The sequence below is a fragment of the Populus alba genome, chromosome 3 (genome assembly GCF_005239225.2).
Source record: "Populus alba chromosome 3, ASM523922v2, whole genome shotgun sequence".
NCBI lineage: Eukaryota > Viridiplantae > Streptophyta > Magnoliopsida > Malpighiales > Salicaceae > Populus > Populus alba.
This window is the reverse complement of record NC_133286.1, coordinates 816,361-887,721: the sequence shown is the minus strand read 5'-3', so window position 1 is coordinate 887,721 and position 71,361 is coordinate 816,361. Positions and strand designations below refer to the sequence as shown.

Genomic DNA, 71,361 nt, shown 5'->3' with positions numbered 1-71,361 from the left:
TTTATTTTGAGAACTATTACAAACGCAAACCCCAAAGTATAACAAGGTGCCCTAGTCTTCATCCTCTGTCTCTTCGTCATCGTCCTCGTTCCCTCCATACCTCCATCCATCCTCTGCATTGTCGTGATCCTCTTCCTCGGTTTCTTCACTGTCTTCTTCATAAATGTCATCCTTAACTGGCCAAGGTTTTTTCACTACATTTAATGTGGCAGGGGATGAACTTGAACCTTTCCGTTGCCTGATTTTTACAGGAGGGGTCTTCAAGTTTGGCTTGGTCCTGCTGTGTTTCTGACTTTTCCCATTCACACGCTTTCCACCATAAGCATCTTGATCACTGGCTTCATCCATCTCATTATCAGCATTAGAATTTGCATTCTCAGCATTCTCATCTGCCATGTGGTCAGGATGCTCTCTTCTTAGATGAAGTTTGAGCTTGTATTCATGGATGTAGTCCTTTTCACACCCTTCATAAGGGCAAATGTATGGTCTATCTGATGAAGCAGAGCCATAAACCCCAGAAGGAGGCTTGGGATTTTTCAGTATCCTCTCTGGAGGTGTAGCATATCTCACCACGTCCAGTGTCGGATTCTGTAGAATTAAAGAAGATTCTGATAATCAGATTGCAATTTTCATAATTCAAAAGTTGTTTTTCATAAATAACTTACGAAAAAATAAGTTAAAATAACTTTAAGTTAGAATTATGATTGATAAAAAAAATACTGGAAGTGACTTTTAAAAAAAAAAATGGATGTGGTATAACTTAGAAACCAAAAGTTAAAAGTTAAAAATGTAACTTTTGATTCAATAAAAATTGTGACTTGATTTTGTAACAAACTTTTGTCCAACTTATTTCCATGGCATAGCCAAATATTGAAAACTGTTTTCCAACTTAATTTCTATAACACTAACAAACATCAGAAAAAAAAAAAAAAAAAAAAAAAACATCCTCGCAAGAGTGAATCAATCCCAAACAATAATCTAAATCAATCTGACCTGTATGGTATATGATATAGTTTCAAGGGTTCCAAGACATTCAGCATTTAAAATTGAGTAATGATCCATCCTCCATAATCATAGGTTTTCTCATCTCCACATTGTCTTGCATACAATAAGTACTTTATTTTAAAAAATTAATGCAAGTCAATGAATGCATCAAGGTGGAAAACTATGCCTTCACCATATGAAAGACATTGCAAATATTATCGGTTTGTTCAAGAGCATCAGAGTGCATAGTATATGTTGATCCCCGCTATAAAAAGACTACCAATTATGAACAGTGGAATGGCACATCAAAAACATTACAAGTGAAGGAATGAAACCAACCTTTTCATGATGAGATGCGATGTGGTTCTTCAGCTTGTATTCATGAGCATATCTCTTTCCACATTCTGAGTAAGGACAGATATGATAGTTTTCTTGTGAATGTGTTTTCATGTGAGATCTCAAGTTGAAGTCCAAGGAGAATGCCTGCATCAAACAAAATCAAGCTTAGATAGAAGTACTGCACTGAATAACAAGTGGTGCATCCACCACAACACATGTAAAGAAGACATCCAAGGCACATGACATACAATAATGCAAAACAAGTCATCTGTCACGGATGATAACTCTCACAAAGCCTAGAACACTGAACACAACAGTTTTCTGCCTTAGATTCATGCTTAACTTGAAGCAACTGTTTCCTTTGAAGCTCCCAACCATCTGCCAAGTGCAACAATCAACAAACAAACAACCACCCCTTCCCTGTTTTTAAAAAAAATAAAAACAAAATAAAAGAGCAGAGGGAAAGAAGGTTTCGTAACCCATCCAGTCTCCAAACCTAGTAGTCCAAGGCATATTAAGTTATGAAAGACTGGAGCTGTTTTATAAAACAATTCTAATTGAAAAAGGAAATCAGGAATTCCTGCACAAATGTGGTATTTCTCCAACTGATTGTTTCCCATGAATTTGGAAAACCCAGTTTCTGATTACAAATTGTTCACTGCTTTCTGAATGAAAAAGAATATGCAAAGATGACAGTCTTTCGTTTTTAGATAAAAACAAATTTTTTATATATAAATAGATGCATATCCAATTTTCCTTTAGAGAATGAAAACCAGAAATGAACAAAACTGAAATTGGAAATGAAATTTTTTTTGCAACTTAACTGTTTCCAAATTGCTGAACTTAAAATACAGGTTCAAAGTATAATTGCAGAATTTGGAAATATCAACAAACTGGTTGTTAAATGAGAATTACAAATAATAAGAAACCTGAATGTAAGACAGTAATGGAAGACTAATCCGGGCACACAAGAAACATAAATAAGTTTACTTTTATAGAGAACATAACAATCTAACCATCAACATGTCAACTAATTACAAGAAAACAGTTAGTGAAAGATTTATCACCTTACCACAGCCTTCATGAGGACATACAAAATCTCTTTCACCAGTATGAATTAAGAAGTGTCTTTTCAACTTGGAACTATCTAAAAATTTCTGCAGCATATACACACCACGTAAATGCCATAATACAAGTTTAGAAAGAGGAAATAGTAAAAGATAACTTATGAGAAATATAACATTTGAAAGCTAAACATAGAGTGAAAATAAGCTTTTTGCTAAAAAATTACACTTAAGCATACACTGGCTCAATCATTACAGAAATCTATGCCATGTATGCAGGTTCGTTTTTCAACAACAAATAATTTGACCACTCTTGTTTTGCCCATTTAGTGTTGGTGGCAATGGCAAGTCCGATAAAATTTTAATATAAATTTGGTTGTGGCATCTAGGTATAGGAGTCTAATTCCATATCAAGCTAAAAGCCAAAAAAATAACTCAAGTCCTTTGAAAAAACATTTAATATTTCCAATCAAAACAGGGATGAGCAGCCAGCCATGAAAGTAATGATCTAAGAAATGCATCTGAATTAATGTCAACAGCATAAAAGCTCTACTGTTCCTCCGACTCCAGTGCACTTGTTCTCCAGCCAAGAATGGGGTACTAAGCCAGGCCAACCTACCCAGATTGTCTTTTCTAGTACCCTTCTCCAACTCCACTAATAAATCTAAGTAATTCCATACAACAAGAAGACAAAGGATGTTGTAGGCACATCAAACAAAAGAATTCAATAGTTAAACATCAGATCTTCCTGCTTGGACATGCATCCCAAGGGAATCGAAAGATACTTCATGCTAAACATATTTTTTTTGGTCTATAAAATTCCCGTGGTCACTAACAAGCCAAATAAAAACACCATGGATTTCCTATAGAGGAAATGAACTTCCAAAGAAAGCACCAATCCTAGTATTATGACACTTTATTTAAGGAATTCTCCTAAAACATATCACTATAAGAAATCCAACACGTCCCATCAACCAAGTTCAATCACTTTCAGTACTGGATGAATTCTTAGGAAAGAAACTATTGACCTGAACTCCCTATCCCACAAGGCTCAATGAAAACAAGGCTCCCATCGCTCCCCTAACCAATTCTACCAGCAACCATAGAAGATAGCTCTGAAATCAATCTATCTTCCAAACAATTCTTTATATCTGACATAAAATATTAGCGCGAAACAAGAACCTTATGCTCAATTACGTCAATAATCCCACCTCCAATGAAGCATGAAGATCTTTCCCTCTCAGATTAACAACAATTAATTTGACGAGGCCATTCCAAAAACATAACAAGACCTCAGAAGTCATGCACTTAAACATAAAAGTTCAATGGAATAGAAGATCCATGTAAAACGAAAATCAGAATACTCTTGACAACAACACTATGATTTCTTGCCTTCATTGTATCTTGAGGAGAAGAATGCTTTTTCATTGACTGAGAACAAGAGTTATTGCAAAAATACAGATAGGTGGAGTGCAGACAAATAACAATCTCTTACATTAATCACTATGCAAGGTCAACTTAACATCCAAAATAAGCTGCAAAGTAAAAACAGTTGATGTAATGCATTCAGAGTCACTGGAGAGTTTTGTAGGAAGGTATCAATCATCTAATTCAAAACTTCCACAAGAGGATCTGCCCTCTTTTTTAACCTTGGCAGAGTCCAGCTTCATGCCAGCTCATCTATGAACAAAATCTCAGCTGAAATCATAGCAGGTAACATAGACATTGAAACAAGAAAGTAAACACAACATGGTATACATACAAGGTACAAACACTCAAAGGTTTCACCAAAAAAATCACAATATCTCCAAGAAACAAAGTAAAACCTAAAAAGGTTGAGTTAAGCACCTTTCCACATCCCTCATAGTGACAAATATATTGTCTCTCTCCATGGATATGAGAATGCTTCCTCAAAGCGCCTGCATCGATAAAGGTCTTTCCACACCCTTCAAAACTGCAAAGGAAAAGAACTTCAGTAGTAGGCTCTGGTTCTGGCTCCGGTGCCGGGGGCTCTTTTGCCTTTTCTTTCAAGACATTCAATTGATTCTCTGTAAGTAACAGGTCAAAGAAGAGAGTTAAGTAAAATTAGCATAATTAAACTAATAAATAAAATTTCATTCGACTGAAAAAGCTCTCAAAAAGTTTATCTTCCATGACTGCAAGAAGGCTCTACAAAACAAAACCTCAGCAAAGCAAATCAATTGCCAAGTCTTACATTGTTTACATTGAAATGCTATTAACTCAAGAGACAAGCATATTATTGATGATTTCTCAATAGATTTGTACAAAGAAACATCAGATTTTATTTATAACAAGAAAAAAAAAAAAGATTCAGACTTGCATCATTTACCTGCTACCCATTTGAAAAGAGAACACTTTCCACCTGTTGCCACCACATCTTGAGGCACCCTGGGACAACAGAAGAAGCATCGATCAGATTGTTGGCTTAACTCTCATCAACCCAAGTTCCAAAAAAAGAACACCTAACCTAGATCTCCAAAGAAACCAAACATAGAAGAGCTAAAAGAAAAGAAAAAATCATTGCTTGAACAAAAAAATCGAGTCTTTTGGCTCCTAAATCAGAAACCCAAAACAAATAACAATGAAAAGAAAGAAATATAATTGTACAAAAAGTAAAGATAAGAGAATTAGTTAAATTACCATTCTTTGAACCATTTAACAGCAGGAGTCTTTGATTTGATAATGGGGCGTCTCTCGAATATATTGTGAGTGAACTGATGATGGTGATGAGCCTCCATCTTTTTCTTCAAAGAAAAGCAATAGGTACTTCGATTTAATTGAGGTTTAGGGTTAGGGTTTGCATGAGAGGGGGACAAGGAGATAGAAGAAAGATGAACAGTATAGAGCTTCAACGGTGTCCCTGTCTCTCGAGAAAGCCAAGACTCGGCTGACTACTATAAATTAATATTTGGTAAACTAATAACTTTAATTAAATGATATTTTTATTCTGTTTTTTTTTTAATGTAAAGTTTTAATAATATCTCAATTAATTAATAAATTTTCATGATTATGAAGGTATTAATTTATAAAATTTTAACTGCAGCTTATTTATAAGTAAGTTTGTTTAAAACTTTAAATTATAAGCACCAAAAAAAAAATTGTTAAAAATTTTAATATTTCACTTGGGTGAGCTAAATAAATGAGTTATTTAGAATATTCATAAAAATTTTAAAAAAAAAAACTTGAATTAAAAAAAATTATTCAAGAAATTAAATTAAAAAAAAAATAATAAGAAAAATTAAAATAAAAAATGGTTTGGTTTTGGTTTCAAATTTTATAAATTAAAAAACCCAACTGAAAATCGAACTAAAAAAGTGAGATTATATATAATTAAATCTAATCAAAAAAATTATTTTTTGTCTTATAAAAATCACGACTTAAATGAAAAATGTTCAATTTTATTTATTTATAACTCATTTGAATTTATTTGATTTTAATAAAACTTTGGTCAAGCGGAACTAATTAAAATTTAGGCTAATAAGATTTAGAGTTTATAAAAGTTTTTAATATTAGATAAAAAAAAAAAAAAAAGTAATCATAATTAATGTAGGAATCCTTGATAAAAAAAGATTTTGTAATTGACTAGTTTATTAGAATCATTCTTTAATTAGAAAATTAGAATGTTAGATTTCTTATTAGGTTAGGATTTTCTTTTAGTAGTTTAATTCATTTATTATTTAGGAACTCGGCCTATAAATAAGCTTGTTATAATCTTAAGCATTATATACAAGTATAATGAGATTTTGAGAAAAGCTATAAAGGTATATCTTTTGAGAAAACTCTTAATAAAATATCATTCTTCTTCTTATTTCTTAGCTTTGTTCTTATAGATTAACCATTACACTCTATCCTTTTTTTCCAATAAGTGGAATCAGAGCTTAGGTTTGATTATTTAACATGGTCAATTCAAACTTTCTACTTCAATGTCCTAGGTTGACAGATGACAACTATGAAACTTCATGTATTCGAGCAAAAGTTTGGTTAGGTTCCCAAGATGTATGGGATATAATTAAAAAAGACTTTGAGGAGCTTATAAATAAAGCAATGTTGACTTCAGCCCAAAGGGTAGCCATGCAACAAGCACAAAGGAAGGATCAACTAGCACTAATAATCAGTCATCAATATCTGGATGGCATCACTTTTAAGATAGTGGCCAATATAATCACTGCCAAATAAGCCTTGAAAGTTTTGCAAGAATCAAACTAAGAGGCAGACAATATGAAAAAGGTACATCTACAAAAACTACGTGGTGATTTTGAAAAGTTATATACACTTGAATTAAAAAATATTCCATAATACCTTGCAAGAGTATTGGTTATATACAATCAAATGAAGAAATATGGGGAGAAGATAGAAGAGACATATAGTAGAGAAGACCCCACACTCGCTGCAAAAAAAGTTCCATTATATGGTGGTTGTAATAGAGGAGTTGCAAAATATGGATATTCTTTCAATACAAGGTCTCATGGAAAAAATTACAAGCCCATAAGAAAAGAGTCAATGAGATTCAAGACAATATAGGTGCACAAGCACTTTTTTCAAAACAAGATGGTTTTGAATATTCCCAATGAGAAAGAGAAAGATTTGGAAGAGAAAGGCGAGGAAACCTTATAAGATCAAACGGTCAACCCAATAAAAGGAACTGATTGATCAATTCAACTGGCAGTAGTAATCCAAGATCCAGATTTAACAATAGGTTTGACAAATTAAAAGTTAAATGCTATAAGTATCAAAATACAAGTCATTATGTTAGGGACTACTATAGTCCAACCAAGAGGGTTGAGAGGAATGCAAATCTTATTAAAAAAGAAGAGAAGGAAGTCACTCTACTACTAGTGCATAATGAGAGAATGCAAGACAAAGAGAACATGTGGTACCTAGACAATGGAGCTAGTAACCACATGTGTGGAGACAAAAACAAGTTCATGGAACTTGATAAAACTATAAATTGTGTTATCTACTTATCAAATAGATGTCCTACTTAAAGCTTCACTGGCATGATTCAAGTACAAAAAGCATGGAGTAGAAGAAAACCAAGAGTCTCTCAATTGAAAGTTTTTGGAAGCATTGGTTATGAGCATGTAGATGATCTAGTAAGGATCAAGCTAAATAACAAGACCAAAAAGATGATCTTTGTGAGTTATGATCAAAAGTCCAAAGGATACAAATTTTACAACCCTAATGAAAAAAAAATGGTGATTAGTAGAGATGTTGAGTTCAATGAAGGAGTATGGGATTGGAAGGTAAATAATGATGAGAAATATGACTTCTTACTAACTTTTAATATAGAGAAGGAAAGATACGAAGATCATCAAAAACCTATAATTATACCTCCACAAACACCAATCAACTCAATATCTTCTTTCTCTAGTGAAAGCTCAAGTAATGGCACTCCACCAAGAAAGATGAGGAGTCTTGATGACTTATATGAGGTAACTAATCATATTTTATGATGTAACATTATATTGTTATCTTGCTACATGTGATACTATAGTGTTTGAAGAAGCAATAAATATACAAAATAGAGAATTGCTATGGTGAGGAGATTGCATCAATTGAGAAAAGTAACATATGAAAATTGGTTCCTAAACCAAAAGAAAAGAAGTCAATAAGTGTTAAGTGGATTTACAAAGAAAAGAAAAAATGCCAAAAGAAAAAAAAAAAAAAAGCTATCGTAAAAATCAAGGAATTAATTATAATAAAGTTTTTGCTTTAATTGATAACATTAAAGGTAAGCTGCAAGAAATTGTAGACGTACAGGTCCGAAAGTTAATTTCATTTGAAAAAGTTACGAATTCAGTTAAAGGTTTAGACGTTTGAAAAAATAAAATTAATATTGGGTATAATAGTGAAATTACCTTCATTAATTTTTTATAATGATGAAATACAAACAACATCAACGTTATTAAGGCAAGATATCGTGAAGAGAAAAAAAAATAAAAAAATAATAACAGTTAATATTAAGGGGAAGTGTTGAAGTTTAATATCAACTAAAATTTAAAGTTTATAAGAATTTTTAATATTATCTAAAAAAAAATTCTAATTAATGTAGGAATGTTTAATAAAGTAACAAAATTAAACATGTCACGTAATCTTTTTCTTTTGTTAGTTTGTAGGGTAGCGATTAATTATTATTTTGTAATAAGAAAAAAAAAAGACATAAAACAGTACTAAGACAGAGAGCACGAGACAGAGTTGTGTTTGGTTGATGAATCGACAAAACAAAACAAAATATAATGATGTTAATCATCTAGGTGGTGGTCCAATGGTAAAAAGCTTAGGACCAAGAGGTTTGCTCCCTTTATGGTCTCAGATTCAAACCCTGGGTTGCTCATATGATGGCTACTGGAAACTTACATGGTCATTAACTTCAGGGCCCGTGGGATTAGTCGAGATGCGCGCAAGCTGGCCTGGACATCCACGTTAATAAAAAAAAATACAACTATGTTTCACGAAACAATTTTTCATCAACGTAAACAAAATCAAACATGTCACAGAACATTAATACATGGGCGATCTTGGCACATTCAAGGCTTTCAAATATTTGATCAACGAAGCAAAATGAAGATAAACTTCAATTCGTTTGCTTGCGTCCCACTCTTCCTGGTTTCCTGGACGATTCATCAGCTAGCTATTAATAATAACCCTTTGGGCAGACAAAGCTTTTCCTTACTGCACAGATGACACTTACACAACTGGGTGCAACCCATCTTCATCCATGAAAAGATGGCAAAGAAAGTAGAAACATAACTGCATGTAGAATCACAGGGCACCAAACTTAACATATTAAAGAATAATATAAATCATATTCTAGAATTTTATTTAACAGTTTAAGTTATAGGATTAAGATGGTTTTTTAACATGATATCAAAGTCTTGATAATCAAGTGGTCACAAATTCAAATCTTACAACCCTTATTTATTTGATAAAAATTAAGTATAAGATAATATAAATTTGTACAAGTTTCAAGCCTAAAAAACTTTTAATTAAAAGGATGTATTAAAAAATAATATAAATTATATCATAAAAACCTTACCTAATAACTTATATTATTAGATTAAAATGGTTATTTAACATAACCTCTGTTGCTGTATCCTTTGGGCGCCCACTGTCGGGAATCTTCTGTTTGGAGACTACGTGCACTGCAGGTTGATTTTACACGCAAATTATATAAACAGAAAAGAGCTGTGGCCAACCCCTTGACTGGTCATTGGCCAAAATGTATCATTTGTTAATTAGTCTTTTTTAAATAAAAAAAAATAGGACACTAACACAATAAAAGAAAAAATTAGGGAAATAGCACTTTTGTTTTTGTTTGTTGCGCTACTAAGATTAACGCAACCAAGTTGTGCTGCTGGGTGTTGGTTGCGCTATTTTCAATAGCTGATTTCCTGTATTTTTTTCGTAGGTGTGTTAGTTTGCAAAAAAACTATTGTTGAATGTTGTATTTTGAAAGGAAAAAAGAAAAAAAAATACAATATTTAACTGATTATTTGAGTGTAGTAATATCAGCCAATATCTCCCATAAATATGTCTTCCCTTCAGAAATGTCATAGCTTGCATTATCTAGGTGGTGGCCTACTAATAAAAGTTTGGGATTAAGAGGTTTGCTCCCTCTATGGTCTCAGGTTCGAATTCTAGGTTGCTCATATGATGGCCACTGGAGGCTTACATGGTCGTTAACTTCAGGGCCCGTAGGATTAGTCGAGGTACGCGCAAGCTGGCCCGGACACCCACGTTAATCTAAAAAAAAAAAAATTTTGCCTGCTGCCATTGCTCAGCCAATTCTCTTGGCCTTCTCGTTAGTATCACACTCCTCATGAGACTTGTCCAACTGGGCATTTGTACTCTTTCAACCAAACAATTCTTATCCATCCCCTTAACAATTTCAGTAATTGATGGACGATTTTCTTCCCTGCAAGACACACAACGTGCTGCCACATATAGCAAGTGCTTAATCGTGCCCTCCATGAATGTTGGCAGTGCAATTCTTGTGTCGCATATCTCCATCAATCTTTGCTCTTCAATCAATGGCACTGCCCACTCAACAATTGAAGATGGCGACCTCGAGACATCAATCACTTTCTGACAACTAATGATCTCTAACAAAACAACTCCATAGCTGAAGACATCAATCTTAGTGCTTAGTTTGCTTGGAGTGGTGTAAGAAGGGTCCAAGTACCCAATAGTGCCAGCCGGTTGGGTTGCATGATCATGACTTGATGAGTCTGCTAGCAACAACACTGAGAGTCCGAAATCTGCCAACTTAGCCTTCCAATTTATGTCAAACAAAATATTAGCAGATTTGATGTCTCTATGAATAACCAAAGGCTTGCCTTCATGAAGGAATTGGACTGCCCTTGCAATTTGAATAGCGATTTCTACACGTTGAGGCCATGGTGGTGGAGTGGCATCAACATGGAGCAGGTCATGGAGAGAACCATTAGGCATAAACTCCATAACCAAAACCCTGTTCTTCTCCTTGCAATTTGAGTTGTGACGATAATGACTCGCTCCAAGAAAATTGATGACATATGGACTTCCACGTAGGGAAGATAGCACAGATATTTCGTTCTCGAGTTTCTTGGTGTTGTCAGCAGAGACATGATCAGTACCAAGAGATGATGATTTCTTGATTGCAACAAGCTTATTTTCTTCAAGTATGCCTTTGTAGATCGATCCATGGCTTCCTTTGCCTAAAAGTCTTGAAGGAGAGAAACTCCCAGTTGCCTTTACAAGTTGTTGATAGTCAAACACATCCATCTTTCTTGTTCTTAGCAACTTGCTGTGTTAGACAGAAAAGTGAAAGAAAGATGAGTAGCACTACTGGCTCTGGCTTCTAGGGCTTGCAAAATGTAAAGGAAAAGGCGGTGTAGGAGGCAGAGAATAATGGGAGCTTAGGAAGGCATGAAAAGGAAAATTATAATGGAAGAAAAGCAAAATCTTCTTCCTAGTTAAGAACAAAGGGGGGCATTTTGTTCCCCACCACATTTTCTTGGTCCATCTTTTTATTAATTTTTTTAATACATATATAACTAGTATTATTTTCGATAATTCACGTATAAAAAATAATATTATGACCTAATACATCAAGAAAACCTGGGAAAGTTTATGGAGGAGACTCATGAACAATGAAACTCTCTATTTTTTCAATGTAAGTTTTTTTATTTTAATTTCATCCTCAAATCTTTTTAATAATCATTCGAATTGCTTTTAAACTGGTCAAATCAACTAGATTATATCGAGATAACTATCAGATACTTACATATGATGGGCAATAAATCAAGTCGATAAGTTTTTTCTACCAAATTCATCTCTTTTTTTATCAATTTCATCCTTTGAATTTTTTTATTGGTCAGGCAAGTTATCTTTAAACTATTCAAATCAGCTGAGTTATGTATGGCTAACTCATATCCAATTTTATTTTAAACTCAAGAAAAATAATAAGTCAAATTGAAAGTTTTAAGATTAACCCGCTAGACCAGGTTTAATTATAATATTAAATAGTTATCTACAATATTGTAAATAATTTTTACTACAAAAAAAAAAAACAAATATTATCTGACCCTCATCACACCTCAGTATAGAATTAATTATAATTATAACAAAATTGTTTAAAGATATTAGTTTGCAGGTTTGATCTGTAATTGATTTGTTCAACACTTCACCTATAATTTTAATAAGATTGCTGTTTATCATGATTCAAAGGACAGTTTTATATAAAGAACGATTCGATGTTCTAAGGATGCTTAAAAATTTTCTTAGAATTTTTTTATTTTTTCCAACTTAATCCATACAAAGAGAAAACGACAGTACTCCTTGGTGAATAAAAATCATATAATTTGATATCTAAGCTATGATTTTTATCAAGAATCATGTGCATCTTTGATGTTCATCATCATATTCTTGATTACTTCTGCACCTACTTAGAAAATGGCTCGTGTCCTAGGGAGAAACATGGAAAGGGGTAATGTGGAATCGGTATTTTTGAACAATGATGTGGACCTCGAGCTACATGCCAAGAAGGCAAGAAAGTTGTTGAATTGAACTCTAGTTTTACAACTTTATTTATGAGACGCACCGTTTTAACCTCGCCTTAGATTCATGCTAAGAAAAATATTGAATTAGATTAAAGTTTTACGACTTTAAGCTATGTTTGTTTATTTGGTAAACCACGTATAAATCTCGAGTTCATGCCCAAGAAAGTTTTTGAATTAGACTTGAGTTTTACAACTAAAGTTATGTTTGTTTACAACTATACCATGTAGTGCATGTTATAAATAAACAGAGTTTAAAATAAAAAAAATAGCATTTGATTATTAACACGAGATAATAATTAAAAATATATATGTTTTTTTTATATTTTTATTTGTGATTTTGAAAAAAAATATTATTTTAAAACTGTCATGATTTATTATGAATAATTATCAAAGAACAAATTCAATCCAATAGCTTAAGCGGTTAGATAAGGTCCCAAGATATAATTAATATTCTTATTTTCTAACACACCACCTTTAAGTAAAAGCCTTTTCGACTTAAAACTTGCACAAGTTCATATTATATTGTGCTTGATTTTTATAAAATAAATAGGGATGCTAAAATTCAAACTCCACATTATCTTGTGCTTGATTTTTTATCAAATAAATAGGGATGCTGAGATTCGATCTCATTACTGCTTAGTTATCAAGGCTCTGATATCATATCAAATAATAAATTCAATTCAATAGATTAAGTTGTTAGATAAAATTTCAAGATATAATTAATATTATTATTCTCTAACAATTACTAACTAAGCACAAACCTAAAATCTTACCGATCAATTTAAAAAAATAAAAAATATTATTTTTGAATAACACAATAATACTGTGCATACTTTTTTCTTCCCAGTATTGCTACATATATGATTGCTAATTTGATAGATTTAATCTATCTAGACCCGTACAGAAGAAGAGATTGCCCAAATTTAATTCAAATTAAATAAATCATACTGTCCTCAGCTGTATCCAGGCTTCTTCTTTTTTTCAAGAAAAAAACCTATCTAGCACATCGGCATTAACAAATATCTGCCGGGTATGCTTACATGGCTCAAAATCCTTGATATTAAATCCAGTTCGAGAGTTGACTTAATCAAGAAGTTAGGTATTGGGTTATATATATATATATATATATATATATATATATATATATATATATTATATATATATATATATATATATCTTACATAAAAAAAAAATTTGAAACATGTAAACATAGACTATAAAAAAAAAAAGATTTTTCTCATATCGAAAAAAATAAAAAAACAATAAAGAATATAAAATGAAATATGAAGTGTAGTAAACTATATAAGGTTAACTATTCATACATTAATTTTATAATTTGTTTAGTTTATTACAAAAAAATAGATCTCAACAGGAGGTCACTAGATTTTGGGTTGACTCAGTGACTCGCCTGAGCTAGACAATGTCAATTGCAAATTTTACCTATTTTTAACCCAACCAAGATCTCAAGTTACCTGAATCTCGGGTCAACTTATTAGACTATATTTTATAACTGCACTCAAAAGAAAATGTTTTGAATCTTATGTTTATAATGAGGGGATTTGAATTTCAAATCAAAAACATATTAGGATTTACTAGTTATTTGATTCGCGCTTTGGCGTGGCTAGAACAATTTTTTTTGACAAAAAACAAAACATGCAAGCTTTTTAAAAGTGTTTTTTTTTTAATCTAATTATAAATCAAAAGGTTTATGCATGCATTTAATTAAATACATCGAGATCATCTATGCCAATAAAAAAAAAAAAACAAAGTGTTAAAGTATCTATTCAACTTGTCTCGCTACAGATCGAATAATTTTTTTTCTAAAGCAAAAGAATTAATGTGTAAATGTTAGTAATGTGTTTTTTTTGAAATCAAGTAATAAATATAACCATGAATCAAAAATTGATACTTATATATAATAAAATATAGTAGTAGATCATATGTATTAATAAAGACATGTAAAATCTCAAGTGAATTTTTAATGTAGTAGAAAAATGAAATAATGTTGCAGTTGCTATAGTTAAATGTCATTTCCTTAGTATTTATATAATAATTTTTCAACAAAAAAGTGTAAAGAGAAAAAATTAAAAATAAATTACAAAAGAATAAAGATAAGATTAAAAAAAAAATATAAATAGACCAAGTGTAGAGTAATAAATATTCAAAGTGTAAAAAATAAAAAGTAATATTTTTTTTCCAAAAAAAAAGTGTAAAGAAAAAACTAAAAAAATATAACAAAAAATAAAGTTAAGAAAAAGAAAGATGATAAATAAACCAAGTATAAAATGATAAAAATATCAAGTATAAAGAACAAAAGAAAATAAGAAAAACTTGTTTTTTTTAAAAAACAAATTATCACAAACAAAAACAATTGCAATTAAAATAACCATAACTAAACTTGAAAGATTAAAAAATTATGGGTGATGAAATTGAAAATGATTTATAATATGATAGATTATTTCTAAATTAAAAAATACTAGAATGAAATAGAAAAAAAATATTATTGAGTGGTAAACCAATAGAATCAAACAAAAAAAAGGTTAAAAAAAAGAAAATTAAACCCAAAAAGCAACAAAACAAAAGTTTTAAAAATAAAATAAAATAAAACAACATAATTCTCAACCAAAACAAACATCTTAAACTTAATATAATCTTTAAAAGTCGCTTCTCGTGAAATTTTTTTACTTTTATTTAATCAAGAAACATAATTCTCAATCAATTTAATTTTAAAAAATAAGATTGAAAGAAAAATATTAATAAAAAAACTTGTAAATACAATAAAAAAAATAAGGATAAAATTTGATAGGAAAAACCTAAGAATGATACAATTTAATGGGAAAAAAATGAAAATAAAATAAAATAAATAAAATAAAATAAAAACAAATTTTAAAGATTAAAAAGGAGATGAAATTAAAAACATTTGTAAAAACTAAACAAACTTAGAAAAACATTCAAGTCTTAAAAAGCTTGTAACCAATTAAACTCTAGATCCAGATCCTATTAAGAAATTTATTACAAACCAATTTAAAAAAAATTGTCCAAAACAAATAACAAAAACAGCTTCAAACAAGCCCGGCAGTCAACTCGTATCAACAAATTAAACACATGACCTACAGCATGAAATTGAAATATCTCTATAAATAGAAAAGCAAAAAAAAAAAAAAAAACATTGAAAAAAATTATTAAAAAATACTTTAAAAAAAAACAGAAGTTAACTCAAGTTAATTCTTCAAATCTATTACCCGGATCATGAGACTGAGTTAAACCAATTAAAGTCAAACCCGAAAAAACAAAGAAGCAAGATTCTTAATCAAACAAATATTGAGGGACGACAGTAAGGAAAAAAAACTCAAATAAAAAAAACAATGTAAAACAAAAAAAAATAACAATTAAAAAAAATTATGACTAAATTCAACATAAAAATTAAATGTCCAAGAATAGAATTGTAAAAATACAAATCCATTAAAAAAAATGATAGAAAATATATCAATTTAAAAACTTAGAACTACATTTGATATAAAATTTAAATGAAAGTAAGTGTAAAGGTAGAATTGGAAAAAAAAAATCAATCAATAAAATAATTCAAAAAAAAATAGAAATTAAAAAATAAGGACTAAATTTAAAAGTAAAGTAAAAAAATTAAATGATCTGGAATGAAATCAAAAATAAAATCCAATTAGAAACAATTAATGCAAATAAAACAATTGTAAATAAGAGAAGAGAGATTGAATAGAAACAATTAAAAGGCCAGCATGAATTTTTGCATGACCAACACGCAATCCAATAAAGACAAAGAAGGAAAGGAAAGAAAAAAAACAGAAGCAATTTCAGGTCAAACCACGTCAAACCACCATACACACGCCACTCATAGAAAAGACACTAAAACGAATCAAATGATGTAGTAGAATTACAATTACAACTATCAGAGCCAACCGAACACCCTACTTGAAGACAACATAGTGGTTGACGCCCATGAGATGCGCATCAGCAACTTTTTTATTTTTTAGATGAAAAACCTAAATATACCCTTGAGACTAAACAATATTAACAAACAAACCGTGATGAAATTACTATTTTTAACGTGCATTTAAAAATCCAATTACCAAAATAACCTCGTATAATCCTAAAAAAAAAACATTTATGTTATGGTAAAAATATCATCCTGCCCCCAAAGCCAAGGCAAAAGATAAAATAACCAGGAGAGACAGGTCATAACACTATTTAACACTAGTGTAATAAATAGTGTTTTGTGTCCTGGGACAGTATATCCACAAAGAGAATTAGTATTTTGGATAATAATATTAAGAATCATCTCCTATGGTCAATTGCAATGTTTTTAGGTACTGCCATACAAGGACCACCTTCCATGATCCTCACTGCTGTATTACAAGCAACAATAGTGAATGCAGTTGTAGTGTCGAAGTCTAAGCAAATTGTGTAGCTCCACGGCTATATGGTGGAAAAGTAGACATAGGGATGTATAAGATACTAACATCAGAAGCCTATACAGTTAGGCTATTAAAATCACAGCCAAAAAGGTGCTCGGTTGAATCTTGAACCCATTTGAAACTATTGTCATGAATAACAGTTGCAAATGGACCAAACACAAAACCTGATGCAGAAAACCACACTCTACACTGACATCAGAACTGACGCGGGACAACAAATAAAAAGAATTAAAGCAAGAAAAGAAAGAAGCTTTAGAGAAAGAAAGAAGCTAAGAAGAAGAGGAGGAGAGGGGTTGGAGATATGCAAATCTGCATTTTTTCATTAATCATCAAAAGTTCCATAACATTTAGAGAAGTAGGGTATTTATACTAAAACCCTAACTTGAATAAGCAATTGGGCTTATGGCCCATTAAATAAAATATCCAACATTAATTAAATCAAGCCCAACAAATAAAGCCAAATTAATAAAACTCAACTGAAAGTCCATATAAATTAAACCCAAAAACATAAGTTAAAGCCCAATTTCTCAATGGTTTGGGCTATCCTCCATCGTCTATTATCATACGCGTGCGTAAATAGTGTTTCTGGTTCGGTGTCCCCATCAATTCTCCCGGGGTTGGAAGAACTCGACCCCGTTGAGTATAGGTTAAGGCAGCTCCGATAATGCTCTCAAAGATAATGATCAAACTGTTGTGATGTCTCTCTGATAATCCAAGTATAGTATGAATCTGGTCGTCGAGTCCATATAATGGGATTTGCTGAAGTTCACCATCCCTGGTAAAAACAACTTGTGCATTCAAAGTAGCATTAATATGTTCCTTTTGTGCCAAAGATATGGATAATGAGGTAGGGGTATCAAAAGGAGCATCAGGGGTAGGTTGTATTTTATAAATACTGAGGTCTTTCATGTTCAAAGTAGAGTTAATATCAAAGTTTAATGGCAATTTAATGACATAATTATTTGATGTAATCATTTGCAACACTTTGAATGGTCTAGCACTATTTACTTGCAATTTATGATCGGTTTCCAAAGGACACCGTTCAGGTCTAATCTGTATCATGAAATAATCTTCAACATTAAGTGCATTATGATATTTAAGTAAATCAGCTTGAAATTTGTATTGTTCATTACTTGCTTGAATTTGTTTCATGATCTCAATATGCAAATTATGAACCCTACATGGTAATGACTCAGCTGACTTAGACATCCTATCATGAGGAGATATAGGAAGGTGTTCTATAGGCTTCTCAGGTTTGTAATTATGAACACTAAATGATTGAGGGTGTGGAATGAGACAAACATTATTTGAAACCTCTGTAGATATGGTATGGACACAATCCAGTAAACTAGGATTATCTTCATCTTCCTCATCACGTGCATGAGGTAAGGGGTCAAAAAGCTCAACATGTTGCTCTAAACTTATGATGTGCTGGACACCAAGCATATGGGGTGAGGAATCAGATAATTCAGGAGAACTAATATCATGAGACTCTTCTAAGACCATACTTATCTCTATAGGTGATTCCACTGAAGAGTTTCCTAAAACTTCCTCTACCATTAAAGCAGACATATCAGACTCTTTCTTAACCTCATTCTCAAGCTCATTGGGACTCATTGTGTTGGGTCCCTCTTCTTGCACATCCTCGTCATCTAGGTCACTAAAATCCTCAAGATTAGGCTCATACACTTCAACACTACAATATTCTTCTTTACCTAGATCCTTGTGTTTTTGGACGACTAAGGGTTTCGAGGTGCAATCTAAAGAGATATGACCAAAACCTAAACAATTAATACACTTAACCTTTGAACTCACCTTAGACACTGCATTGACAACTCGTTTACCCCTATCTTTCTTACAAAGTTGGGCGCTATTAGGATTAGGTCTATGGGGTGAAGCACCTAACAAAGAATCATTACTTCTGAATTGGGACCTAGTAGGGATACTAGAAGAGTCCTGATGATTCTTCCACTGATTCTTTGTGACCAACTTGTAGTCTTTAACTAAGGTATAAGCTTGGTTAAGGGTAGATACACCTTGAAATACAACTTCTCTTCTAAGATCATCATTTAAGCCTCTACAAAATCTATGCAAAGTCATGGCTTCACTCTCTCTTATGGCACATCTAATCATGTAATCGTTAAACTGCCTTATATACTCATTGATAGACTCATTCCCTTGTCTTAGATTGTTCCATTGGTCTAAGAGTTTATTCCTATAAGACTGGGGTACATATTTCTCTTGAAGTTTTTGTTTCATTTTGATCCAATCAATTATAGGAGGTTTACCTCTCATCTCTAAGCAATCCTCAACATCTCTCCAATAAATTTTGGCTTTATCAATGAGTTTCATCTTAGCAAATCTAACTCTCTTATTATCAGACAAATTATGCCACTCAAAGAATTGATCCATATCACGAATCCACATATCAAATATCCAAGGGTCATGACGACCATCAAAAGTGGGGGCTTCTATTTTGTTAGGACTCAAGACTCGCTCATCAAAGTCATCGTGTTTAGAGTAACCTAAATGATGGTTATATTGGTGTCGCTCAGAGTGATCTTGTCCATAATGATTATTCTTGTGATATTTATCGGTCTTTGAGTGCCTTATTCGAAAACTCTCTCGGGGCTCAATTCTTCTAAACATGTTAATCACCTAAGTTTGCAGTTCCCTTGAAATGATCATAAGAGTATCACTAAAGGTTGAGTCTACAGTAGGTGTAAACTTAAGCTTAGACACTAGTTGATCGTGACATAAATGCATGCAATACTAACTTATAAAAGGAATTGAGATCACAAATGGTTCTTGCATGTAAAATTACAATACAAAAATAAAGCTTTTTTTTTTTTTTTTAAATGTGGAGATTAATCAAGAACAAATTACACTAATAAAATTGTAAGCATGTAATACTAGATTCTTAAGTGTAAATGATTAATCAAACACGATGTCACAAGTAAGAACTCATAATTATTAAATAGAATAAGATATTAGCTATTACTGATGAAAGAGGTTGATGAACAAAAATTAACAATTAAAATGCTAGGTGAGATTTTTTTTTTTTTTCCTCTTTTTTTTTTTTTTAGCACAAAAGTAATATTAATGATAACTTTGAATACTATGTGCAATACCAAAAAGATAAAATCAACAAACCAAAAATAGAGTAATTTACCGACCAAGATTCAAATTGTCGAATTCGATCGCGGATGGACCTCAGATGACATGGCAATTGGGGTGATGTGGAGGGGCCTGCTTATGTGGTGGACAGTGATGTGGCTGCCCATGTTGATGTGGCGGTTGTGCTGACGAGGTAGCTGACGTGGCAGTCAACGATGACGTGGCAGGCCTGATGACATGGCAGCTGACGTGTCTAGGTTAATTAAAGTTCAGCGTCTGTTTCTTTCTTCCTTGGCTTCTGCGACCTGTTGCCGCTGGCCTCTATGACCTGTTGTCGTTGCTGTCGGCGGCGGCACAGGAAGCCCGCTGGTTCTGATGGGTCTGGCGGTGCAAGGGAAGAGGCGGTGGTGTCTGTGGTGGTTGCGGCTGCTCCGGGTTGTTAAGGCAGTGAATCGGCGTGTCCTTTTGATCGTTGGTTGTGACCGGCGCTGATGTTGAATGGCCAATCACTCTGTGGGATTGATGTGCAGGTATACCGGTGGTTGCGGCTGTTGTTGTCTGGGTTGGCTGGTGCAGTGACGTGGGCTACGATTATTGTAACCCATCGATCTGCCTCTGCTGATGGAGGCTGAGGTGCTGCGGACGGTGGCAGATGGAGATCTACTGCGTGGTCTTTGTTGCGGTGAACCACCAGTCGACACTGGCTGTGATGGATGGGTGGCTGCGTCTGGTGGCCTGTGTTGTTGATTTCGTTGCTGAAATCGGAGTCTATTGTGGAGGCGCCACTGCAATGATTTGGCGTGACAGCAGGTGGCGTGGAGAGTGGCCTGCTGTCGAAAAATCTCTCGCCGTGGGTTCTATAGAGAGCTGTCGTGGGTTGGTTGTTGCTGGAGACGCCCGATCTGCCCTCTGGCGAAGGTGGAGGAGATGAACAGTACCAACCAATGAACAGTAACTTTTTTTCGATGAACAGTAACTTTTGAATAGTGAACAGACGGTTCTTGAGCAGGGAACTCTATTTTTATTTTTTTCTTGTAATCAAAACAGTGGATTTTTTTTTTTTTATATTTTTTTTTTCAGGTTAATCTAGGGTTAAACATAACACATAGATCGATTAATTGTAAGAACAATTAAAAGCCGTGCTCTGATACCAAATTTGACGCGGGACAACAAATAAAAAGAATTAAAGCAAGAAAAGAAAAAAGCTTTAGAGAAAGAAAGAAGCTTTAGAGAAAGAAAGAAGCTAAGAAGAAGAGGAGGAGAGGGGTTGGAGATATGCAAATCTGCATTTTTTCATTAATCATCAAAAGTTCCATAACATTTAGAGAAGTAGGGTATTTATACTAAAACCCTAACTTGAATAAGCAATTGGGCTTATGGCCCATTAAATAAAATATCCAACATTAATTAAATCAAGCCCAACAAATAAAGCCAAATTAATAAAACTCAACTGAAAGTCCATATAAATTAAACCCAAAAACATAAGTTAAAAGCCCAATTTCTCAATGGTTTGGGCTATCCTCCATCATCTATTATCATACGCGTGCGTAAATAGTGTTTCTGGTTCGGTGTCCCCATCAGGAACCAATTCACAAGCATCACAAGAGAAGAGCCAGCAAGAACCACACGACAAGAGCCAAGTCGCATGATAATTCACAATCCATTCAAAACTATTGTCATTAATAACACTTGCTAATAAACCAAATCCAAAATCTAATGCAAAAAACTACACTACTGTCAAGTCTACGATCAACACTGATGTTTGGAACCAATTCGCATGCACCACAAGATGAACCAATTCGCATAATAATTGACAATCCATATACCAACCAGATGCTGCTTAAAGCACAATGAAATGCTAAATATTAACTCATTGAATATAATCCATATCCAATCAAAAACACAATTAATCTGATCTAAATCCAATTAACCAATTCTAGTAAAATTTTGCAACATGAGTGTAAACCATTGAGAAGAAAGACACAAGAAATAGTAACTAGGCATTTGCTTAATCAAAAAGAGAGAACCCCATATCATCATCACTCTCAGGCTCCTCTTCCTTCTTTTTTTCCTCAGCAGCAGGTGCTTCAGCTGCAGATGTTGCACCTCCTGCTGGAGCTGCTACTGCACCACCACCACCACCAAAGAAGGCACCACCGGTGCTCCCACCAATGACCACCTATATAACACACAAAATTCACCCATCCCATCAGATACAACTAAAACGGTCCATGAAATTCCAGATCCACCCTTACCATATTTAGCACTATAAAACCAAATTAATGAGACAATTGCATTTCAAATAATAAAATATTTGCATAAATACTATCTGATTTATTAGCAAATAAGACGATAATAATTCATCATGAGATTATAAATAAAAATAATTATATAAAAATAGAGAGAAAGAGAGGCGAGTACCTGGAAAACAGCGGAGGAAGGAGTGACGTATGAGAAAGAGGACTGGACGGCGCCTGATGAATCAGCGGAGAGAGCGGACTGGACGAGTTTCCTTTGCAATTCGAAGGTGGAGGAGGCGGAAGCCTCGATATTGCCGTCTGAGATCTGCTTGGCGCTCCACTCGTTACTGGAGCTCCTGCAAACGAATGTGAAAACTCCCATTTTGGTTTTCCTTAAACCCTAAATTTGCTTCGCAACAAACGGAGTGAGAGGGATGGCTCGCAAGTGCAAGATTGCTGTATTTTTATGTCATGGAAACCTAGGATGCTTTAACAGTCCGTTTTATCCCTGAATATGTTTCTTAATTTCTATACTGCCCTCCTCTATATTTTTTATATAATTGAGTGGTTTAGAGAAAGAAAAAAAAATAGAAAATGAATCACAAGAAATGTGTGTTTTTATAATAAAATTTAAAAAATAAATCTATATCTTTTATCATATATGTTTTCAATACTTAAATTATTATATAGATGGTCTATTTATAAAAGAAGGGAAGAACATGAGAACATTAAAGGAATTAGAAAATTCATGTGTCATGAAAAATCAAGAGATTAAATCAAGAGTTATAAAGTCTAAGAGATTCTAATATATATATATAACACTTCCTCTTGAATGACCATGTACTAAAAATGTGTCTTATTAAAATCTTGCAAAGAAAAACCTAAAGGAAAAAAGCTTGCAAAGAAAAAGGAGTATAATATTATTATATGATTTCTAAATACTTCATAATTCGATAGAAAAAATTATATAGATACTTCAAGATTCATATTCAAATATTTTATGATTCATAAAAATACCAAATTGCTTCATTAAAACCTTGCAATGTAAAACTCCATAGGAAAAACCTAAACAAGGAAAAAAAAAGTACAACTTGAATTGATTTTACCTCAAAAATACATGTCTTATGATAAAAATTTAAGACAATGCATTCCAATATTATAAACAAGTCTCTTGAAAGTTGAGATTGCTAAAGACTTTATAAATAAGTGTGCTAAACTATCACTTCACCTAATTGGTTTGATATCATTTTTTTCTCTATTTGTTGAAGCTTATAAGTATAAAAGAACTTTGGTGAGATATATTTTGTTTTGTCTTCTTTAATGCAATCTCCTTTAAGTTGAGTGATGCAGGCAACATTATCTCCAAACAATATTGTGAGACTATCTTCAATGGTTGACAATTCATTTTTTTTTTTATATGCGGGATAATTTACCTTAGCCATATATGTTATCGGCTTACTTCATGGATTGCTGTAATTTATGAATGATTTAATGAAGTAGCCATTGATGTTTGTTTGACAAATCTCTAAGAAATTTCAGAACCTCAATAGGTAAATAGATAACTTGTTTATGATATTCCTTTTATAAAGACTAGATAGATAACTTACATATGCATATTCAATCAATTACAAATTTGATCCACTATAAAATAAACTCATTTTAGTTGTTCCGCGGAGATAGCAAAGTATATGTTTGAACTTATTTCAGTGTTTTTTTGTGGGAGTTGAAATATATCTTGCCAATAAATTGACTGCAAAAGTTATATATGGTCTTGTATAATTTACAAGATATATGAGTGCTCCAATGAAACGAAGATATGATACTTTTAGACCCAGAATTTATCTATCCTTTTCTAGCGGTCAAAAAATATCTTTCTTCGTATCAAGTAATCGAACAATCATAGATGTACTCAAAGGATGAACATTGTTTATGTAAAAGTGCTTCAAAACCTTTTCTGTATATATCGATTGATGGACAAATATTTCATTTGAAAGATGTTTAATTTGTAAACCAAGACAAAAAAAAAATATTCCAAAATCTTTCATCTCAAATTCACCTTTCAAATAGGTTACAGTTTTTATGAGCTCTTCATGAGTACAAATAAGATTTAAATCATTAACATATACTACAACAATAACAAATTAGGATGTGGTTTTCTTAATAAAAATGCAATGGCAAATCTCATTATTCTCAAACTCTTTTTCTAGCACGTATTTATTAAGACAGTTATACCACATTCGACCAAATTGCTTCAACCTATATAAAGATTTTAGAAGTTTAATAAAATAAACACTTTCGGGTTTATCATAATAGGCTTTAGGCATTTTGAATCTTTTTGGAATTTTCATATGAATATCTTTATCTAATGATCCATATAAATATACTGTAAACACATCAATTAAACATGTATAAAAAGTTTATAAGACTACTAAACCAATCAAAATCTGAAAGTGATTGCATCTATAATTAGAGAATTGGTTTCTTCATAATCATACCCAAGTCTTTGTGATGAACTTTGTGCAACAAGTTGTACCTTGTATCAAACAATTTAATTATTCTCATTTTCTTCTAACATAAACCCACTTATACCCAATAGAAACACTTTTAGGTGTATAAACTACAAGTCTAAATACTTCACGTTTTGCATTTAAGTTTAACTTTGTTTGGATTGCTCCTTTCCACATTGACTAATCATTTTTATATCGACATTCTTTAATAGTTTGTGGTTTAATTTTATCAACACATCTAAAGCAACCTTTAATGCAAATGTGTCATTTATGACAATTTTATTTTGATCCAAAATCTCGTATATATTAACATAGTTTATAAAGATCTCATTATTTCTAGTTACTTAGATCTTTTCAAGAGGTCCCACTTTAGGAGAATCAATATTAGGAGATGATTTTCACACCATATTTATCGCATGTTTTATGGATGAGGAATCTTAAAAAGTACCATATCTATTTGTTGTAATTTATGTTTTCTAGAATTTGTTTTCCTTAGCACTAACAAGTATTTCACACTTCAGAAGTGATATAGATTCATTGTTACTATATTGCTTTTTTTCTTCGTTAGGATTTCAATTATAGATGTAGCATTTGCAAGTAGAATAAGAGATTTAACCCCTTTTCACTATTTGTGAAAACATATGATAATTGATTTGCAATATTTTATAAATGAATTATATTTTGAACTTCAAGTTCACATTGATTTGTCTTTAGATCAAAATGAGATAACTTCGAGTGATTCCAAGTAATTTCTTATTAAGCTTCAAGCACTAATTTTTCTTTCTCTAATGATGGGAAAATGTTCTCATTAAAATAACAGTCAAAATGTATCTTAAAAACATTATCAGTCAAAGGTTCAAAAATCTAATAATAGATGGAGAATCGAAACCAATATAAATTTATATTCTACATTATGGACCCGTATTGGTCCTTTGTGGGGGGTGCTATAGGCATATATACCGCATAACCAAAAGTTCATAGATAAAATATATTTGGTGGTATACCAAAAACAAGTTGCAAATGAGAATATTTATGGTAAGCACTTGGTCTAATTTTAACCAATGATGTAGCACGTAATATAATATGTCCCCAAATAAATGTAAGCAATTTTGATTTCATAGGTAATGGTCTAGTAATTAATTTAAGATATTTTATAAATGATTTTTTTAGATCCTTTTGAGCATGTACATGTGCAACAAGATGTTCAACATCAATTCCAATATAATGTAGAAATTATCAAATATTTGAGAAGTCAACTAACCAGCATTGTCCAGTCAAATTTTCTTGATTGGATAATCAGGAACTTGCATTAGCAGTAATCTAACAAGTATAATATTTTGATTAGAAAATAAACAAAAATATGATCATTTACTTGATACATCAATCAATACCATAAAATATTTAAAAGGTTTGTATGGTGGATGAATATGTCTACAAATATCTCCTTGAATTCTTTCGAGAAAAGATTGTGATTCTATAACAACTTTTGATGGAGATGGCTTGACAATTAATTTACCTTGAAAACATGTAACTCATGAATCTTGACTTGGTAAAAGAATCTTCAGGTTCTTTAAAGGATGCCCATGTAAATTTTCAAGAATTCATCGTATCATTATTGATTCTGGATATTCAAGTTGATCATGTCAAAGCATATATATTTTTTAGTCAAAACACTTCTAGTATATCACAATATTTGTTTTAATAAATTTCATGATCGTATAGTAAATTCTAGAACAGAAAGCAAGTTATTTTTCAAGTACAAGCTTTTAGCCTAAAATACGTGAAATAATATAAAGATATTATTTTTTTGCCTTCATTTATTGTTTTAATATGATAACCATTAGCAGGTATATTGCTAAAACTTAGTCAAATTTCTTCTGAACTCAGGTGAATATAATCCATCTTTAATGCTCAATTTTGTGTTATTTGGTAACAAAATATTAGCTCTTTTAGAACCTTTAAACATGTTTGTTAGACATGATATTGTGGTGATATTAGCTTTAGTTAATGTGAAATATATATATATGATTACAGATTTTATAAAAAGACTTTAAATTTTAAAGGTTTTTTTACTCTCTTTCAATAAAATGATTTTGGAAAGGAAAAATAATTTATAAATAAAATTCAGATTGAGTTTTAAGAGCAATGAGGTTAAGTTCCAAAGATTATTCTTTAATTTCTTGAAAGGAAAAGGCAAATGTTTTATCATTAGTTTTTAATTCCATCCTCACTGGCCAAAAAAATATAAAAAAAAAAAAATAATTTCTTTCATTTTTTATGCTTTTTTTAATCATTTCATCTCCCCTTGAAGAGATAAAAATAAATAAATAAGAAAACCAATATTTTGCAAATTACATGTATGCATCAAGTTGATTGTAGATTCTCATCCACCGAAAACAAATAAGAAAATTTATAAGATCGGATCATAATGATCGAGAGAAGATATAATACCATGTGAAGCTAAGATTTTTAAATTTATCAATATGGATTGCAGACATATTTTACTTCAAAAAGAAATCTGTTTGACGGGTGATTTTCAATACAAAAGAAACATCCTTTGCAGCAAGGCGTGATCTTGGGATCCTAAGCAACTATTCCAAGGAACCGGAAAAAATAATCTAAAAGGACACAGAAAACGATGATCATAATGAAAAATGAAGCAAAATGATCTATGATTCTATCTGCATCTGTTGAGAATAACTCTTTTATTCTCCTGCTTTTGAAACTCAAAGGAAGAGTCCTCTTGCAAAGTTTCATACCTGCTGTAGTTCTTTAAGCTTGCTCCTTTCCCATTGAATCTCATGTCCATGCCCAGGTCTTGCTGAACAATGGAACCTTTTTAGGGTTTTACCCATGTATTTCATACTTGGAGAATCTTTTTGAGCCAGGAGAAGCATTTCAACAGAACACAAAGACACCCTTTTCTGAGGTGATCATTCTTCTTGCAGAAGCAGTTCCAACAATTCTCTCCAGCTACGACATCCAAAAACACGAACAGATTGTGTATCAACAAACAAGGGCTCACAGAGGATGTGTGAACGGAGGTTGAAGTTACCACTTTATGGTGCCCACACGCACACAAAAAAAAAAAAAAAAAAAAAACTGCACAACCAATTTACTAACAGATCCAAGATAAATCAATAAGGTTACCTGGAGTTGATCATATTGAGAAAAGAGCACAGTGCACGTCATGTCATCAGCCCCTTCAAGCATGTTGACAACCTACCAAAAAAAAAAAAAGGAAAAGAAAACTTGAAGGTTAATGAGATAGCAAAAATGGATTCCATGCTAAGTAAAAAAGTAGTTCACTTCAAAGTAAGGCTTCAATTAGCAGAACAATGACAGTCAAAACTACCAATTTCACAGGAAACATGCTCACCTCCGGGAAGAACTCCTTCCTCTCAGGGAGAGAGTAGATGATCAAATTTCGAACACCACCAATCTACTCATCATGAAAAAGAAGGATCCATGATTTTTAATAATGCTAAACACCAGTCTTGTGTTGAAAGAAGACTAATAGAAATAATAGTTGGAGCAAGAAAAGTAACTAGCAGTTAAAAAGCGAGATGCCTTACCTTGTATCTACGGTAAAAATGAAATCTTTCTGTGTAAAGCATGATTTTCTTTTCTCCATTACGAAACCAATTCCGCATACGAGTGACATCCCTTGGTTCGGCGTAGCTAAAGATCAAAGCCAATGTGGGTTAATGCAATTGCAAACTATAGTGGAAAGCGATATTGCATAAAACAGGACAGATAAATTAAAAGACATAACACAACAAATAAAAGGAGAAGCTTCTTACTCTCCAAGCAGACACAGGGATGCATTCTGTGACTTCAAAAAGTTACGAAGTCGAACATATTCATAGTAAGAACTAATAAATAGCATAACCCCCCCCTGCAAGAAATTTCATGTAAAGGTAACAATGGCAATTATCTCAAAGCAAGTGTATGCTACAATTGATCAATATATTTACCTCATCTGAATCTTTAATTTTTGGGAACACCTGCATCAGAAAAAATATCAACATCTTGATATTTGTGGAAAATGAGAAGAGAAGCATGTACTAATCAATTACAGAATTCTTGAAATGCCATTCATTTTCTCACCCCTGAGAAATCCCCATCCACTTGTTAGAGTGTGTGTACACTGACACGCATGAGTCAACTTCTGACAGTACACACACTAACACAGAATTGGGTTTAGCATACAACAATTGTATACTCGGTTAAAACAGCGGATGCATGTCTGTCTCCATCTTACACCAAACAGGAAGTAAAAAGTAGGATATTGATGACTTGTTCCTCCAGATGGTTAAATGCTATGATTACATCTATTCTTTCTTAAATATAAGGGTGGGAAAATGCAAGCAAAACTAAACCGTGGGTGGTTCAATTTTTCATCTCCGTCTCAAATGCAACCCCAATGTAATAACTAACAAAATAATGAACATGTTTCTGTCAAGTAGTACTTTTTTTACCGGTTTCTGTTTCTTTATACAGTGATGGGATTAGAAACTATCCCTTCCCTTCCTGTTGGGAATTTTTCCACCATCACATTGGCAAAAAAAAAAATTGCTGCTTGTCGCCTTTTTGGTCCTCAATTCAATAGTTATAGGCTAGAGACTTTGTTGGTGCAATAACAAAAAATATATTAAATATCTTGACATCTTGTGGGTTCATTAGAAGAAGCAAACAACCAGTGATAAGAGAGATGCTATTAAATGTTCTATCCACAAAAAAAAAATACATATCCACGGTTGAAATGTAAAATATACATATATATATTCCAGACCAACCTTCTGAACAAAGTAGTCAAGTCGAGCATTGTCAGCTTCTGCCACAGAGTCTGCATCAAATCGCTGATAAATCTTCAAGGACGAAGATGAACAAAAGCATTTAGCAAAAAAACCAAACTAAATGGTTCTATCAGATTTCAGCCATAGATCAGAAATGCAAACTTGTTATCTTCTAACAAAACAGGCAGCACAGTTAAGAACAGCTTAAAATTCTCAATGAGCAATTGAATTTCAAAACTGTACAAAACCATTGGAAAAGGGCTAGAAAATCACATGAACTATTCTTTGATCTAAAAAACTCATTATGCGTGGAGCACATACAAATGTATATAGTTCTAACCTACTCTGTGTCAAAACATGACTGACTTTGAAACAAAAAACACCCTTGTATTTGGGTTTCTTCCTATTAATAATTGTTGACACTTTTGATTTTACCATCTACAATGTGGAAATTCCTTTACCATCTTTTTCAATATAAGCATTCTTCCGATTATTAATTGTAGGCCCATTTCCTATCAAAACAATACGCTAATTAGACCTCTTCACACAGAGAAGGGGTCACCACAGTAATGGGAGATTGAGCTTTGGGAACATGTAATAATTAACAAGTAACTCAGATCCCATCTTTCATCGCCATCTTATTATTACTGTCATTGTTATTACTTTTATCACACAACTGTCCATAACAATGCAGGTTATCTGAATTATGCACAAATCTTGTTAAAAAATCAATTCACATGCACATCGCGTATACATATTTTCTTATGATGCACAGGTCTATGTTTTTCTTATTTCCTGGTTTGCCATGGATTATCCCACAGAATATAAAACAGGTTTAGTTTGAAACTTTAAGGAAAAAGGAAGCAATATGACAAATTAGAAGATGATGCAATAATTCTAACAGAATATATCAATGTGTCTTTTTAAAAAATATGGCCGTTTGAAACAATTTACTATTGGATTTGGAGACTCTTGGGTGGTCCTGAATAAGATGGAGGACACGTTGCTGCTCTTTGTAGGTTCAGAGAAAGGCAAGTGTTGCAGTTTTTCTGAGCATTGGACTATGCCAGTCAGTATATGAAATATTTAAATGGAGAGAAAATCCCAAATAATTAAGGGCTGTTCCAAATTGAGACTGCTGTTCTGAGGTAGGACAACTTTTTATTGCATCATATAGGAAGGCTGTTCTGTATCAATTTTTCTTGGTCTCAATGAAGATCTTAAATGTTGTAACTACATCTCTTCGAGCAAGATTTCCTCTGTTGATATATATAAAGCAATATGGAGAGCCAGGTGGGAATTCTATTGGTTTCCATTTCTGCCACGCTTCAAATATCCTTTACAGAGTTTTCTGAATTTCTTTTTCTAATTGTCTTGGAAACAAAACAAATGAGGGAAGACAAACAAATAAATGACATCTGAAAGTGGCCAGTTCATCACATACCTACAAATTTAAGCAATGAAACAAACAAGACAAGGAAGGCATACCTGCCGTACTTGGTCTGAGACTTTTGGAAGAACACCTTTATACTGACATATCAACTTTACCTGTCATTATTAATTAAAAGTGACTACTGTATAATTTGCAAGACAGCTTAATAAAATATTTCTGAAAGAAATGCACTTCAATTACATAAAAAGATAGCAAAAAATATCAATTTTCTAAAATGAAAAGGTCAAGAACAATACAATGCATTTATTGCTAGAAGATCCAAAACTCACGTGCAAATGAGTAACAGAACATGTATACACTAGTAAGAAAAAAATTGCAAAGTAATACGTATTTAAAAAATAATAAGAGTATATTAAAATATGGAACAAATAAACAAGTCATCTACTGTTTAGTGGGATGATGTTGAACTATCAAAACCCATCTGGCTCAGCAACATAATCATATCGTGAAAAATTCTAACAAAAACACTAGCACGGAGCAAAAACAGCAAGCAAAGCCTTAATCCCAGACTAGATGGGATCGGGAATTTGGATCCTTTCATGACATTCCGCAACATTGTAAACCAAATCCACCTTGATATCAAGATTAGTTTAAAATACCAGAAAGAAAATGCTTTTGATCGATGAAAGCAAATGGGACATTGGGAAATCACATGGCAAACACTGATTCAAAGGGAAATATGACTACTTGGCATCAATCCCTGCTGGAACTTGCCAAACAGAACGATATATAGGCTTTAATTGGGCAAAAGAAAGTTTATTAGTGGGTTTTGTCAGGTCACACTAGCTTTGCGGATGTTTGGAACCAGCCCAAGTTTACTAAACTTTTCAAAGAACTTTGCGGCCAGGACCCCTAGGAGACCCTGAAAGCATGACCATATCAAGTCACGGAGCTTTACTGTTTGATGCTGATTAAGATCTATCTATGGAAATCAATCCTTTGGCTTGGAAACTAAGACCTAGGTTTCATGTTGAAGTCCTCTTTTTCTTAACCTATTTTTCTTTATCAAGTTTTTGATAGAAGTCCCTAAAGTTTGGATCTAATTTGATGCACAAAAAAAAAACTCCTAATTCGAAACTCATACAACCAAACCTCATAAATATTGCCAATCTCAGATTATTGGATGATCAGAATTAAGATCAAAAGGAAAAATAGTTTTATTATATGGCTGTATTGCTATTGAAAAAATGAAGTGAAGAATAATAGGCACTCTATTGACAGTATGTCTGCTTGTGATGCATATGCCAAATGACATCCATGTATTTAGTTTGTCACCAGAAGGGAAAAAAAGAGTGATTGGAGGAGAGATGTGAGACACTATGCTTACTCTTGATAGTTAAATATCCTTTGTTACTCACCTATATCTAACAACGTTGGATTTAAATTTATAATTTCACCAAAAATAGTCCCTCGTGGATTAGACAAATTAAGGGAACAGGTTACTTTAAACTTTCACCAGAAATTGTCTTCCAATACACCCTTCCCATTCAGCAATAGCTTCTCAAGCCTTAATAACCCATAGGCATTGAAAAACACCACCTAGACCAAGATGTACATGGCAATCACAAGAAATAAAAATGGAGAGCAACTAGCATACCTTTCCTTGGTAGTTTACACATTGACGATTGAAGGAAGCATTAATGTCTGGAACAAGAAACCACATATGCATTATTTGTACTTGTCATCAGTATTCATGTAGAAGGGGTGTGATATAAGTAGTATCTTGGCATGAGTGACATGTACATAATTGATTAAAAGCAACAAAATTTTACAATCATAGATCCATGTCATCCAAAAGTTGCTGCAAACCCACAAATTGAACCAATCAAACATTCACTCTACACTTGATGAATTACATGATTAAGGGAAAAGACTTGCAACACAGAATTCAGAATAAAGCCTTGATTTACTGTAGGTGAATAAGCAGGCAAAGTACTAAAATCAATAATGTATGGGAGACAGAAAGTAAAAATCAAGTTACCTGGGTTTGCATAACAACCTAAGACAATTGTTTGCCGATAAAATCTGGCATGTCCATCCAAATACCTGAACATAAAAACAGCCATCATCAGCCAAAGCATTTAAAGAAGAAAAGGTAAATTTCAATTCAAACAAAACTAAACATTCACTATGCATTCTAAAACGTCATCTAAGATTTTATCATTTAACATTCTGCAAATGACAGAACATAACCCTCCATCCCCATCTAATAGGAAAGTTCACAGTCAACATTGAAAAAATAGTAGAAACTGTCAACATACCACTTTCTAATGCGCATTATATCAGTCCCATGCTGCTTAGAAGGAATGCAATTCAATTGTTCAAGAACTGATGTAAGGAAGGCCCAATTCTGGATATCATTCATCAAAAAGTGAAATGAACAAACTGGGAATCACATTCTACAAAGTATATGAAAAGCAACCAAAAAAATACAAGCCAGTATATTTCATGATCTACCTGCATTGCTATAACATCTGCATGATCAATGATAAGAACCTATTTTTCCAACAAACATAATCTTTCCATTAGTTTTAAGCATACTAAACATCGTGAAAAACAGATATTATATAATCTAAGGACACAGTCATAACCAACAAGCAAGTAAACAGATCTTACCTCTATAGAAGAAAGATAATCCACATCTTTTTCCTTGTCACGTTTAGCTTCCTCAATTTTCTGACAAGAATGTTGTGTTGTCAGTTGCTTGCTTAAGAGAAAACTACAAGAAATCTGCTAATCTATGGCATAAAAACTGGTAAGACGTAACGATGATATGAAAAATATCCCTGTAGAATCACATGAGTATAATGTGAAAGAGACTCAATTTATGAAGCAGTGCAGCTTAAATGTTCGCAACTTCTTGCTGGAAGTTATGAAATCTCAAGCTTTCTTTTGTGTTTTCCCCCCAAATAATTAAGGTTTGATAATTAAGATCATGACTGCCACCAGCACCTCAGAACGAGTTCAACAGCAGCAGACTAGGCATCATACCCAAATAGAGAAATGAACCAAATTCATTAAACTTGGTTCAAAATGACAAACAACTGACAGAAAAAATTAAATATAGCAATCATCAATCTTGTCGCACATACTTAGAAAGGGAACCTGAACATTCTACTTGGAAAATATATTGTTTCTCATAACATAATAGCGACCTATCAATATCCAAGAGGATTGATTCCACATCTGTAACAGGTTGTGTCAGAGGGCCTACGAGTTCAACAGCAGCAGAGAAGACATTTGGTCAAAAGGAATGAAAATATCATAAACGTTTTAGTGGTTCAAATATGTTCTGAGTGTAGTCTTCACAGTAGCCTGCATCTGCTAAATCAGCCACTATCATGGCTCGTTGGTGTTAGGTAGGAATTAGTTAAGGAAGAAATACTAGAATTAGGAAAGAAAAGAATCTTAAAATCAGTTAAACTGTTGGTTTCAATATTGCCACCGCCTTCTTTATCTCCAACACTCCTATTGCCTTGGCTCATTTTAAATCAGAATTCATTGACACTTCAGAAATGATTCTCATGCACGGACCTCTCTTTCTCACTATCTTCTTTGCTACCCAAAAAAGAAAAGAAGAAGAAAGCAAATATTATATTCAATTAAGTGATCACCTTTTTAAGTGTAATCTAAAGGATACTAAAGCTTTTTGACATGACCATTAGACAACACTTATGCCACATGATATCAAGAACCATTATATATCCTCTTCTTCCATGAATTTATCCATGTTTTACAGTAAAGAACAAGTTGTTATCCTACATTAAAAAATTATCATCCTTCCGCTTGACATTTAGAATAGTCTAAAGAACAAGAAATTTGTGTACAGGGTGGAAATTTACCTTCAGCAATGCCAAAGGAGAAGCGACTATCAAGTCTGAGGAGTAGAAATCACTAAATAACTTAATGCTCTTCCTACAAAAGATCAAAGGACAAAAAAAAAAAGGATTACATAAGATGAAGGCCATGCAGAAAATTGAATAACCTGAAAAAATTTCTGTATCAAGAAAAGATTTTGCAAAAAAGGCCAGCAGGTAACCTCTCCTCTTTTCATCATATTGAATGAGGATTGGGCACTTAAATTGACTCAGCATATATGCAGATCCTACCGAATAAAAAGAAATAACCAAAGGAAGAAAATTAAAGAGCATACAAATAGTCCGCTGTGTCTTTTATCGTTGCAAAATTTTAATCTCGGATTTTTTTTAATGTGTGCAAAGGTATTAACAATCTTGGTAACGGGTGGCCAAATTCCAAATCCATTTAACCTTTCTCTGAACCACTTCTAATCCTAATCATGACCACCTTCCCAAACTAGGCAGTTGCTAATAAAGGATTGAATGACTTGAGCAGAAAACTCCCATACGTAATTTGAGGACAAAACAAATTGCTCAATAAATCAAATACAAAAACTCAATCATTGATGGTTTTTTCACATCATAAAAATATCAATTGGCCTGCATTATACAAGAAAGTAATTTACCTCGTAAATTTAATGCCTATCATAAATTTATCATCTACATTTCCATCAAAAAGTGCTTGATGGTCAGGTGGTTTTGAGGACTTCTGGGAGTTTGAGTTTTTAACACTTCCAGTTAACTCATTGGTGTTTACATTGTCTTCATCATCATGATTTCCAAACTCATTAGAGAAACGACTCATGTGCTCCACATTAACCTGTGAAAAAAGAAAAGTGTATGCTTTGAAATCTTTATTCTAAGCATAAGGAAATAAAATCTTCAACAGCTTATCAGTTTTTTTGAACAGTGTACCATATGCAGAATAAGCAACCGCTTTCATATATGAGATTGTACAAAATCCTAGAAAAGCTTGTTCGAATATGAGAATCAATCTTCAAAACATACTAAGTTGAATGTGGATTCAAAGAAAACAGTTTTCTTACTAGTAAAAAATAAAGACCTATTCGAGAAGTTTGGTTTGGGGCTACATTTATTGAACCTTATGCCCTTCACTACACTTGTTAATGAAAAAAACAATAGTAAGAGGAAGAACAGGCATGTATCAGCACGTCAAAAGTAGTTTACAAATCAAATATTTCTACTTCTGAGAGACCGAAAAGTCAAAGTAGGCCACCTTATATGTCAATTCAGGCACCCAAAGTATTCAGGATTAGCTGGTGATGCAAGTTCAGTAAATATTACCATTAAATAGCATCGTAAACCATGTTTAAAGAATGAGTACAATTAATGAAAGCAAGGAAATATCACCTTGTAAGCTCCGGGGGTCAGTTTTATTAGGCTATTAACAGCACGATTTGCAATGCTTTTAAAGGGCAGTAGGATCAAAACCTGTAATACAGAATTAAAACAATCCCTTCTGATGAAGCAAGTAAACATACCAATTTAGAAATAAGTGGAATGAGAAACGAGAACAAGTTGACAAAATTCAAGTGCTTTTATCTTTTCAATTGATGGTATGTTTCTTACAAGGCAAGTTAGCTGGCTGAAAATGAATTATTTGAGAGTAGCTCGTTAAATGGTAAATCTTGAAAATTGGTCACTCTAAGCCAATTCAGTACAAAATTAAGCATTGATAATAATGGGTCTAGAGCTAAATGAGACAAAGTTTATCGGTCCATGTAGCCTCAAACTTACATATGCTTTTCCCTCTAATTAATTGATTTCCAGAAAACTATGCCAACATTTAAACACAATATTGAATGACACATCATAAACAAACATGCTTAAGATAAAAACTAACCAAAGCTTTTCCATGTGAAAGATGAAACTAAACATTTTATATGGCAAACCCACTTCCAAAGATTCATGGGAAACAAAGCTCATCTTTATATTGTACCCCTCAATGAAAGCTCAATGATTTGAGACACATGTTGAATAAAACTACATGGGTGATTCTTTAGTGAAAGCTAAAAAACTTTTTTGGCTCAAAGGGAAGAATGGCTTTTGTAAACAATGGTCCTGTGATCCTGTCTCAATAACAAAACATCCTACAATGCACTCAGAATTGAGATCTTTGTCTGGCCTATATGCTCTCATATAGCCAGGTCTTCCATGCCTTCAAAGCACAATTTTGCAATTGATACGGAATCCATAATTTGGCTCATATGAATGACTACAATGGCATTTCTGACAACTTTGTTTTTCTTTTTGCAAAGGTGGTGAAACCTAGATGATACAAAGGAAAAATACAATTGCAAAACATATCATGACAAGTGAAGAGTAGTTATGTCTGCAATCAACAATGAGCATATATATGTGTATGTGAGCAATCACTGCCATGCATCTCTATGTGAACCAGAATTTCCACAATTGACAGTACACAGAAACAATAAGATGAATATTATCGGGGGTTGATGCTGAGATGCATTGGTCTTATGAGCATTTGTAATCCAGCTCTGCGAAGCTTGAATAGTGTTCACATGCAGTTAGCATGGCATACAGATCAATGGAAACCACTCCACACTACCTTTGGACGAGTAAACCATGATTCAAGGAAATTCATCACCACCAAGCAATTCATCCTTAGCATTCTCCAACGCTTGCCCACTTTTGAATCATTCTTGGTCACAAGAATCCATCTCGTTCTGAAAAATGTGATTCAGCTGCATGATTGTTTTCATTTCACGATAATTAAACCATTAGACCAAAAAAATAATTGAAACTCTCAAGGAGAAGGGAAGTTCACATACACAGTTGCATAATGTATGCATCCATGATTGGCCGAGTTTCTTTTAGCCCTTGCGGTAAAAAGGCTTTCTTGTACAGTGCAAAATATCTCTATAGCTGTTAGCCTAGTGAAAAAAAAAATGGGGGGGGTACTTATGCGCAATACTAGAAAGCAACTATAAACTATTTACAGAATAAAAGTCCATGGTCCATACATTTTTGTAAAATATGATGAAAAGTCATCAAACAAGAAAAAATATAATAGCCGATGCATCAAAACTAAAGTCAAACAGATAAATGACAGATATGAGAAAGCAACATGTAATTATTGCAATAAAAACAAGCATACAAAAACATATTTTGGATAAAAAAACTCCAACAAGCCTCTTCTCAAATATTTGACAAGGATTAAAATCTGAATTTGACGCAAATATATGGTCTCAAACCTTCACATCATTTACGTTTATATTAAAGACAAATTATGGTTAGTCTCCTCATTCTCTATATCATTAAACATGTTATATTTCTCGTCATTCCTACTTTATTAACTTGTGGCCTCCTAAACTAATTAGGAATGGTGTAATTAGGGACTAAAACATGTAAAATAGATCTATCTCCTACCCCAATATTTCTAGAAATGTGAAAAAATCATATGTTCCAATTACTAAATCATAAATTTCATAGGGAACCAAAGTGAGATGCTCACAAGGGGTGTTGAAAAACATTGGCATAGGAGACGAGAGGAGAAATTAAGGAGTAAAGAGTATAAATAGAAACACAAACGAAAAGGAAAATACACGAAAATCAATCTCAAATGGATCATTGAAAACAGCCCTCCTAAACACCATATAGGTGCTTTTATACAGGCCCACCAAATACAAAAATACTTGCTCTTACATAGGCACAAAAGTACTAATATAACCCCATAATGAATAGGAATAAAAGAAAAGCACTTCCGAAAATGACACCTAATGAAAACTTATCCATGTTCAGAAGCCACAACATTCTACTGATTTTTTTATATGAGATTACATAAATTTCAAACTTCTTGATGATCAAGATCGGAATATATTTCTTGTTAATTGTGGATGCTGATATTTACATGCTTTCAAGAAGAAAATTGCAGAAATATTCATCTATTGACATTAAAAGTATTTTGGTGTGATCTGCATATCTTCTCCAGGGGCATGATCTCAAGGAGTTCTATGCATGTTGTTTAGGAACCTAGTGAGGTGCTAGGTCCTGTCAATCAATTTCCTTTCTCCATATATCTATTCACATAAAGTAGCCCTTGTATTCTTAGTTTTTCTGTAACCACCCCCAGACCTTACAAAAACATGAAGTTCAGATTAAGAATGATTGGACATTCTTAGAAGTCAAATGCTGTGATGCTAAAAACAATCTAAGATCAAGCAGAACTGGTATTCCACCAATCAATTCTAATTACTAGGCATCAGATGGTTTTCAGCCACACTTGTAAAGGCACCTTTGGCATAACTGACACATGAGGAAATAGTATTTGCTCTTTTGAATTTTTATTTCAAGATTAAGCTCTGCAAGACTCAAAAGAGGAGATCACAAAAGACAGAATAAATGGGACAATTCAAAACAATTTAAACCACTGATTGAGGTGTTCACTAGAACTGGCAATTTAACATTTTAAAAACAATAAAAAGGTGGTGGCATAAGGGATGTTTGTCAAATTGGCTGTCTATTATTCATAAAAAATAAAGTTGAGGGCACATGGGCTTCTCACTAACCATAAATATGAAAACTAGAGATATGAAATCTCTAGTACCCTAGATGCTTATAAATTATGACATCATGAATCTAAATAAATTCTACCATTAAAATCCAGATAGGAGCAGCCAAATTAAATAAAGATCATCTATAAAACCATGATGAGGCTTACAAAGAGGAGAAGAAGAATCTCTGTGGAGATGAATGAAAATCATTGCTGCCAGATGTCCTGCACACATCCAACCAGTGTTTATATAACCTTTGCTTGAGACCACAATCAGAGTTCATGTTAGCTACCTGCACAAAAGTAATAAATGAACATGGTTGCATAATTAACAAACTGCATCTTCTATAACTTAACGCTTTTAACATTCAAGGTAGTTACAATAACAATCCCTGAAGTAGTGAAAAATTAGGGATCGCTCAAATGTTTGAAAGACTAATAGAAACCCCTCCACATTAAAGAAAATATCATAGATATTATGACCAGCATCTCTCCTTGGTATTTATGACCAATATCTCCTTGGACCACTATTTAAATGGCCAACAAGTATTTACGGTTTGTGGGGGAAGGGGCATATATTTAGACACTTCAAATAAAAATTATGACAACATAAAAAAATCCTATATAAATAAACCATTAAATTAGAACCTCCCTTTTTTCTATCGCATCATCTTCTTCATTTTATCCTCTCCATTTAATCACAAAAGTACTAAGAATTGCGAGGCATATTTAAAAAAAATGAAAAGGCCTCATAATTTACATAAATCTACAAAGGATGTACCACATTTGTTTGTTTTGGAGTAAATTTTTATGAAGCCAATTTCAAGAATTTTATTAAATTTACTCCTCCAAGTTGGTTGATGTGGATAGTAAGTATTTGGTGTGTTTTTTATTTATTTTTTTGCACCATTTCAATGCATTTAAAAGGATGCTTCAACAAGTCTCTTGATTTCATTTGCATGGTGCCTACATGAATTCTTTATGGAGGGCACCCATTCTGCATTCCATAATCCCCTTTTCTTTTTATCTCACATATATGTTGCATGTAGACAATAAATATAGATTAGAGACAGACAGTATGAAAATTACCTCCAGAAAACACTCTCTCCTGTTCCTACCCACTTGCAATTTGGCATGCCAAAAGCAGGCACATCCCATTGATATTTCCACTTTTTCTTCAACAGATCCTCTACCTCAGTTTCTGGTAACTTATACTCTAAGTGAGAATGGAAAGAGCTGCACAAAGACAATTATACTTGAATTTCATGAAAAGCTTTCAAGAGGACAAGAAACATACAAGTTCCATAGAGAAGTCAGTATTTATTCATTTAAGTTTAAGGATTGTAATAAATAATTCACCATATTCAGCAATGAAAAACTATCCAAATGTATATAATAACAATCATATTTTTATTTGAACACTCTGTAACACAAGCAGTGATGAACAACAAAAAGAGAATATCAACTGCATAGAGCCAAACCCTTTGTTGACCATTTTGCTCAAGACCCATCATATTATCTATGAGATTCCAATGTACCATCTCTAAGCTTGTTTAAAAGACAACTTAAAAAAATAATTCATTCATTCTCTCTCCTCTCAGCATCATCCACAACCTCATACACAGTTTGGGAAATAGAATCATCTTACTACACAACAATGACAATTGGCCAAACCTTGGTCAAGATTTTATAAATGCTGGCCATAGATAAAATAAGTCTATCCTTGACTTTTGGTGGATGAATCTTCTTTTTGCACTTGAAAAGTCACACGCCAAAGTGATGAGAGTGGAAATTATGCATTTCTTAAAATGCCATTTGCCCAGAAACTTGCCAAAAACATGATATTCAACTTATAGTTGTTTATTCATAAACATGAAGAAAAAGCCCGAAAGTACCTTTCTCCCCACGCCATACTTTCATGGTCGATTACCTTTAAAAGCAATGTGCCATGTACAAGCATTCCAACCATTTGTAATGGTCATATCCAAAACACAACCCCTGAAGTTACCTCACTATCAATGCAATTGTAGTTCAGCTCTTTTACCCTCCTCTGTGAGCTCCTCTTTACACCTCCATAGCCACCACTACAATAAAGACCAATTAATCCAATTGGCTGACACTTCAATCCCCTTTTCTATAGTCAAAAAGTCTTTTCCAACTTGACTAGGTGATACTTCACTCATCACTAAATCACACACACGTCTCTCTAAAGTTTCACTTACTTCTCAGCCACATAAATCAAGTTGATGTATAGACTTTACAAGTGGAAGGTACTTGAAATATGTGGGAAAACTATCCAAAATGCACTTCATCATATTGAAAGGGACAAGAAATTGAATGAAAACAAGTAGACATGACTGCACTACAATAAATAGCCTATCTTCAGTAAATCTCATTTTACGGTTTCAGCAGTATTGCCATAATCTAACTCTGTGAATTTGTGCAAGTTCCCATGAAAATTACATGCCACATAAATTTTCAAAGTTTAACAATATGTAATAAACAAGTAAAGGTACAGACAACCAGATTTATTTTCTAAGTACACACAACACTTGTTTTCAAAGTAAACACAATATTTACCTTTTATTAGATTCACAGATTGGACAGAACCAAACTTCTGTTCATTCAAACATTATACAAATAAAAATGAACTCTAGAATGGAATGCATTGTGAGTTCATTCAAAGCCTTCCATGCCAGCAACTGAAGACATAAATGAACACACCAATTCTTTTCCAGCCAAATACTATTCTATGGGAATACCTCTTCCATTAATTCCATTTTGCAAATTCATTTGTAAATTAAGCCAATCATAATACATGGAAGATTCGAAAAACAACAATTACTATGAAAAAGAAGATTCCACTCTGACTATAAGAATTACCAATTCACCAACCCAAGTCATAAAAAATAGAATTGATAAAATGTGTCAGACAACAGTTGAAATAGTGTTGTTTAGTAGCATCCATCCACATAGAATATATCAGTTGCCAAACAATCTTAATGATGATGGTAATTAATAACAGTTCTAAGCAATCATATAAGGAGCAGGGTCATCCAAAGGTACCTTCTGGAAGCTGGTGCCTTTGCAACAGTTTGGGACTTGACATCCAATTCTTGTTCTTGATCGGTGTTGGAGGCCTCCAGAATATTTTCTGAATCAGAATCTCCATCCGCGTCCACAATGCCAGCAGTTCTATGCTCTTGCAGGTCACTTTCATTATCACTTCCTATATACCAACATTAATAAACCAAAGATTAAAAGAAGGGAATTACAGAGTCATCAACCATCTTATATTAGCAAGATGCAACATAAAAATCCTTGAGCAATGCACAGTCTGGGCGAGTACAACATATTCATACAAAATATGAATTCAAAGGCAGATGAAAAGAAACAGTTGTGAGAATGCATAGCATGGTATCAAATTATATCACAAGGAGAAACCATGAACCAGCAACTGATCATTATATATTGGACCTCTAGAGGGATTTATAATGAGAGAATAAGTTATCCTCCTCAGGGAAACATAAAATCACAATGAAGAACTGGTTCATCCAATTGAAAGAGCTAACGATACACATGTACAAGAAGCAAAAGCCACACAGAATGAGAGAGAAAAGATATCTGTGATAACCAATTTTTGAGAAAATCTGACCATTAAAATTCCTAGCATTCCTTTCTAATGATGGACACTTTGTTAGTTGATGAAAATATCCACTGGTAGGCTGCAAATTGATGCCGCTGTGAATATGGTCATATTATTCAGACTTTCTTTAAAAAAATTGACTGGTCCCTCTAGACAAGTGATTCATATGAGACCTCAGCAATCTCATGTTACAACTTTATTAATGGAAAGCACTACCAATTCTGAGCATAATGAAAGAAGAAAAAAATTGCTCAACTAAGGTTTTTTCCTAGTTTTTATCTTCATTTTATTCTAAAAGGACTTCTTAGTTCTTTTTGAGGAGCTATTTAATGCAAATTGAAAATGAAACGAACTTTTTTCAAAATATTTAATTAAAAAATCCAAGTGATTAATTGTATTTTCTAACCATAAAACAGTTTGCATAAATATACACCAATTTAAACACACAAGAACCTAAAAAGTGTTTTTACATTATGGAAAAGTGTATTTCCTTCCAAGTATTTGATATGAAGAAATCTAACCAACAGTATCATATTCCAAGATAACAAGTCTCTATGTTTTTGTTTTCAGTCTGCATATCATGGAGATCCATGTTCCAAGTGCCAGGTGCCTTCAAACTCACCTCCCTTTTTGGTAACCCTGTCCTAGCCTTGTTAACCAAACACCTTACAAATGGGAACAAAGGCCTCATTCTCACTCCTAGTAACCAACAGGGATTTAGGATATTATTAGGAGCAACCTTCAGCATGAAAGAAAGTATTGATTACATCTTAGCAATTCTTAACACAACCAAGAACACTGGTAGCTGATAATTGTTTAAAATTGCTCCTGGTAGTGATGAAATGGGAGAAAAAGCAAGACAATAACAAAAAAGCGATGGCTGGCTATGAAAATATGTCCCATTTCAGCCTCCATTCAAGTTTAAAAGTCAGAAATAATACTGAATAGGGGCAACTCCTCTCGTCAATATTCTAAAACAAAAGGAATGTTAACAGTGATTAAAAACAATAGCATTAAATTACTGATATTACTTTTAGCAACATCCCTAAAATAACCAATGAAAACTTATTATTTTTCCTGCATACTTTTCAAGAAAACTATCATATAGTACCTTCTTCAACAGAATCTTCCTCAAACATGCTGAGAGATTGGGAGTCACCAGCGACATCTTCCTCCAAGTTAATTTTACCTTCTTTTCTTGGTCTATGATCAAAGCAATATATAGTGAAGTATTAGTCATAAATGCCTCATACCAGATCACCACAATTCTACACTTCAGAAGAAGAGGGAATCATCAACAGCCAACTAATACCCGGACCATAAAAGGAAATATAATTGACAAAAAACAGACCACACAAGCTTCAAAAATTGGAGGACAAAGATAGCAACAGCCACCCACCTATTTATCGTACAAACTACCCTTACACAACACAGCAGATTTGATTCTATCATTTCCCAAAGGTAAGACTTACTGTATGCCACATGATCCTGTCAAACCACAAATAAAACAGTGGAACTTAGATCCGTTTCCATTTTCTTCTCTGTTTCTTAAAAGATGGATAGCCACCAGCTTACCTAAATCCCGGCCAATAATTTCACCAAACAAACCCAAGTTCTACAAGGATCTCCCGACTTGATAATACATGCAACAAACTAATCAAAACTAACCTCACCTTTCTTGAGGTGAAAACTCGAATAACAGCATCATAGAAATCTAGTCACCAAATAATCAATATCCATTCCCAAACCTATCAAAAGAAACCCCATATAAAATCTATAGTCGCACAACCTTTATCCCTTCATTCCAAACCTCTTATACTAATTTTCTAGCTACGCAGCAACATAGCACACATAAGTCAATCTTCAAATCAACCTCATGTCAGGTCACTTCGAATGGTCTAATGCAGTTTGAATCTTCGTAACTAACATAAATTGAAACAAATAAAACGATTACCTTTTCTTCTGTTTCTGTTTCCCATCAGCCCAAGATTTGTTTGTTCTTTTGTGCCTCTTCAATCCTGCTTAATAAAAGTTAAACAATTAACCGATTCAAGTTGCAGTGTAATGAGCAAAGTTGAAGCACATGAAAAACCAATTCAATCTGCTTATGAAGTTGGATTGCCACGCAACATTCAAATAAAAAAAATAAACAAAAAATAATATGACGTTGCTCACTGAGACTTGGCGCTGGCATCTTTCAATGAATAGCTTAATTTCTGCACGTAATTGAATCTCTGTAACGCTCTTTCTTTGATTCTGAAAAATATCAAAACAGAGAAAGGAAACAAGAATTCCTTCAAAACCCATTATCTCAAACCCACACTTCTTTGCATTAAACACCTTGTTTCGAGAAAAAACAAAAACTCATTAAAGGAACCTGCTCCTACTGCTGCTGGAGAAACGCTGTTTCTGCTGCGCGTGAATTTGAATTCGGCTGTGAGTGAATTGAGAAGGGAAGGGAGCAACTGTTTCTTCTTTTTTTCTCTTGAGAATAGGAGCGAAATCGGCCTTTTTGAACTTTAGGGTTTAGGGATATAATATGTTTTTCTTAAAAAAAAAAACAATTCAAAATGCATAATAAAAACAAAATTAAAAATGGGATCGGATCGGATCGGGTCGGGTCGTCATGGAACCTGAAGCATAGTTAAAACAAACCCGTGTTGTTGGTTGCAAGCGGGGTGTTGACACGTGGTAATAAAAAAAAAAAAATAAAAAACCTTTGAAAATTGATTTCAAAAAAGGACATGGTTTTTTACATTGGCTCGCCCTAAACCTGGCCTTAAATCATTTATTAAGAAATATTTTATAATACGTGAGGAAAATATTGTTTCCCGTGCGTTCACCAATAAATAAATCACTTGGAATGCTATAATGATTTGTCATTTTCTTTGTTTCTCTTTTTTTTATTATTTAAGACTTGAATTTAATAGTCAATTAAAATATATTATATTAAAAATGAATAAATATTCAAAGATAGGGGATAAGACGAGACACATGGCAAAAAAATAATTTTTCTAAGAGCGTGTTTAGCAGTGTGGTAGTGGTTGCTTTTCAAATAACTTTTCGTACCGAAATGTATGCCAATGATATTTTTTTTTATTTTTTTTAAACATTATTTTTTTAACATCAAAACGATCCAAAAAGTATAAATCGCACTCAATTTTAGCAAAAAAAAAATTAAAATTTTTTTAGAACCCGGTTTGAACCGTTATTCCCAAACGTAGTTTTAAAGCATGGAGGTCGCTCCTGGTCATTCCTAAATCCTAGCTCGAGAGACTGGGCTTTGGTTGCAATTCCATTTTTTTTCTTGCTTATTGTTTTTTTTAATCTAACCATTGATATTTGGTTTGAATTATTAATTGGATAATGTAATTTATTTTGATATAATTTTTTTCCAATCATTTTAATGTTTTATTGTTTCTTATTTTATTCTGCCTATTTTTAAATAAAAAAATTATAAAAAAAATTTGTTAAACTTAATCGAGTCAGTGACCCAAGCATAGAATTTGATTGATTATTTTAGTTGGGTATAGATCATGATTGATAAAAAAAATTTTTTTATAAATAGATTTAGATATATGCATGAATTTTTTTAAATTTCATTTAAAATCTTTTATTTACAAAAAACATGGCATAAAAATATGCAAAACACAAGTTAAATAGCCAATAAAAAACTATAATATAAAGCTTTCCATCTACCATTGCATTTGATTTAGTCAAATCGAATTGTGATTTGATTCTTCACTTATTTTATTTTTTAAACCCAAAACATAATAATATACTGTTACACTTTTCTCACCATAAAAAACACCCAAAAGACTTAATAGAACTTTATCATGAACTTTTTATTTGAACATAAACATTTTTTTTCCCTAATTTTGTATAACCTCATTTTGATCTCCCATGTAAAATGCTAAATTAAAAAGTTAAATTATAAAATAACTTTTTAAATAGTATAAATATAGTTTTTTTTTTATTATATGCATTTCACTAGTAAAAAACTATTTAGAAAAGCCAATTATATTTTAATATATTTCATGTTAAATTAATTTTAATATAATTATATAACTAATTAGATATTTTATATATAATATAAATTATGATGTTATTAATTATATAATTAATATGAGTAATTTATAAAAGTAATATAAAATTAATGAAGTAATATGAAAAGTTAAGAGAAATATAATTTAAAATTTATTTATATGAAATATTTTTAATTTTTAAATTTAGTTATAGTTAAAAATTTAATTTTAAAAAAAGGAAATTTAAATTCAAACTTTTAAAAAAAAACTGCCAATATTTTAAATTTTAATTTTAAAAACTTATAAATAAACATACCTTTTAATTTCAACTAATTAACATAAACATTGTTATTAATTAATTAGAGAATAATTGATTCTTGTTTTTCTAACTTTGAGAAAAGGATGAGGCACAATACAAGATTTCAAAATTTTCAAGTTTCTTTTCCATTTGCTTTTAAAGGAAAAAAAAAATTGTTGGCCAACGGCAACAAAAATAGCCGCTGCAATGATAATTTTATGTGGTCATTTCTACATAAACATGTAAAAATGGCTTTGCACAGGTTGAATAGTTATTTTAGCTATTCATTTACCCTCACCATTGGAATTGTTTAAAATAATAAAACAAAAGTTAAAAGGATGTTTTTTTTTTTAATGTTAGCTTTTTCATTTAGTTCTTTGGTTGAAAATGCTTTAAAAAGGGTTATCGCTGATGAATTAGACCATTTTTTATCCATAATATAGTGCATGGGATTTATTTATATTTTCTCTATCTAATTATTTTTAACTTATCCTTTAGATTGGAATTTGTGATCCAATCATTCACCACTTGTATATTGGTGATAACTATAATGCTTTTTACTGATTTTAGAGATAAATATATAAAAATAAATTTGTTAATAAAATAATTTTATATAATTTCAAAATGAAAAAAAAAAAAAAGAAGAATACAACTCTTTATCCCCACTATCTTTGAAGGCTTGAAGATATAAAAATAAATTATCTCTTGAATAATTTTAAAATGAAATTTTATTCTCTTTCAAAAAAAAAAAAAAAAAGGAAACACAACTCCTGCCACAATTATACTACTCATGTATCTTTTTACTCGAGACAGGAACCAACAAACCAACCACTATTACAGTTCTATTTGTTTTTTTTATTATTAAAAAGTGTTTTTAAAAAAATTAATTTTTTTTTTTTAATAACTTTTCAAATTAATATTTTTTTTTAGTATTTATTTTCTTTGTAACTATTGCCTACCGTGGTGAAATCCCCATTATTTTAAGCAACTTTTGATCTAAAAAATGCATTGTAGTAACACAATCATCACAAATAACATGCACCCCATCAACAATCATCAGTGAAAGACGAATAAAATGTTTAAAACCAGAGCTTGAATTACGCAAACTTTAGCTTGGAAGTAGCAAGAATGCCACAAACATGTTGCAAATTCTTGAAACTGCGAGGACTACAAAGTAACTTGTTAATAAATACATACCTCATCCCTGAATCCCTTGTTGATCTGTGGAGACCCTATACAAGGATTCTCAGCATCACCATGCAAAGATTCTTCTCTTCTCTTTCAAAAGGAAGCAAATGCAATTCAGAAACACAAAAAAACAGCAAAACTTAGAGAGAGAAATAACTAAAATTCAATTTCAAGTCTAATGAAAAAACAAAAAAAAAAAAATTCTCAGCAATCAAACCACCAGATCTTAAGATTCAACACCCACCACTCCTCAAACACTTACAAACCCGAAACTCGTACATGGTAATTAACAAGAAGAAAATTAAAAGAGCTAAGAAGTTAGATTCATGAAAAATAGAGGCCGAGTTGAACAAGAGTGTAGATCCAAACTTGCAAAAACTTGGGTGTTGATTTTTGGAAAAGAAAAGGTGTAGATCTTCAGCAAAAACTTGGGTCCTGCCAAATTTTTAGCTTCTACAACCCAGCATTGATTCTTTGATTAGTTCACACGAGAGCGAGGTTATTTTGGTCTTGGAGGTAGCAAATTCAACGGTAATTCAAAACAGAGAACAAATTTAGCAAAGCCATGTAAAATTAGCTTCTCAAAAGCTGAATTCAGAACTTATTTATTGGGGCAACCCATGATCAAAACTCGTCTTCCATTTTGTAACCAAATGAGATAAAATTGTGGTTGAATAGAAAAGCTAAAGCTACCACATTGTCAAAGGGGATCTTAATTTATTTAATGAACGCATTTGCAGAGCCTATTGACAGGGAAACCTTTTGGAAGATGGCTTTTCCTATTGACATGCATGCCTTCCAATGCAGTACAAAAGGAGACATTGTGTTTGCATAGCCTCTCCTACCTTATAAAGAAAAGCCATTTACCAAACAAACCCATCAAACGATTTTACAGAATTAGCTATCAAGAAGCTTTTCATTCCCTTTGAATCTGTGTTGCAATCTAAGCTGTTTTCCTACTGTTGCTCCTTTCGTCTGTGTAAATAGTTGAGCTACACAACATATATACAAACCATTCCGTGGCACATGCATATTTACTGACTTTACAATTCCAATCTGGTAATTGACGGTGGAAGTTTTCCGAGGCAGTCATGTATTAACATGATCAAGACAAAGGATGCTTGCATGATTTGGTTGTTATTCCTGCACATGTTGTCATAATGGGATCAGCTGCGAGGCTTTCACATGTTGTAGCGCACGCTAGCAATTGACAGACCACGCCAGTGGATCCGCATCATGATCATGAGTTTGATTCTCTGCATAGAGTAGAAGTTTAGAAGAGTGAAAGCAGTGACAACAAGGCCTGATCCCAAACTAGTTGGGATCGGTTACACAAGCAAATTTCAAATGATCAAAGAACACTACTAATTTTTTAGTTCCATCTACCAATGAATGAGGAGCATCAATAACCCGTATCAGTGATGGAAAAAAAAAATAAAGTCGAAACCAGCATGAAAATCATCATAATAATTTTTCAAAACCAATCCTATACAATCCAGTCATAAAAAAACCTAACCCTCTCTCAACCTGGACGATATCTCAACTGGAAGGGTGTATTAAATAATGCTTCCTCTCAAAGACCAGATAAATAGAACATGAGGTCCATACAAAGTTAAAGTCGTGTGTTCATCCAAGCTTGATATTGTAATTCTCATAAAGCCAAGAGGAAGAAGATATAAGAGGAAGTTCAGTTGAGATCCCCCCACTTTAGTCATTCCAGGAATTGAATTCCCAAGATGGCTTTGAATAGTTTTGACATAGAAAGAGTACCAAGTCTATGCACCAAACTTCATTTCAGGAGTGATGTGATTTTCCAGCACAGGTACATAAGAATTCCAATCATATTTGTTACTTTTTATGGAATTAGAAGTTCCTCAATTTCCTAGAAGTTACCACTTTACTACTGTCCCCAGACTGCTAAACAGCTGTCTTCAAAAAATCTTCAAGCTAGAATTCATTTGTCCTCCTTTTTTTTCAGACTAGTAGCACCCAACTAGATATTGGGAGCTGGACAAAGATGCGATCAAATGAAACCTTCGGTCAAGTAACTCTAAGGCCTAAGGGGTCCTCCTGACATCCAATTTACAATATATAGTGAAGCATATTCAATTTCAAATATATGCAGGGTTGGTGAAATTGAAAAGCATTACCTTCCCCATATTGCTGTTCGAATCTAGCAACAATGTGCTTCCCATAAGTATATTTCTTCAGAGCATGCACATGTGTTCTTATTCGATTAAGCAACATTGCCCGCTGAATATCAGTACAGGTGTCAAGAATCTTTTGGACCACATAATTTGCGTATTGGTCCTTCATCATTGTCTAAAATATAGCAACAGAGAAAAAAATTGAGTGGAATAATACTGGCTCAACATCATAAAGCAGCAAAGTTTGTCTGATCTAAAAATAAAACGATTCAATGCAATCCCATAAAGAAATGCAAATTTCAACCCTCAAATTGAAATGGCACAAGAGATTGAAGATATTGGCAAGCATGCAAGGGCAGCATTATGATAATAAAATCACCCCCTTTCTTTACTCATTTGCCTACATAATCTCAATATTTGGGCAAGAAACCCTATAAGAATTGGTGACATTTTGGGGAAAAAATGGAAAATTAATGTGTAAACTGGGAAAAAAAAAGTAGATGAAATCATATATGATAGCAATGACAAATAGAGTAAAATCATGGACTCTGGCATACTAATGAAATGACATCTTGGAGCTAAGTTGAGTTGATTCTCATATGAGACAGAAATAAGATGTGAGTTTATTTTACAGTTGATAATAGAAAACCGTCATATATCAGACAAAAAAAATGAACAGCAGAGAAATCCTAAAACATGCTACGATTTTCATCCTTGGTAGCCTTGAAAGTTTATGAAGAGAAATGGCATGGTATAATAGTCTAACTGGAACAACTTCATTCGAAGGATTCAAAGCTTGATATCATGATCATTGCATCACAAGGGAGTTGTGCAACTCACACTGAAACCCCAACACAATAAAAATATATCTTCTGGACATTATAAAGCATGATTTAAATAAAGTTTGAAATAATAGAGAGAAACTATGTTTGTTTATTAGCTTCAAGTCTAGAAACAGCATTTTTCTTTCCACTGTCAATTTAGAATTGCTGGTGCAGGTAACAGCATTGCTTCCCCTTCACCTTTGATGCATGTCAGGCACATAAGAGTTCCACTTGTTTACAATATATATATATATATATATATATAAAAAACAGCACACATGAGCATGCACCAGACATCAGATTTAGAAGTTGAAAGTAGTGAATGTTGGCAACTTGTGTTGGTGATAAAAAGCAGCTGCTAATATGCATTCTGTAAATAAGTTTTCAGAAATCCCAAAAATTTTAGTTTTGTAATTATTCACAGAGTGACTAAATAAGCTATGTGTTAGAAAGGTGGACGTGCTTAAGGATTTCAATCCAAATTAAAAAAGCTTCATTAAACTCACCAATAGATCATCATTTCCTTCATTCTGCCCAAGAATCTCCTGAATTATTATTTCCCGCTCAGTGACACCACCATATTCCAAACATTTCTCTACAACATTGGACCCAAACTTATGCTGGCTGAGTAGAACAATATGCCCTGACAATTTGCTAATAATCTGGTATCTTTCACGAGGTTTTCCCCTCTCCAACACATGCTGTTAAGAATACATGCATCACTATTTATACAACAATTGAAACAAGGAATTCAAATCCAATAAGGTAAAAACCCACTGGATAATTTGGCATCTTTCATGGAATTCATTGTAAATTCACATCACCATTAAGCAATTGAAACATGGAAATCACATTGAATACAGAATGGGAGGAAGGTTTAAGCTGACTTCCATCCTTCAATTGGATAATTGCATCCAAGTCAGAGTGCTCCATGGAATTCCTATCTTTCAACAAGGTTAAATCCTATTCTTACCACTCTGACTGGGATGCAGATCTATCTTTCAAGGAATGAGATCTACCTTTCTGAGATTGAGCATTGGGAGTTCATGTGGCTCACGATTTCTTTCCTAGTATGAGCAAGCATGCACCATTAACAGCATGAATGCACAATACAATGCAAGAAAAAGTGCCAGGTACACACATGACACATTACCTGAACAGAGATCTTATTCCTCCTCCTGCAGGCTTAAATATTAGTCCCCTTCCCTCGTTAACAATTTCCGTCCCCCAAAAGTTACCAAACAAAATTAATCATCACTAGATCAACTATCAGACCATCTCACCTTATACCAAACCAAGTCAAGCTAAGCATAAAGAACATTTACAGGAAGAATCAATTGTTTGCTACAAATTTCTAGGTGATAAAGCACAAAAGAAACACTAACCTGAGTCACATAATTTCCATACTGGTCCTGAGCAAGAATGAGGACAGACTCCAAGATCTCATCCACTATGAAATCACATTGCAGCTCATATGCACAATGCTCTAGAACTCTCTGCAATAAACCAAATGCATAAGTGTTTCATGACAATGTTCCTGCAGACAACCAAAGGCGGGATAGGAAAAGGAAAGCAGGAGAGCTTCCAACGCACCAGTCAAGCCTAACATACCTGTATGACACGACAACCATAAGGATGCATGGAAAGTGTTGCAACTTCACCACAGAAGGCTGAGAATATGAATCCAATTTTTTCTGCTGGAACACTCTCAATGCACTTCTGTATGACATGATTACCGTTCTGATCACGTACACATTTCATAACATGTCCATCCAATTCAAGGACAAGCTGTGCTTTTTGATCAAGCTCAATTACATCAAGTGCCTAAGAAACATCACAGGATCAAAATCAATGTCAATTCCAATATAACAAGGAGGAAAAGTTTATTTTAGGTAGCAATTCACTACATATCTAACAACCAATCTCAGTAATACACCAGATAAAGGAAAAAAAAGAAAGAAAAAAGAACAACATCCATCATTCAAACAAACCTCCACAATATCCATTTGACTATATGTTAGCAATATTTACTTTTGAGCACAATGACCCCCCCCTGTCTCCTATTGGGTCAGGCAAAATTGGGTTTTTTAGGTTGGTTGTTGTTCAGGTAGGATATCCATTTAGTCAGACACTCATATTGATCCGCAACTCTAAGAATCACACCAATACTTTGCATTTGAAGGCAAGGCCTAGAATGGCAGGATGATCATTTTTAGGCCCACAGCTGCAGAGTGGACAGTTGGAATCTCACAGGCCATTAGCAAGGCACTGGATTACATAAGACCTAATAATCTGTAAAGTCACAATATTTTTTTAAATAAAATTATTTGAAAAACTATTTGTTTACAATAAAATTATTTATCAAATGGTTATCTAATTTATCAGATGCTCAGTCTATCAGAAATATAAAGGCAAACATCTCGCAATGAGTCTCGGAGATTATTCAAAAAGACCCTCTTGATTCCTACAGACACAAGGAAAAAAATACTTAATGCTAGATTTGATGTGGGATCAATACTGAAGCAGTACCCAACACCCAATACCAATAAGAAACTTGGTGTTCCTATTCCTATTCAGTACTGATACCCTGTTTACAAATGTCTACACAATCATGCCCCCAAAGAATGTTGGCAGTCTGGCACTAGGTCTTTAAGACCCTTTGACAAATGGGGATTCTTGTTGGCTGACGAAAATGGAATGTGGCCTCTATAGAGATAATAACCCAATCTAACTAAATGCCACTCCAAATCACATAATCCCGTGCACCCCCATCTCAGGAAACTGCCAGGAGGCTCAGGACAGATTTCTGTAGACTACCTATAGCAAGGATGAAGAGAAATGGAAGACAAGATGCTCCCCTTTAAGTCAAAAAACAAAACTAATGTGATTACAACAACAAATGATTGAAGTATAAGTTGTTGTCTTGAATAGGCAGATATTCAATATTGGTGCAAATGCAAATCTGACAATCATGCTGATCTCACAATTAATTGAATACAAAATTATCTACCTAAACACATAACAGTTAAACCCAGCTTAACCAAAGGGTTGCAGAATTTTAGGAGCATCATACAAACTACCAATCATAGTTGCCATGCAAGTGAACTCATATAGCTATATTGAGTATACAACGAAATGGCTTCAGTTTCACTGAAGATATGATATCCTACTGTCGTTGACAATTTAACCAAATTCCAGAAAATCTCAATATCAGTATCCTTTTCTCTTGGACCCACTCAGATGACAATTATAACCATTAGAATATCTACAACCTAACTTTATGAAATTTTCACACAATGTACCTAAATAATTTAATAGTCCATTCAGGATTAACATTTTCCTTCCCTTTACCTTTTTTTTTTGTTTACTTTTACACATTCAATGACACAAGAGGAACATCAAGTAAGCAACTAGTTTGAAAAAGAACTCAATCAAATACACTTTAATCTAAATGAGTGAAAGTATAAGACTGGAAATATTAGGTTTAGATCAAAAGCATACAACTATGGAAATATTAGGTGTAGATCAAAAGCTTTTCAGAAGTTCCTCTATGTAAGCCATTCTTACACTTAGGGAGAGATACGGTAAAATGTTCCAATGAAAAATAAAAAAGAGCCTGGTAACAACACTTACAGTCAGAAATCCCAAGTAATTAGGGTTGCTAAGCAAGTTTCAGCTTAGCCAATATGTGCTAGCAACATTAACTTGAAAGTAAAACCATAAGAAACTTTGCCAGTTTCAAACATATCCCATTAATCAAAAGACAGAACTTTAACCTTTCACTGACTCGATGCATTCCCATGCCTGTGAAAATAACCAGTTACATACTGGAATTTGCAAGTAATCTACATCAGATGGCAATAGAAATAACCACAAATTTTCAGGATGAAAGACTCTACCAGCAATTTGACAAATAAGCAAGAATTGCATGCTTACAAAAACTAATAATTAGTGTAGTAGAGGCAAAAAAAGAAGAGCGCCTCTAGAGCAAACCCTAGGTGCACCTAGGAGAAGGGGCTTTAATCTAGTGCCACTTAAGTAAACAAAAGTCGGTAAAAAAAACAATGAAACATCCTATAACTATTGCCACAACTTGTATATAGAATGATTATGCATTTGTTTTCTTTGTATGCAAGCAGTAAACCATGGACACGGAATAAGAAAATACTACATGGTTGTGAGGAATGCGTGATAGCAATGTCCCACAAGAATCACAAATACCTTTTGGATTACCCGACAGCCATACATCTGCAAACTTAGATGCAAAATTTGACCAGTGAGCTGATTAGCAAGTTCCTTCCTCTGCTCCATGCTTCCATACTCAAAAACCTGAAAGTAAACGAAAGGAAAACGACACTAAGACAATCAACATAGCCAGTAAGTGGTGAACATGACACCAAAAAATTGCATGTTCTAAGTACTCACTTTCTGAATAAGATAATTTCCAAAAACATCGGTCATTAATTTGGAAGCATGTGGAAGAACTTCTTTAAATACCAGTGCCTTCTCTTCAGCACTGCAATTCTCCAACTTCTGCTGAATAAATCGGCTACCATGTTGATCAGCACTGAAGTTTAAAAAGTCCTCATCATTCAACTTTTCAGCATAAAAAGAAAAGAAAAAAAACAAAGAAAGAAAGAAAGCAAACTCAGCAAGGACTTGCCTAAATTCGACAATATGCCCTACAATATCAGACAACTCAAATTTGCGGACTTTGCCAGATTTCAACTCCTCTAGAAAATTATGTATTTTAGGGTCATTAAAACTCTCTGGTCCTCTTTGACCTTGCCATCCAGAAAATACGGACGCATATCTACCACTTCCCGGTGGGAACCTCATTTCATTTCTCCCTCCAGAAAAACCAGTGCCCCCCACTGGGGATCCTGGCAAAACAGGGCTCACAAGCGGTGATGAGGGGTACTGCAATATACCTATGTTTGGTGAGTTTCCAAAATAAGGAAGATTCATTACCCGCCCTCTACCTCGATTAAGATCACTCACTCCACCTCTCTGGTGGTGTAGCAGTTTCTGGTCCTCCAAACCAGCAGCAACCTCAGATCCTTTCTTTGATGCAGGAGCATTGTTTTGTCTTCCAATAGCACCACCTCCAGATGCCAATGGATCAAATTGACCAGACATATCATATGTTAGTCCATAAGGCTGTTGATAGTATTGCATATAAAGAGGATCAATAAATGAAGGTTGAACTACATATCCAAGCTGCCCATAGAACTTGTTATAATGTTGCGCATCAGCTCCATGGGCAAGGCTTCCTTCACTTGAAGACCCAGACATTCCAGCATTAAAGTTTGGACTTGCAGAGCCATCAAAAACCATTGAAACTGTACCATGAGGGGGGTATCCTGCAACATACGGAGGAATCACAGTTGAATTCAGAGCATACCCCCCTATACCATATTGTGGAGCACATAATCCTGGAGCCTGAAGATTTGGGTAAAATGGATTTGGTGAAGTCATGTAGCCAGTTGTCCCATAAAGAGGAGGTGCGATCCCAAGCGACTGCAATACCGACTGCACCTCCGCTGAGAACGTTGATGGGCCATGGAGAAGTTGATCCATACCGATGTTTGCAGAATTTACTCCTTGAGAACCCCTTTGAGACTTGGCATTTTGAACTTGAAACGCATTGCTTGGCTGTTGGTGGACTTGGTGTTGCTGCGCATGGCTCTGGTAGCTGTGATGCCACTGCTCGTGATATTTTTGCTCCTTGGAATTCTGAGGGCTAGATATATTAAGGTCCTTCATTCTAGATTCAATAACGCCAATGTCTACCCTATTTAAAAATCCTTTGCTAAGAGGTGGTTTGGGTTGTGTGGTTCCTGTACAATTAAGAGACAATGAGCTTGTAACCGGAGCGATTGAGGGATCAGCATTCAATGATAGTCTTAACATTCTTCATACCTAGAATTGATGGAACGCCATTGGATGTGCTAGCGGTGGAATCATGCAAGGAACCGGAAAAAACATCTTGTTCAGCTGCTTCATCTGTTGTTCCAGGGCTTAAGGAGCGAGACTGGTTATATACAGGAGATGGAGTACGGGGGAAATCCTCCTGCATATGTGAATCAATTATTAACACTTATAATAAAGTTATTCAAAAGGAGCAAAGGTATAATAATCAATCTCCTTTTTTTGATGCTGATGTTAAAACCAATAAGCAGCATGCTGCTCATAGGAATTACATTAAATAATGGATTTATTTTTTTATATTTCTTCAACCTTATAGAATTAGGATTGCTATTTTTACTGTTTTTTTTTTTATTTTCCTGGTGAAGATTTACAGTTAACATTACAAGCCAAAACAACTCTTGACTACAGTGGGGTAAATCCAAAGTTAATTTTATCATAGAAAAGAAGGAAGCTAAAATTTGAAGTCAACAATGAAATCAATATATACATGAAATATATCCATGCGAGAATGGCGCATAATAATGAAGAATGTGTTTGACATGCTCCAACACAGACGTAATCCAAAAAGAACAGAGCTAGAAGCGAGTAATGACACTGTTCTGTAAGTTCTGGAATTTACATGCTAAAACTAAGAACTCTCCCATTTGCACTGGAGTAATGAGGCAAAAAAAATTTAGGGGGAGCTATTCTAAGGCAGGGAGATTACTTCTAAACCCAACAGGACACTAAATTATATAGTGAGGTATCCAAGCACAGTAATGAATAGTCAAATAAATGAACAAATTCCTATGAATGAAAATAGCTACCTGAATTATATCAACCAAGCGTTTGGATTGCCCTGCCAATGGAGCAGCATCATCTCCAGACCAAAACCCATTTGTCTTGTTGGCTAAACTCTCTAAGGGCTCCTTGGGTGAGTGGTCATCCTCCAACTCTTCCTTGTGTGTAGAAAGTACTCCTTGCGACAAATGCAAGGAGATTTTACTGTTGTCATCTATTGGAGCCAATCCCCAATTAGTGCCAAACTTAACAGCATGGCGTCCCGGATGCTGATTCTCCCTTGGGATGGGTGGTGTAGGAAGTCTGAGGTTTGGGCTGGCACCGGTACCATAATAAGATAGATATGACTGCTTCTCTGAGTTGAAAGCTAGAAGAGCATTGTTTGAACCCTCCAGCCTAGGATTGAGGTTGGAATTTTGCTGAGAAATGAGGTTGTTTATTGCAAAAAAGGAGCCTTCCATGTTTGGGGGTGCACTTCCACTTCGATTAGGACTGCATCTCTCCCATTGCCACGGAATCTTTGACCGTTTCTAAGAAATCCCAAATCCTCCACTGCCATATTAGGAGTTGATGGAACAAAAGTTGCTGACTCATGGGAGGGCATTCTAAGTGGACTCTCTGTAGCCATATTGCTAAAATATTATTGTTATTATGGTGTTCTTTCCTAATCAAGGAGTAACAAGATATCCCACATAGTTCCCTGGAAGATGCATCAATTTACCATGGTCATGAGTGATAAGCACTTGGCTATCTGGAGACTCATAAATGCTATTTTGTAAAGAAAAATGAAGAATTGCATAAAAAAATATGTCCAATCTTTGCAAGTAAAGCACGAGTAACTATGACAATGACAGAAGGGAAACTCCTTCGGACGTTGAATTAAGAATTCTAATTGAACCACCATGACAACCATACTCAATTTGACTAATGATCAATCAAGATGTCTATAAGTTCAAACAGAAGCCATTCACCATGCATGTGGCTATAAAAAAACACAGTTAGAAAACAGCAAAAGAATCAGCAACATTGAGACTCTATTTGGTTGCTAAAACGAAAGCCAAACAAACAAGATAGGAGAAAACAGCAAAACCAAACACTTTCACTCTAACCTGGTTGAAAAGAGTTCCTCACTATTCAAAATTTTGGAAAATAAAAAATTCGAAAACTTTTCTATCTTCTTACTCGCTTTCCTCATCAACAAAACAATAAAGGAATGGAACAGTACATTCCTCTTAAGCTGACATTATAAGTATCTCTATTAACCATTAAAAAAACAGCCATTTCACATAAATTCAGACCAAAACTGAGTCCGGGTAATATCTAAAACTTGTAAAAAAATATATTCTTGGATGAACGGAGAGAGAAACCAAGACCCTTTACATGGAGTTTTAAGAATTTAACTCCACCCATCAAAGAGCTGATACATGACTCCAGTAAACTCTTTTCCTCCATATACTTTAACATACTCGAGTAATTTTAAACACATTTAAATCTTAATGGAGTTGTATTAATTACCAATCATGTTTTCATAATCTTCTAGCTTAACAAAACTTGAATTGAAGGCTAACTTAAACCACTAGACGGGATGATAATTTGCATGCAGTCATGAGGTTATATCTAACAAGTTACACGCCAAAAAACAAGGTCAAACAACAACATGGCATAAGAGCAGCTACTTCACAGAGTAAAGACAACAAATTTATTCGTCAAAACCCTAAATGAAACAGCAGAGATTCTCTTACCTGGCAGAGAAAGACTCATTCTTTAAAACCCTAGAACCGGAACAGATTCTTTCTTTTTCTTTCTAGAGAGAGAAGGAAAGAGTTTTGGGTTTTCACACAAACAGAGAGAGAGACAGAGACAGAGACAGAGACAGAGAGAGAGAGAAAGCGTGACTGGCTCTCAAACGACAATTTGGCTTTAGTTAAGGGGATTAAAAAAAAACAAAAAAACAAAAGAGGAAAAGAATAAGAAAAAAAGGAGAGAGAGCGTGATGTGATGATGGCATGAGGAGGAAAAATGAGAAGTTTTAGAGTGTAACAGTTACTTTATCCATTGTTTTAAACGTTGCCACGCTGCAAGCCCCGAATCGCGCGTTAGGAAGGCCACTTGGCACCGTTTGGTATTCCGTTTTGTTTCCTATTTATTTTTATATTTTAAAAACATTTTAAATTTTTTAAAAAAATTAATATTTTTTTTAGATTTTTAGATTATTTTAATGCATTAATATCAAAAATTATTTTTTTAAAAATAAAAAAATATATTTTAATATATTTCTGAGTAAAAAACACTTTAAAAAACAACCATAACCACAATCTCAAACACGCTCTGAAGATTCAATGTATTTTGAATTTTTTTATTTAAAATTAATTTTTTAAAATAAAATTTAAATTATTTTAATGAGTTGATATCAAAAATAATTTTTAAATAATATTATTTTAATATATTTTTAAGTAAAAACATTTAAAAAGTAATTATTACAACATTTTCAAATATCTCTTAATATATATTTGTTTTGAAAAAAAAATTAATAAAATATTTTTCTAATATTTTTAATTTAGAAAAATAAAGATCATTTAAACAATAAATTAATTTTAAGATGCATTTCAATAGCTTTTTTAAATGAAAAAATTCAAATAAAAAATAAAAATAAATAAAATTTCATAATTTTGGATTAAAAGTTAAAATAAAATCCTTTGACCCATTAAGTTATCTAATTTGACAATATCAATATACAAAAATAATTGGAAAATAAAAAAAACTAGACCATTAGACTAGGCTTTAAATACATGGATCATCAACTAAGTGTATATTTTTTATTATAATTTAAGGTATTCAATAATATATTAAAATGATTTTTTTTATTAGTATATTAAAATTATAAAAAGAATTAATACAATATTTTTATAAAACTAAAAATATTCTTAAGATATAAAATACAAGTAAGAGCCCAACAGTACAGTTGAGGTTTTTGCTAAAATTGGGCATTGTTTATTTTGGGTGCGAGGACAAAGCAAGGACAAAACAAGGAGTGGAAAGGGAATAAGCACGAAGAGGACATATGACACGTGTGCGACACAGCAGTGACTTTGTCAAACTCCCGATTCTTTGCGTTAAAAACGTGGTTGCCAAAAATAACATAAACCTTTCAAGTTATTGTTTATAACTTGGCAGTACGTGATTTTTAAATTATTTTTTATTTAGAAGTAAACTTAAATAATAATTTTTTATTTATAGACAGAAATCTTATCTTTTGGCACTGTAAACAACAATTTATATTTTTTAGGAGTACATAAGCCAAATATTAAGTTGTTTGACGATAAAACCTTTGAAATCAAATGGCTGCAATCCGTCTTGAAAGATATTTCATCTCGCATCACAACAATCACCTCTATCATGATGTGACAATATTGGGGTGATATATTTGAAGGAGAAGATTAAGGAAGATAATGTAATTTTATATATTAATCATTATTCAGAAATTTAATTTAGCTATTCTTTTCTCTAGTCCAAGACCGGGTTCCGGGTTTTGACCGGGTCACCTGTGTTAATTTTTTTTTTAAATCAAAACTATGTCATTTTAGTAAAAAAAAAAAAAACAAAAATCAATAGGTTGCAACCAAGTTTTTGACCGGGTATTGTCGGGTCAACCCGTCGGGTCAGCCGGGTCACACTGGATTTTTCCTTCCTTTATTTTTTCTTCATCCTGACCCAGTTCCAACCCGGGGCGTCAAGTCGATCTGCCGGGCCGGTTTTAAAACTATGACAGTGAGTGTGTTTGTTTTTTAGGTAACTTTTGTGATTGTGATTTTTTAAAAAATAAATTTTAAAAAAATATGGTTAGGTGTGGTTAGTTAGATTTAGATACATATTTAATTAAAATTATAGTTGAGGTTTATGTACAGTAAAAAACATATATAAATGTTTGATTATGGTTGCTTTTTAAAAGTATTTTTTACTTGAAAATATATTAAAATATATTTTTTTAATTTTTTTTAAAGTATTTTTTTATATCAACTCATCAAAATAATATGAAAATACAAAAAATAATAATTCAAAGTAAAAAAAATAAAAAAAAACATTCAATTTTTTTAAAAAAATACTTTTAAAACATAAAAACAAATAAAAATTTACAGAACCTGATTAAAAAAATATATTAAAACTACTTCATAAAAACTACATTTCATATATAAAACATAGTTTGATATATTAAATATCTAACTGTGTTTTTAACACCATAAAAATTAAAACTAAATAAACGGACATAATTTTATAAGAATCTTCCCTGTATCAAGGAGTGTTGTCCGATGATGTATAATGTTTTCAACACAATTGTAATTCCTGTTTGTTCTCTCATTCTATTATTAATTTATGAAAGGCAGAGATTCAGAAAAGTTGGAGCAATGTTCATTCCAATTCAAACACATATCAACTGATAAATAAACACAAAATAACTTCTTCTTTTTTTATTCGAATTAGTTATGATAACATGATAGCATGTTTTAATATTAATTAACAATAAACTAAAACTGCTCAGTGTTTCACTATACAAGTTCATAGTGAAACGCTGAGCATTCTTCTTTTTTTTTTTTGTTTTTTGTTTTTTTTGTTTTTTGTTTTATTTTTTTTGTTTTCTATGCCTTTATGGGTTTTTTTTTTCTTTTTCTTTGTGTTTTTTTCTTTTCATGAATTTTTTTGTTTAATTTTTTTTGTTAATGTTAAATTTTTTTATCTTGTTATCAGATTTTCATGACACAGATCACAGGTTTGACGAGTTAACCTTAATTTTTTTTTGCTTTTTTTCTTTTTAATTAATAACATATATTAAAACTATTCAGTGTTTCACTGTGTAGTCCACAGTGAAACACTAGGCCAATTTTTTTTTAATATATTTTTTGTTTTTTTTTATTTTTATGCCTTTATGGGTTTTTTTTTTGCTTTTTTTTTGTGTTTTTTTTCTTTTAATTAATTTTTTTGTTTAATTTAGTTTGTTAATATTAATTTTTTTTAGTTATCAGACTTTCATGACACGAATCCCGGGTTTGACAGGTTTAACCTGGTTTGACGAGTTAACCCGGAATTTGTTTTTTTGCTTTTTTTCTTTTTAATTAATTTTTTTCGTTTAATTTAGTTTTTTAATGTTAAATTTCTTTCTATTTAATTATCAGACTTTCATAACACGTGTCCCGGGCTTGACGGGTGAACCTGTCAATTTGTTTTTCTATTTAGTTATCAAACTTTCATAACACGAATCCAAGGTTTGACGGGTTAACCTGGTTTGAAGGGTTAACCCAGTTAATTCAGATTCTTTTCTTTTTCTTCATTAGTTTTTTTCTTTTTGTGGTTTTTTTTTCTTTGTTTTTTTTTAATTAATATGTTTAATTATCACGCTTTTATGACACGACCTTGCAGCCAAACCCACATTTCAAAGCTCTTGGGTCCGGTGTTGTAGCCAAACTCACTTAAACTTAAAGTCATGTAAGTTTAATATTATTATTAATATTATAAATATTACTCTTGGATCAAGCGTTGCAGCTAAACCAAAGGCTCTTGGGCATATTTTTGTAGAAAGACCTAACACTCTTAGATCTTAGCCTTTTTTTATATTTTTTATGTAAGAAAAATTATTGAACTCGTGGTGTGTGCCTTTTTTTTTTCTCTCTCTTTTCCTTTTTATGTCTTTTACTGTGGATTGCATAGTACAGTCCACAGTGAAAAAGCTGATGCCTTTATTTTTTTTTTGTCTTTTTTTAATTAATTTTTTTAATTTAGTTTCTTAATATTAATTTTTTTCTATTTAATTATCAGACTTTCATGACATGGATCCCAGGTTTGACGGGTTAACCCAATTTATTCAGATTATTTTTCCTTTCCTTCATTAGTTTTTTTATTCCTGTAGGTTTTTTTTTCTCTTTGCTTTTTCCTTTTTAATTAATCTTTTTTTTAATTTATTTCATTAATAATAAATCTTTTTTCTATTTAGTTATCACACTTTCATGACACGAATTACAGGTTTAACAGGTTAACCTGATTTGGCCGGTTAACCCAGTTGATTCAGTTTTTTTTCTTCTTCCTCATTAGTTTTGTTCTTCCGAATTCATCTTTTAATATTGTATGCAGTCCACGGTGAAAAGGCTGAAGTCTTTAGTTTTTTTTTTGCTTTTTGTATGCCTTTCACTGTGGACTGCACAGTGCAGTCCACGGTGAAAAGGCTGATGCTTTCTCTTTTTTTTTTTTAATTAATTTTTTATTTAGTTTGTTGATATTAAATTTGTATTTATTTAGTTATCAGACTTTCATGACACGGATCTCAAGTTTGACGAGTTAACTCAGTTAATTTAGATTTTTTTTTCTTCATTAGTTTTGTTCTTTTTATAAGTTTTTTTTTCTTTTATTGTTTCTTTTTATTTAATATTTTTTTATTTAATTTAGTTCATCAATATTAAATTTTTTTCTATTTAGTTATCGACTGATGTCTTTAGTTTTTCTTTTTTGTTTTTTTGTTTTTTTTATGTTTTTAACTGTGGATTGTACAGTGGAGTCCACAATGAAAAAACTCATGCCTTTTTGTTTGTTTTTTTCCTTTTTAATTAATTTTTTTCGTTTAATTTAGTTTGTTAATATTCAAACGGGTTAACCTGGTTTGACGAGTTAGCCCAGTTAATTTTGTGTTAACCTGTCAATTTTTTTTTCTATTTAGTTATCAAACTTTCACAACACGAATCCAAGATTTGACGGGTTCACTTGGTTTGAAGGGTTAACCCAGTTAATTCATATTTTTTTCTTTTTCTTCATTAATTTTTTTCTTTCTTTTGGTTTTTTTTCTTTGGTTTTTTTAATTATTCTATTTAATTATCACACTTTTATGACATGACCTTGCAGTCAGACCCGCTTAAACTTGGATCATGCAAGTTTAATGTTATTATTAATATTATAAATATTACTCTTGGGTCTGGCGTTGTAGCCACACCCAAGACTCATGGGTATAGATTTGTAAAAATACCTCATACTTTTAGATCTTAATTTTTTTATATATATTTTTATGCAAAAATCATTGACCCGCAGCATCGCGCGGGTCATGAAACTAGTATATGCTAATACATCGAGCAATTTTTAACACTCTTATAAAATTTAAACAGATCTAGCAGATTGACTTAGATTAGATTGATTTAAAGTCTAAATTAATTTGAGTTGAAAACAAAAATTACAAAAAAAATTAACTAGTCGAATCCTATATATTAACCCGTGACTTAATTGATTTTAGTAAAATCAATCAAATAATTTCTTTTTTAAAATAAATTGGTGAAAACCATATTATTTTGATCTTTAAAAAGCTTGCTGAAAAGTATGGTAATGGTTGTTTTTCAAAATATTTTTCGTGTTAAAATGCATAAAAATGATATATTTTTTTTATTTTTTAAAAATTATTTTTGAAATTAACATATCAAAACGATTTAAAATACACAAAAAAATTAATTTTTAACAAAACTAAAAAAATTGAATTTTTATAAAACATGATTTGTATTACTTTCCCTGACATTCTTAAAATAACCCTCCTGGCCTTAACATTGGCATTATTAAGAAAACTATGATTTTTTTTTAAATAATAAAGTTACGTGGATTAACTCAAGGTGGGTTTAGAATTTGAGTACAAGAAATACTATGGTTGAAAATAATGTTATAAAATATTATGGAGAAGATTATCAATGTTGTGTGTGAGTTTTATTTTAAGATCTATATGTTCATGGGTATTTTATATCATGTTTTTGAAAAAAAAAAATATTTTTAATTTTTAATTATTTTTTATGGTTTTAAAAAGTTTTGATATGTTGATATTAAAAATAATTTTTTTATATATTATTTAAAAAAAAAACATTTTTAAAACTATGACTTATCTAAACTCAGTAAGACGTGTCTGATCGAGTCTTAGATAGGCTCTTATAATTATGGTATTTTTATAAGACTAAGTATTACAACTTTTTATCTAAATAAATATTTGAGGAGAAGTCTGACCATAAACAGTTAATTTTCAATTCAACACCAAGCGAAGATCGGGTGCCAACTTTTTTCTCAAAATAAAAAGAAAGAAATGGCACGAGCAAGCAAAGAGCCGTGCAAGAAAGAAGCTTGCGATATTCAAGCTTGTCTCTCCAAAAACAACTTCCTTCCTCAGAAGTAAGCAATTGATGTTCTTTTCGTTTTATCTTTCTTTGATTCTAATGTCTGGAATTCGTAAACTTGGCTTGTTGTCTCTAAAAATATGATATAATTCTTGGGTTTTCAATGAAGATCAAATTTCTAGATATTCAGCTTTACAGGGCTTCAACCCTCTGTGCTTTGCTTGCTTATGGGGTTTTTTCCATCTTAGCAATTTTCTATGAGATTTACATGAGGCAAAAATTTCCCATCTTTCCACTGTCTTTTAGATATTAATAAGAGAAAGAAGATGAACAGATAAGAAGGTGTTGAAACTTGATTTGTGATGGAGCGCAAGCAAATATTCCTTGACCAAAATGCAAAATAATTTGCTCCGGGAAAGAAATTTGAAGCATTGTTAGGTTTTGGTGATCACTTATAACTAGAAACTGCTTTAGAGTTCTGTTGTTTTGTATCTTTCTTGAATTTTTTTTTTATAATGTTGTGTTTTTAATAACCCAGTTTTAATTTAGGCCGACAAATGTGAAGCCTGTTTCTTGATTTCATCAGCTTATGTCTTATCTCCTGACTTTGCTGTGCTGTTTTAGTTGATGTTCTAACTTCTACCGCGAGACCTTTTTCCTGGTTTCGAGTCTTAACTCCCGATGCTTCCAGCTCTTGATATGTGATTGAGCAGTTGTAGTGCTAAAGTTTCAGTTTGCGTCTTTTCAATGAAGCCCTCTACAGCTTATGCACCTCCTGGACTGTTAAAAGTCATGGATTTTAGTATCTGTCATCATTGGAGTTTTCAGATTCTCTGAAGCTTTCTTGAATATGTTGCCACATAATAACCTGAGAGCATGCAATATATATGCTTCAAATCGCCAGAAAAAAAATGTCTATATTTTTGTGCTACATAAATGTTTGCAAAAAGAATCTCTGCTCTGCGATGAGGGCCTGATTGGCGTGTTTGTCTTGAATTCTATGCAACTGATGGAGCGTGTGGTTGACTGGATTTGAGAAACCTTCAACAGCACCTTCTTTCTAGATGAAGTTGCTTTGTCATGTAGGTAGGTTCTGTTTGGTAGTTGAATGATTATTTGATGAAGCAAGTTGGAATAGCAAGCACAAATCTTTTGGAGCGAGGTTAAAACATGTTTGTTTCTCTAATTGATTTTATTAACTGTGTGACTGGTCAAATTGGTCGTGGGAGTTGGTTGAAATCACGGTTGAATCCTTATCTACATGTAAAATGCCTCTGCTGATTATCTTCTTGAGCAATCTCATTAGCCATGATTATCATCCTCTTTCTTTTCTCAGTCATTTCTTTCTTTTTGCCCAGTGGTAATTTAGTTTTCAGATGGCTGGCGACCCTCCACCTTAGCTGTTGCTGGCAATACTCTACATATTAGGACGAGGAAGTGATTGCTGGTGCTGCCTAGTAGCCCTATATATGGTGCTGAGAATCTGTAGAGTAGGGATTATTATTGATATTAATTACACAAAACTAACCAGTTAGCAAACCTCTGTGTGCTAAAAGGCCTTCTGTGTGGTTTGGTGTATTTTTGGTTAATTGATGCTATAATGTGTTTCCGCAATCATTTCTACTCATTAACATGATCCAGTCCATCTACATATTACACAACTGTCAACTTATTTACCTTCTGTGCTATCCTATGCTACTGATGCATCTGATTTTCCTCGTATTCATAGTTTCTAATTGGCATTTTGAAATGGTCTAGGTGCCTTAAAGTGATAGAAAATCTGCAGTCTTGCTGTGTGAAATGCGATTACAAGTCAACACATTGTGCTTCGGTGTCTGGCCTTCTGAAGCAAATGCCCAAGTGAGGCCAAAATCTTCATATTGCCATCTAGAGGAAAGGGATTGCTGTCTTGTCTGTTCTCTTCTAGAGGAATACAACAGCATCAAAATGTCACATGAGTTTTACATCATGGGATACTGCAATTCAATATGCTCTGTTTCTCCAAGTAGAGGTGTATGTGAGAATCTGATTCTATGCCAGGTGCTGTAAATTGTGGAAGAGAATGTTTAGCCAGAGACTATTCTTTATTCTCTGAAGGGAAAAAAAAAGAAAAAAGAAGCTAGAATAAAGCTCGAGAACTTGTCATGGAACCACAGTCAATAGAAATGTTCATGTTTCTGTGTATTAGAATGCTTAGTAGCATGTTAGAGGCCCGTACCAAGTTAAAACTGCTTCAAGCTAAGTAGTATTTCCTTGTTGATTGATTATTTTCTGCGTTCTATGCCTGACATTTTACTTGATGTTTTAGAATATTTAAGGAAAAACAAAAATGTATTTTGTTGGAGGAACAACAACAAAGATATAATGAATATATCTGAAATAGTTTTAAAATGAATTTCTGGCTAGGAATGTATCATCTATCTCACTATCTTCACAGTTTGGATAGAGACATTAGAAACATACAATTTATTTGTGAACCTGGTGAGGATTTATGTAGTAAATTTGACTTTAGTTCTTCGGGGCTTGCAACATTTTTTTCATCCTTGAAAGGAACAACTCGGGCATCTTCCTTTCCACCACCAATCACTTAGAACCAGTAGAGTATCAGGTGATCACATCAATGCCAATAAAAAAAATAATAGAAAATGACTTAAGTGGAAGATAAAGCATCCACTAGAAATTTGTTTCCATGCACACAGAAGGAAGCTGAAGATTCTTTCTTCGGAAAATTGGAAGAATGATACACTATTACCAATGCTATCCAAAATCACACTGGCCAGTTCTTTCTGTATGAATAGGGGGAGCTGTAAACAAGGCAACAGCTGATGCACTCTCTCACCTAAAAAGGGTTTAATGAAGAGAAAATTTCCACCTTCCCTTCTTACTGTAATGTATAACAAAACGAAAATGGACTCAACAATGGACAGGTGATGGTGCCTTGAGCTTTCTTTTTTTTTTCACTCCCTCCCTGGAAGAGGTGCGATTGAAGAAACGAGCTCAAGCAAAAAATGAATTTTATGCTCTCGAAGAATCCTGCCGCCTAAGAGGAATGCCCTCAGTACCAAAGCCATCCTCCTCTGTGTGCTTGGAGAGTCGCACGGGTAGCGATGGAGATCCTACATTTGATTTCCAAACATCAATCAGAGGTTAAGAATTCCAAAGATACTGGCATGGATCTCTCATAAATCATGCAGTTAGAAACCATATCAGTGTGCATCAAGTGCTTGTGGGAGACAAGGGGCACGGGTAGGAAATACTAATAATGGTTACAATAATAATGATATCAGAGAGCATATACCATCAGCCATATCCTTCGTCTTGTGAAGAAGAAACGTTCCTGAAAGGATAGTCATGAACCCACACATTTCGGTCACTATTTGAGTTGGACTCTGCCTATCCCAATCCTGATTAGAGTAAAAAGGATGATATTCAAAAATGGTTATTCATGTAAAATCACGCTGAAAAAATTAATCAAAGTCAAACTTCAAAATATAACAAATCCCCAAAAGAGTCTAAACACAGGAGACCACAAATGAAGGCACCAAGGGAATTTTTTTTCCAAATTCCATCCTTTAGAGCAATGATGACTCAGTGATGGAAATAAAAACCATCACCTATATGCTTATTTTCCTTCACCTCTTCCTATCCCTTTTCATTTATCTTTATTCTAAAAACAAAGGGGAAGCCATTACCAGACAAGAAAATACTAAATGCTGAAAAGTTCAAAGCAAGTTCAATTTTCCAATCACCAACAGGTTGAAATGGGATCAACTGAAAGGCAAGGAGGTTACAAGACTGAGGCATAATTTCCATGCCTTCGACAACTCAATCAGGCTGCTTTAGTGTGAGTTTGGTGCTGCAAGTATAAAGCTGTGTTTTGGGCTGAAAAGGCATCAATTTGATGCTTGTTTGGGTGATTTTCAATTGTTTTGATCCAAACACACTTTGAAAAGCACTTTCACAGCATTACCACTGCGGACAATTAACAAATCATATCAAGTTGACAAAGTAACGGAGGATGCTTACTGAGTCAGTAGAAAAGCATACCTTGAACATGATTACACTTGCCAAAATTGTTAGTGATGTAAACATAACATAGTATATTGGAGAAACAACAGCAGTGTTGAAAGTGTCAAGCGCCTGCATAGGAAAAACCAAAAATATAATCAAAGGAGAATGAGAGAGCTGTCACCATAAAAAAACAATAAGTTTTGCATACAACCAGATGACAAGCGACACATGAAATCCAAGATGTTACTTGATACAAGTCCACGCAACTACGAGGTTAATCCTTATTTTAGGTGCAAGCCTCAACAAGAAAAGATATTCGAACTCCTAAATAGTATCGTTTAAGCCAATTTTACACCTTCTAGAAACCAGACAGCCTGATGGATAATCAATTTACAACAGAACATGTTACATTTATGTCTCAATGCTTCCCTTGACACAGAACAAAACAAATGGAGAAAAAGGATCAGTGCAGCCAGCTTATTAGTGTGACGCTTCTGCATAGTTGATTGAGATCTTTCTCTCTCTTTTAACAATCATAATGGGTAATAGATTTGTAAGATTAACAAATTTTATTTTTAAGGAACTGTCTTTGGGACATCCCAAAAATCACAAAAGTGGAGAAAAATATTAGGACAGAGGAAGTATCCCTGGTGATCAATTGACTAAATGAGAATCAATCCAATTTTATTTTATCACAGAAAAAAAAAGAAGAAGCTAATTAATATAATTTCTTCACATCCTCCAAAATATTTCATACATCCCATGCACTAGACAACATAAAGACCGAAAGATACTCTACCACCAACCAAGTTTCAACAGTTCCCAAGATCCATTGAAGTAGGAATTCCTACACTCATCTCTCCGACAGAAACCCACACACCCATACAATTTTCTATACGCAGCTAGAGACATCACTCCAAACATATCAGGTAAAATAACAGGCATTGTTATCAAGCCCAGAATCCATTGTATCAAGAATTTGGATTTC

The 71,361-nt window shown here is 32.9% G+C and overlaps 8 protein-coding genes across 14 annotated transcripts in view; 1 reads left to right on the top strand and 7 right to left on the bottom strand.

Moving 5' to 3' along the window:
- LOC118056168 (zinc finger transcription factor YY1) overlaps positions 1–5,209 on the bottom strand; it is a 5,584-nt gene extending 375 nt beyond the window's left edge. Inside the window, exons 1-6 of one of the 2 annotated variants that reach the window (XM_035068289.2) lie at positions 5,049–5,209; positions 4,738–4,796; positions 4,236–4,435; positions 2,391–2,480; positions 1,324–1,467; positions 1–588 (exon numbers count right to left, since the gene is read on the bottom strand). The exon at positions 1–588 is cut by the window's left edge and continues 375 nt beyond it. In XM_035068289.2, coding sequence (XP_034924180.1) covers positions 52–588; positions 1,324–1,467; positions 2,391–2,480; positions 4,236–4,435; positions 4,738–4,796; positions 5,049–5,146 — 1,128 coding nt within the window. In that variant the 5' untranslated portion in view covers positions 5,147–5,209 and the 3' untranslated portion in view covers positions 1–51. The remainder of the gene's footprint in view (positions 589–1,323; positions 1,468–2,390; positions 2,481–4,235; positions 4,436–4,737; positions 4,797–5,048) is intronic. The other variant, XM_035068290.2, reaches the window with a different exon arrangement.
- A 4,850-nt stretch (positions 5,210–10,059) lies between these two features.
- Positions 10,060–11,294, bottom strand: LOC118056170 (serine/threonine-protein kinase-like protein At5g23170). The gene has a single exon (XM_035068293.2). It carries the CDS (start codon positions 11,169–11,171, stop codon positions 10,152–10,154), a length of 1,020 nt encoding a protein of 339 aa, XP_034924184.1. The 5' UTR covers positions 11,172–11,294; the 3' UTR covers positions 10,060–10,151.
- A 10,570-nt stretch (positions 11,295–21,864) lies between these two features.
- Positions 21,865–22,709, bottom strand: LOC118056169 (large ribosomal subunit protein P3z). The gene is made up of 2 exons (XM_035068292.2): positions 22,435–22,709; positions 21,865–22,192 (listed from the first exon to the last, which is right to left on the bottom strand). The coding sequence occupies exons 1-2, from the start codon at positions 22,633–22,635 to the stop codon at positions 22,022–22,024; spliced, it is 372 nt and encodes a 123-aa protein (XP_034924183.1). The 5' UTR covers positions 22,636–22,709; the 3' UTR covers positions 21,865–22,021.
- A 4,550-nt stretch (positions 22,710–27,259) lies between these two features.
- On the bottom strand, positions 27,260–37,521 carry LOC118056173 (protein NUCLEOLAR FACTOR 1-like). The gene is made up of 17 exons (XM_035068296.2): positions 37,460–37,521; positions 36,241–36,321; positions 35,496–35,689; positions 34,855–34,927; positions 33,629–33,688; positions 33,470–33,508; positions 33,274–33,362; positions 32,994–33,058; positions 32,610–32,656; positions 31,048–31,107; positions 29,560–29,631; positions 28,738–28,767; positions 28,564–28,658; positions 28,336–28,441; positions 28,140–28,202; positions 27,911–27,982; positions 27,260–27,733 (listed from the first exon to the last, which is right to left on the bottom strand). The coding sequence occupies exons 1-17, from the start codon at positions 37,511–37,513 to the stop codon at positions 27,659–27,661; spliced, it is 1,275 nt and encodes a 424-aa protein (XP_034924187.2). The 5' UTR covers positions 37,514–37,521; the 3' UTR covers positions 27,260–27,658.
- A 2,062-nt stretch (positions 37,522–39,583) lies between these two features.
- Positions 39,584–45,597, bottom strand: LOC118056174 (protein NUCLEOLAR FACTOR 1-like). Of its 6 annotated transcripts, none has more exons than XM_035068298.2 (7): positions 45,390–45,597; positions 45,225–45,305; positions 45,004–45,070; positions 44,161–44,252; positions 42,470–42,632; positions 40,493–40,639; positions 39,584–39,696 (listed from the first exon to the last, which is right to left on the bottom strand). In XM_035068298.2, the coding sequence occupies exons 2-7, from the start codon at positions 45,241–45,243 to the stop codon at positions 39,693–39,695; spliced, it is 492 nt and encodes a 163-aa protein (XP_034924189.1). In that variant the 5' UTR covers positions 45,244–45,305; positions 45,390–45,597; the 3' UTR covers positions 39,584–39,692. The 6 variants fall into 6 exon arrangements, with proteins under 6 accessions (XP_034924189.1, XP_034924191.1, XP_034924188.1 ...); XM_035068300.2 differs by having other exon boundaries at positions 45,004–45,067; positions 45,390–45,596; XM_035068297.2 differs by having other exon boundaries at positions 45,427–45,596.
- Positions 45,598–49,257: 3,660 nt separating this feature from the next.
- LOC118056172 (pumilio homolog 6, chloroplastic-like) lies at positions 49,258–60,145 on the bottom strand. Its single transcript, XM_035068295.2, is given in 12 exon segments — positions 49,258–49,816; positions 50,711–50,882; positions 52,038–52,232; positions 52,917–53,027; positions 53,143–53,355; positions 55,753–55,860; positions 55,957–56,098; positions 56,195–57,371; positions 57,454–57,604; positions 58,269–58,735; positions 58,738–58,942; positions 59,985–60,145. Coding segments are annotated over 11 exon segments (2,925 nt in total). The 5' UTR covers positions 58,871–58,942; positions 59,985–60,145; the 3' UTR covers positions 49,258–49,760.
- Positions 60,146–66,235: 6,090 nt separating this feature from the next.
- Positions 66,236–68,629, top strand: LOC118056167 (uncharacterized). The gene is made up of 2 exons (XM_035068288.2): positions 66,236–66,417; positions 68,121–68,629. The coding sequence occupies exons 1-2, from the start codon at positions 66,332–66,334 to the stop codon at positions 68,224–68,226; spliced, it is 192 nt and encodes a 63-aa protein (XP_034924179.1). The 5' UTR covers positions 66,236–66,331; the 3' UTR covers positions 68,227–68,629.
- Positions 68,630–68,983: 354 nt separating this feature from the next.
- LOC118056166 (probable magnesium transporter NIPA4) overlaps positions 68,984–71,361 on the bottom strand; it is a 5,330-nt gene continuing 2,952 nt past the window's right edge. The window contains exons 7-9 of the mRNA XM_035068287.2: positions 70,410–70,502; positions 69,661–69,766; positions 68,984–69,478 (exon numbers count right to left, since the gene is read on the bottom strand). Coding sequence (XP_034924178.1) covers positions 69,378–69,478; positions 69,661–69,766; positions 70,410–70,502 — 300 coding nt within the window. The 3' untranslated portion in view covers positions 68,984–69,377. The remainder of the gene's footprint in view (positions 69,479–69,660; positions 69,767–70,409; positions 70,503–71,361) is intronic.

Bases quoted from the DNA above. Each gene is read 5' to 3' on its own strand.
- LOC118056170 (XM_035068293.2), bottom strand. From the start codon at position 11,171: ATGGATGTGTTTGACTATCAACAACTTGTAAAGGCAACTGGGAGTTTC.
- LOC118056174 (XM_035068298.2), bottom strand. The intron at 44,253-45,003 runs GTAATCGTTTTA...CTTTGATCATAG, and splicing joins AAACAGAAACAGAAGAAAAG to ACCAAGAAAAGAAGGTAAAA. The intron at 40,640-42,469 runs GTACCTTTGGAT...GTCTTTGTGCAG, and splicing joins AAGGCACCAGCTTCCAGAAG to CTCTTTCCATTCTCACTTAG.
- LOC118056173 (XM_035068296.2), bottom strand. From the start codon at position 37,513: ATGAATTGCTTGGTGGTGATGAATTTCCTTGAATCATGGTTTACTCGT. The intron at 33,059-33,273 runs GTATGTTGACAG...TTTTATGTTCAG, and splicing joins ATAATGCGCATTAGAAAGTG to GTATTTGGATGGACATGCCA. The intron at 28,768-29,559 runs GTTGGTCTGGAA...TTTCTGATGCAG, and splicing joins TTGACTACTTTGTTCAGAAG to GTGTTCCCAAAAATTAAAGA.
- LOC118056169 (XM_035068292.2), bottom strand. From the start codon at position 22,635: ATGGGAGTTTTCACATTCGTTTGCAGGAGCTCCAGTAACGAGTGGAGC. The intron at 22,193-22,434 runs GTACTCGCCTCT...TGTGTTATATAG, and splicing joins CTTCCTCCGCTGTTTTCCAG to GTGGTCATTGGTGGGAGCAC.
- LOC118056167 (XM_035068288.2), top strand. From the start codon at position 66,332: ATGGCACGAGCAAGCAAAGAGCCGTGCAAGAAAGAAGCTTGCGATATT. The intron at 66,418-68,120 runs GTAAGCAATTGA...GAAATGGTCTAG, and splicing joins AACAACTTCCTTCCTCAGAA to GTGCCTTAAAGTGATAGAAA.